Below are 60,948 nucleotides of genomic sequence, written 5' to 3' on the forward strand. Positions count from 1 at the left end.
ATTTATTTGTTTAATTTTGTTGAAATATAGTGGAATTAAAAAGTTGTGCTAATTTCTGCTATGTAACAAACTGATTCAGTTATACACACACACACACACACACACACATATATATATATATTCTTTTTCATATTCTTTGCCATTATGGTTTATCACAGGACATTGCATGTAGTTCCCTGGGCTATACATAGGACCTTGTCGTTTGTCCAGTCTCTATACAATAGTTTGCATCTGTTAATCCCAAACTTCCGCTTCATCCCTCCCGTACCTCCTTCTCCCTTAACAACCAACAGACTGTTCTCTGTGTCTGCGTTTCCATTTCATCCATAAATTCATTTATGTCATATTTTAGATTCCACATTTAAGTGAAATCATATGGGATTTGTCTTTATCTGACTTATTTGGCTTAGAATGATAATCTCTAGGTCCATTCATGTTGAGGCAAGTAGCATCATTTCACTCTTTTTTATGGCACAGTAGTATTCCGTTGTATATATGGACCACATCTTCTTTACCTGTTCATCTGTCAATGGATATTTAGGTTGCTTCCATGTCCTGGTTACTGTAAATAGTGCTGCAATGAACATAGGGGTACACGTATCTTTTTGAATTATGGTTTTCTCCTGATAGATTCCCAGGAGTAGGATTGCAGGATCATATGGTAACTCTATTTTTAGTTTTTTGAAAGATCTCCATAGCTGTTGCATTAATTTACATTTCCACCAAGTCTGTAAGAAGGTTCCCTTTTTTCCACAGCCTTTCCAGCATTTGTTATTTGTAGACTTTTAAACGATTACTAGCCCCCACTTTAGAGATCATGGTTTTCATTCTGTCTGCCCTCTGATGGATGAGGATAAGAGGCTTGTGCAAGCTTCCTGATGCGGGGACTGGCTATGGGGGAAACTGGGTCTTGCTCTGGTGGGCAGGGCCATGCTGGGTAAATCTTTAATCCAATTTTCTGCTGATGGGTTAGGCTGTGCTCCCTCCCTGTATTTTGGCCTGAGGGGCCCAGTCCTAGGAGCTCCAGTCTCTATAGTAGGCTATAGGTTCTATAGGATGACTTCTTGGTGGCTCAGATGGAAAAGTGTTTGCCTACAATGCCGGAAACCGGGTTGGATCCCTAGGTTGGGAAGATCCCCTGGAGAAGGAAATGGCAACCCACTCCAGTACTCTTGCCTGGAAAATTCCATGGACGGAGGATCCTGGTAGGCTAGGTTGGCTACAGTCCATGGGGTCACAAAGAGTTGGACATGACTGAAAGACTTCACTGTCACTTTCTATGGGATAATGGCAATGTCCTCTAAAAGGACTTATGCCAGCATGCTGCACCTCCCCAGACTGCTGCTGCTTGTGACCCTGACCCCATGGCAGGCCACTGTTGACCCAGGCTTCTGCCGGAGACTCCCAAACACTCACAGGAGAGTCAGGCTCAGTCTACTGGGGGGTCAGTGCTCCTTGCTCCTGGGTGCTGGCGCACACAAGGTTTTGTTTGTGCCCTCCAGGAGTCTGTGTTTTCCCAGTCTTAGGGAAGTTCTGTAATAAAATCCTGCTGACCTTCAAAGTCAGATTCCCTGGGGATTCCCAGTCCCTTTACCAGATCGTCAGGTTAGGACGTCTGTTGTGGGGCCTCAAACTTTCGCAACAGCTCAAGAACTTCTTTGATATAATTTGTGGATTGCTCACCCGGCAGCTCTGTAGTGGGGCTAATGTCAACCTAGAGGACTTAAGCCACATGCCACGCCTTCCAGGTCTGCTGCAGCCAGAGGCCCTGTCCCCAGGGGGGGCCGCTGCTGACCCGTGCCTCCGTAGAAGACCCTCCAACGCGTGAGTTTGAGCAAACTCTGAGAGATAGTGAAGGACAGGGAAGCCTGGCCTGCTGCAGTCCAAGGGGTTGCAAAGAGTAGGACATGACTGGACAATTTAGCAGCAACAACAATTTAGAGATAAGAAAAGTAAAGCTCAGTGAGGTCCAGTGAACTGCCTCTTCACAAAACCAAAAAAATACAGAGACAGGGTTATAATCACATCTGCGACTCCAGAGACCACTTCTAATCAAATGTTGAAGGTTACAGTATGGTTTCACCAGACTGCCTTGGCCAATTCCCCATTCATTCAGCACATTTTTTATTGAGCGCCTATAATGTTCCAGACACGGAATGCAGCAGTGAACCACATCTCTGCCCCCATGGAGTACAGGTTAAGACCTCAGAACCAAGGTGTACTAAGAAACATCCTACCAGGAAGAACACACACACCCACACACATGGTTTCCCCGCCACTGCGGCCAAGGGACGGGCCACTTCTTCCTCTTTCATTTTAATTTACTGGAATAAAAACCTATGCATGTAAAAATGAAGGGAGCTTACAAACTGATTTCCTCCCGCAGTATCATCCCTCCAAGAAGGGTGACTCAGGGCCCCTAATCCCAGCTCTGTTTCACCCAAGCTTTGAGGCATGATGGCCAGCTGGCCCGGGTCTCATTCACAGAGGGCGAAGACTGCACGTTCTTCCCTTCCTCACCGCAGCCAGCTCTGCGCTAAGGATGAACCCAAGTTCATTCTCACCGTCAGTCTCTGTCAGCCCACCCTCGCCTCTCACCGTCTTCCCTAGAAGAAAAGCAGATGTCTTCACGCCCTCCAACTAAACACGTTTTCCAACCTTTGTGACAAGAGAATTTTTGTTTGTTGCAGGAACGGGTCCTGACTTGCAGACTCTTCTCCCTGCTGGGCTGGGATAAAACAAACTTGGAACGATAATGAAAGAATTGCTGAAGTCACTGAACCAGAGCTGACTCCGAGGCTGGGGGCCTGGGGAATTCCTCCATCTGCCCAGGGGTCTGTTTTATCGCCTTCCTGTCTTTCAATCTGACTTTTCTTACTATGTATGAGTCAGCTTCCAGATTGCTCAGAAAATAGTCCTTTCCTTACTCAAAGGAGCTCAGTTCTGCTTGGTTCTCAAAGATGGAACAAGAGGATAGTTCTCTTTGACTTACCCTCTGAAGAAGATTTTTATTTTAAAATAACCCCCTCGGAAATGGTATCCTTATCAGCAGTGCCGTACGGCCTCTACAGCAGAACAAATTAGCACTGGACTCTGTATGGCTTGGTCCCCATCTCTCATCATGGTAACTCTCAGGGAGTTGCATGCCTCCAATAAGATTCTAGATACCTCTGATGGGAGCTGGAGCCCCTGGTACAGTGGTACCCAGAGTTGTGCCAGGCACTCAGGCTGCTTAGTGCTTCTGGATTATCCAAAATAGCATATTCAGACTCAAAACAGGAAGAAAAAGAAAGATTTTTCCTCTGCATCTGAACATAATTTTGTGTAAACAATCAGCTCACACATCTCTGCTGCTGCTGCTAAGTCGCTTCAGTTATGTCTGACTCTGTGCGACCCCAGAGACAGCGGCCCACCAGGCTTTCCCATCCCTGGGATTCTCCAGGCAAGGACACTGGAGTGGGTTGCCATTTCCTTCTCCAATGCAGGAAAGTGAAAAGTGAAAGGGAAGTCGCTCAGTCGTGTCCGACTCCTAGCAACCTCATGGACTGCAGCCTACCAGGCTCCTCCGTCCATAGGATTTTCCAGGCAAGAGTACTGGAGTGGGTTGCCATTGCCTTCTCTGCACTCATCTCTACAACAGGATAAAGACCAGATGTAGGCAGTGAGTACATCTTATCTGGAAGGAATAAGGAGTTTAACAAGATAAACATCTTGGGATGTGATAAAACCCAGAGACTCCTTCCTGGGCTGTCATTATTTTTTTTTTTAAATCCAGCAATATGTGACTTATCAGAGAGATTTATATTCAGCTGAAAACAAAGTTATTTTGAGCTGAGCAAATGAAAATGCTTAAATTACAGTGGCACAGAATGAACTTTTAGCATATCAATGGATGTCTCGTTAAATTTCTCAAGGACAGTGATTTTCTGAGGACAGGATTAAAAGGAAATCTTCTGTGATGTCAGACTCTACCTAGGGCCCAGCACCCATAGGAGTTCAAATTTTATTTATAAAAACAAACTTATTTTAAAAATTGATTTATTAAAGAAACAAATTGCACTGAAAACATGTCAGGCACTATTCTAAATGTTTTACAACTATTTACTCACGTTCCTTTCTCTTTCTGCTTTGACGTCAAGTGTGTTGTTTAGCAGAAGCAATAGCATAAATGAAGAAACTCTGAGCATCCTGGCACGTCTGCGTCAACCCTGGCCGCACTGACCCCTCTGCTCGTGTTGATGTCTGTTCCTAAGCGTTAACTCCAGACTCAGGCTGTGTCCAGGTCAGAGTTCCTGTCAGGCACGGCTTTTACCATCTCATCATCTGTCTTCATAACAAGCTCCCCAGCCCCTCCCATCTCTGACTTGTGCCCTCTGTTGTTTTCAGGCTGAACCACATAAAACTGCTAATCTTTGTTGCTGATGTTTCAGCTGGTTTCGTTTTATTTTTAAAAAATGATAATTTCATGCAATTCAACCTTATGCTGTCTACATTTTTAAAAATCGAGGTATAGTTGATCTGGGGGCTTCCCAGTGGCTCAGCAGTAAAGAATCTGCCTGCGATTCAGGAGCCACCGGAAATGTAGGTTCAATCCCTGGCTCTGAATTATCCCCTGGAGGAGGGCGTAGCAATCCACTCCAGTATTCTTGCCTGGAGAATCCCACAGACAGAGGAGCCTGGCGGGCTACAGTTCATGGGGGCACAAAGAGTCGGACATGACTGAAGCAACTTAGCACCAAGCACCACAGTTGATTTACAATATTAGTTTCAGGTACACAACATAGTGATTCATAATTTTTACAGATTATACTCTAGCTCAGTTGGTAAAGAAACAGCCTGTACTGCAGGAGACCCTAGTTTGATTCCTGGGTCAGGAAGATCCACTGGAGAAGGGATAGGCTACCCACTCCAGTATTCTTGGGCTTCCCTTGTGGCTCAGCTGGTAAAGAATCTGCCTGCAAATCTAGATCGAGACCTAGATTTGATCCCCGGGTTGGGAAGGCCCCCTGGAGAAGGGAAAGGCTCTCCACTCCAGTATTCTGGCCTGGAGAATTCCATGGATTGTATGGTTCAAGGGGTCACTAAGAGTCGGACATGACTGCGTGACTTTCACTTTTTTCATCAGTTTAGTTCAGTCGCTCAGTTTAGTTCAGTCGCTCAGTCGTGTCGAACTCTTTGCGACCCCATGAATCGCAGCATGCCAGGCCTCCCTGTCCATCACCATCTCCTGGAGTTCACTCAGACTCCTGTCCATCGAGTCCATGATGCCATCCAGCCACCTCATCCTGGGTTGTCCCCTTCTCCTCCTGCCCCTAGTCTCTCCCAGCATCTTAGTTATTACAAAATATTAGATATATTCCCCATGCTATACAATGTATCCTCATAACTTATTTACCCTCTACATAGTAGTTTGTTAATTCTACCCCTATCATGTCCCTCTCGTCTTCCTTCTTCCTAGTGCTAACCACAAGTTTGTTCTCTGTGTCTGTGATTCTGCTGCTTTTTTGTTATATTCACTAGTTTGTTGTATTTTTTTAGATTCCTCATAAAAGTGATAGCATACTCTATTTGCCTTTCTCTGTCTGATGTATTTCACTAAGCATAATGCCTTCCAAGTCCACCCATCAATGTTGCCTGCATTTTAAAGAGCAACGGGCTGCTTGGAGTGGTCTGAGTAACTTGAAGTGCCTAAACTCTTTAGGTACCTGAATACCTAAAGTCCCAGAGGTAGTCAACAGCAGTCCCTGGATTTAAAATCCTTCTGAACTTACTAGTATGCTACTTTTAGCTACATATTAAAACCTTGCACTCAAAAACAGCTGCTGGAGTTTGAACATCAGATAATTATCCACTTAAAGGCCTGTGACTTTGGGATGAAGACTTTCTCTCTGTGCTTCAGTCTTATCATCTGTAAAATGGAGATAATAATAACGCAGTACTGTCCAATTTGTAGGCTGGCCTTGAGGACTGGATGAGGAAACCGAAGTACAGATTTAGTATCAGCCACTTACAAAGGTCTGTCTAGTCAAGACTTCTGGAGAAGGCAATGGCACCCCACTCCAGTACTCTTGCCTGGAAAATCCCATGGACGGAGGAGCCTGGTAGGCTGCAGTCCATGGGGTCACTAGGAGTTGGACACGACTGAGCGACTTCACTTTCACTCTTCACTTTCATGCACTGGAGAAGGAAATGGCAACCCACTCCAGTGTTCTTGCCTGGACAATCCCAGGGACGGGGAAGCCTGGTCGGCTGCCGTCTCTGGGTCGCACAGAGTCAGACACGACTGAAGTGACGCAGCAGCAGCAGCAGCAGCAGTCAAGACTATGGTTTTTCCAGTAGTCATGTATGGATGTGAGAATTGGACCGTAAAGGAAGCTGAGGGCCGAAGAATTGATGCTTTTGAACCGTGGTGTTGGAGAAGACTCTTGAGAGTCCCTTGGACTGCAAAGAGATCCAACAAGTCCATCCTAAAGGAGATCAGTCCTGAATATTCATTGGAAGGACTGATGGCTGAAGCTGAAGGTCCAATACTTTGGCCACCTGATGTGAAGAACTGACTCACTGGATAAGACCCAGATGCTGGGAAAGATTGAAGGCAGGAGGAGGAGGGGATGACAGAGGATGAGATGGGTGGATGGCATCACTGATTCGATGGAAGTGAGTTTGAGCAAGCTCCGGGAATTGGTGACGAACAGCTAAGTCTAGCATCCTGCAGTCCAAGGGGCCACAGAGTTGGACCCGACTGAACTGAACTGACCGACTTATTAAGCACTCTATCACTCTGTAAAGTGAGCTATTATCTTCATATTGCCTTTGATACTTTACCCTTGCTTGAGTAATAATACACACACACACACACACACACAATCTTTGTCTGCTAATATGTTGCCCTCGAACTGAGAAACTCAATAATAAACTCAAATCATGATGCCAAGGAGGTCGGAGATGAAGGATTAACAGGCCGAGAGGTAGTCTCACAATTTCCGCCCGTTACTGGGGCTGAACCTCCAGTTTTGCGTTACAGTATTAGATTTTCTCCCCCTCTTCTTAATTTTTTTTAAGAGGGAAGAGGAGGTTGTCACACCTAGGGACTACAGGTGTGATTTATCATTCTCGATCTGAGCCCAGGAGTCTCCAGACCAGGTGAGGGATTACAGCCGTAAAAGCTAGAGCCCCAGGGTAATTCTGGTAAACCGTCCCTAAATCCATCCTGGGGGGGCGGGGAGGGGGGAGCGGGAGTGGGGGAGGAGCGGGAAATTCCCCTACTTTAAAGTCTAGGAAGCCTGGTCAGGCTGACCCCGGGGCGGGGCTGCGGGGCAGGTGAGGAAATCCCCATCTTCCCCGTCCCAGAAAGCGCTCAGGTAGAAGTCGCACGTCTAAAGCGCACGGGGGTGTTTTCCCCAGGGTCGGTCACCGGGCAGGGGCGGGGACGTCTGGGCCGGCGGCCCCTTTAAGGCCGCGACCCACGTGCCCCGTGACGTCAGAGCAGGAAGTGTTTGAGGAAGTGGCGCCTGTCTCGCGGCTCTGAGGGCCCCGCGCGTTCATGTCTTCGGGGCGGCGCCCGCGCCCCGCCGCCAGGTGAGTGCCTCGGGCGGGCGCCCCCGCTGTCACCCGCACCCCCGTCTCCGAGGCTCCCAGAGACGCGCGTGACCGGCCCCGAATCCGGGCCTTCCCGGACGGGGAGGGCTGGGAGGCCCCGGCGGGGTGGTGCCGGGCGGGGGCCCGGAACGCGGCGGTGATTAGTCGGGGCCAGCGGGGAGGCGCCGGAGTGGGGGGCGCAGCCCGGGGATCCCCTGGCAGGTCCTGGGTGCGGGAGCGTCCTGTCCTGGGCGGGACCCCCACCCACCCCTTGCTGCTTCGGGGTGAGGTGGATGGGGGGCTGCGAAAGACAGGACTTTGCTGCCCAAACGAAAACCAGACCCAGCCACCTGCTTTTATGTACGGAGATGAAAAATCAGTTCCGATTTTTCTTTCCCATCGAAGCGCTGTGGCATCTCTTAACCTTGTCCATCTTCCCACTTTTCCTTAATCATCACCTTTTGTTCCCCCCCTTGCCCCCCACATTGCTTGCAGCGTTAGCAGGACTTCAGTATGAGCTGGTCACCTTCCCTGCCAACCCAGACATGTGGGGCCTGGGAAATGAAAGAGCGGCTTGGGACAGGGGGATTTGGGAACGTCATCCGATGGCACAATCAGGTAGGCTCTGTGCTGCTGGGAGGAGCTGGGGGGCGGCAGGGTTAGTGGGTGCAGACTAAGTCTCACCCCCTACCCACCCTGTGAATGGGGCTCACCTTGGCCCTGGCCTTCTTGGGAGAGAAAGGGCCTGGGAAGACAGCCTCAGGTCCCCTAAGCTGACTAGGTTAGTGGTCTCCAAGCTTTACTGACTATGTCACCTAAATAAATAGTAAAAAAAACAAAAAAAAAGTTAAGTTTTCAGCTTCAAATATATATATTTTAAAATTACATATCTTTGCTAACCTAATATTATCACCTACTAATATATTGTGTAGTTGACTCATTGGAAAAGACTCTGATGCTGGGAGGGATTGGGGGCAGGAGGAGAAGGGGATGACAGAGGATGAGATGGCTGGATGGCATCACCGACTCGATGGACATGAGTTTGGGTGAACTCCGGGAGCTGGTAATGGACCGGGAGGCCTGGCGTGCTGCATTTCATGGGGTTGCGAAGAGTCGGACACAACTGAGCAACTGAACTGAACTGAATATATTGTGACCTAATGTATTAAATGTTATGAAACATGCAAACATGTTTTCACACTTTAGAAAAATCTTAAGTGTAAAAATAATAAACCATTTTTAAATGTTTTAAAAGTTAATTTAAAAACCATTTTAAATACTTAGCAGTTATGGTGTCTTCCCAGTGTTGTTTGCAATACCTCACAGTGAGAGTTATACAGAGGCACGTGAAAATGAGAATTATCGTTGAGGATGGTGGGTGAACATGCACGTTTCAAGTAATCTTTATAATTTGAATTCTTTGGGCTGATTTTACATCTCATAGATCCTCATCGTTTTCTTAATGTCTTTGACATGTGAATTTTTCACCCCACAAGCATTAGGGCTTCCATATTCCTGTCTGTCCTGGTGATACATGCACTGAAATTCTTCACAAGAATCTCTTTAAGCCACTCATCCATTTTATGAGAGTCCTTTTATTAAAATCCTGGAATGCAAAGTCAAGTGGGCCTTAGGAAGCATCAGTATGAACAAAGCTAGTGGAGGTAATGGAATTCCAGTTGAGCTGTTTCAGATCCTAAAAGAAGATGCTGTTAAATTACTGTACTCAATATGCCAGCGAATTTGGAAAACTCAGCAGTGGCCATAGGACTGGAAAAGGTCACTTTTCATTCCAATCTCAAAGAAAGGCAATGCCAAAGAATGTTCAAACTGCTGCACAACTACACTCATCTCACACGCTAGCACAATAATGCTCCAAATCCTCCAAGTCAGGCTTCAGTAGTACATGAACCATGAACTTGCAGATGTTCAAGCTGGATTTAGAAAAGGCAGAGGAACCTGAGATCAAGTTGCCAACATTCACTGGATCATCAAAAAAGCAAGAGAGTTCCAGAAAAACATCTACTTCTGCTTTATTGACTATGCCAAAGCCTTTGACTATGTGGATCACCAAAAAAGCAAGAGAGTTCCAGAAAAACATCTACTGCTTTATTGACTATGCCAAAGCCTTTGACTATGTGGATCACCAAAAAAGCAAGAGAGTTCCAGAAAAACATCTACTGCTTTATTGACTATGCCAAAGCCTTTGACTATGTGGATCACAAGAAACTGGAAGATTCTGAAAGAGATGGGAATACCAGACCACCTAACCTGCTACCTGAGAAATCTGTATGCAGGTCAGGAAGCAACAGTTAGAACTGGACATGGAACAACAGACTGTTTCCAAATTGGGAAGGGAGTATGTCAAGGCTGTATATTGTCACCATGCCTATTTAACTTATATGCAGAGTACATCATGAGAAATGCTGGGCTAGATGAATCACAAGCTGGAATCAAGATTGCCGGGAGAAATAATCAATAACCTCAGATATGCAGATGACACTACCCTTACGGCAGAGAGCGAAGAAGAACTAAAGAGCCTCTTGATGAAAGTGAAAGAGGAGAGTGAAAAAGTTGGCTTAAAGCTCAGCATTCAGAAAACTAAGATCATGGCATCTGGTCCCATCACTTCATGGCAAATAGATGGGGAAACAGCGGAAACAATGTCAGACTTTATTTTTTTGGGCTCCAAAATCACTGCAGATGGTAATTGCAGCCATGATATTAAAAGATGCTTGCTCCTTGGAAGAAAAGTTATGACCAACCTAGACAACATATTCAAAAGCAGAGACATTACTTTGCCAACAAAGGTCCGTCTAGTCAAAGCTGTGGTTTTTCCAGTAACCATGTGTGGATGTGAAAGTTGGACCATAAAGAAAGCTGAGCGCCGAAGAACTGATGTTTTTGGACTGGGTATTGGAGAAGACTCTTGAGAGAAGATCCAATCGGTCCATCCTAAAGGAGATCAGTCCTGAATATTCATTGGAAGGACGGATCCTGAAGCTGAAATTCCAATACTTTGGCCACCTGATGCGAAGAACTGACTCACTGGAAAAGACCCTTATTCTGGGTAAGATTGAAGGCAGGAGGAGAAGGGGACGCCAGAGGATGAGATGGTTGGATGGCATCACTGACTCGATGGACATGACTTTGAGTAAACTCTGGGAATTGGTAAAGGACAGGGAACCCTGGCGTGCTGCAGTCCATGGGGTTGCAAAGAGTCGGGCATGACTGAGTGGCTGAACTGAACATATTAAAATCGGATGATACTGTCTGTAATTCTACATAAGTGGGGCGCTCGGAGCCTCCGGCCTGTCCCCACCGGCCCCTGTCCGCCCCTGCTGTTGGAAAGCCCGTTTTCCTCGGGATCCCCCGAGTGTCAGAAGTGGCGCGCAACCTGACAGACACTCTGAGTGTGGTGCTGCTCAGTTAATAGCAGGAGAGCTTCATTTCCTGTGTGTTTTTTTTTTTGGATTCCTGTTTTGAGTAACCCCTGCCTATACCCAGTTTGGAGACCTCTGCTCGGGGGAACCCTCACTTACCCTATAGCTAATACTAGCTTTTTAACCCAAAATTCAGACACACTGAAGCCCTTGAGGGAAGGTACCCACTTTTTAATGAAGGGCCTCCAGCATCTTTCTGGACTTGAAGAGATGGTGGATTATTCCCAGGAGCCTGGCTGCAGCCAGCAGGGAGAGTCATGCTGGCCTCCGGCCAGTCACAACAGAGGTCATCTCAGACCCCCAGCCTCCACTATCAGCTGGAAGACATGGAGCTCTGAATGGGTGGAGCAGCTCCCAGTGGGTGGAGCAACCCCTAGAGGAACGTGGGGGCCAGAGGACAATCCTGCAGGTGGTAGTTACTCAAAGTCACCAGGGAAACTCCCGATGCCAGCAAACCCCGTGGCTGCGGGGGAAGGGGGATACAGCAGAGCCCTGGCATCAGGACGGAAGAGCTAGCTCCTTCCCCAGTTCAGTTCAGTTGCTTAGCCGTGTCTGACTCTTTGTGACCCCATGGACTGCAGCACGCCGGGCCTCCCTGTCCCTCCCCAACTCCCGGAGCTCAGCTCCTTGCTCAGCCCCACACAGACCTGGGCGGGGGCCTTCAGAGTCTCGGCTCCAGCCCGCGTCCCACTACAGCCTCATCTCAGCTTCCTGGAGAGAGAGTTCTGTCAGGATGGGCCACTGTCTGCTCTCTCCACCCCCGGGGGCCCCCGTGTGCTCTCTCAGCTTGGGGTACGGAGAGAGAGAGAGAGTGTGTGTCTTCTATTTCAAATTCCTTCTCCTGTTCAAAAACCTTATTTAACAAAACAAACCAAAAGCCCAGCTCTCCTGCCGTCTGGGGCCCCTGCCCTCCCTGCCTCTGCCCTTTGGGTTCCAGCAGGTCAGTCAGCGAGGCCCACCGGTGGAGTCAGGGGTCGGTTCTCCCTGAGCTCCTCAGCTTTCCGCGCAGCCCATGTGTCTGTGGAGGAGGACTCCCATCAGCCCGGACCCTGTCTGCCTTTGGGCCTCTTCCAGTTCCCTCACAGAAACTCTATGTTGTACATAGAGTTTGTTGTACTCTTGGGTGCCCTGTTTGATGAAGGCCTTTTTGGAAAAAGGAAAGCACCACTAATGAAGTATTATAAATGTAAGCTCCCAACTATGGTCATCACAGCCTGGGAGAGGGACCCCAGGGCTCTGAGACCTTATACTGGGGGTCGGGAAGGCTGCCCTGGGGGGCATCGCCAGGCGGGAGGAACAAGCAACCTGAGGGTTGGTGGGCGCTGGCCAGGTGTGGAGGGTGAGAAGAGGGTCCAGGCTGGGGGGGCAGCCTGTTCAGAGCCCCAGCTAAGGGTGGGCCCTGGCCATTGGGTGTGAGTGGGTGGGCTGACGGGGGAGCTGGGTGCAAGGGAGGCTGATGTGCAGAAGGTGGGTGCTGCTGCAGGGAGCCCTGCTTTTGGTTGGGGGGACACATGGGAAGGGGCCCAGGCAGTGCTGGGCGGGGCAGTCAGCTCTCCCCAAAGACATCCTGATTTCTACCGGGTAACAACTCCCACCTGGCTTATTTCAAACCACTGGCAGCTTGACCACCTTTCTCGCCAAATTCCTGGATATTAGCCGTCAGCTCTTGGGGTGTGGTACTGGGACCCCACTCACCCTGCCTCGTCCACTGGGGAGACCAGTTATGAGGTTTCTGGAGTACTCCAGGCGTGAGATTGGATGGGGCTGATGGCTGTGGAGGTGGGCAGATTTAAGAGCTGTTTTCAGGGTAACAAGCGGCAGGAGGTAGGGGTGGGGTGGACGTGAAGGGCTGGGGGGAGGCGTCCAGTGTTCGCAGGTGTGTGGTGAGCACTTGGCCGTGACCTGACTCAGTCCAGGAAGCGCTCCAGGTCCTCCTGGGCTTTTCCCCCATTGGGGAAATCCCTGGGCTGATCTGGGTACTCAGGGGAGGGTTTTTCATCAGTGTCTACAATCAGAACATGAGCGTCGGGTTCTCTGGGAGACCCCCTTGCCTACCAAGCCTCTGGAAGAAGGCACCCAGGAGAGAGGGGCAGATATGTAACTCCAGTCGGGCAGAGTCACGGATTCTACTGGACGTGACAGCCACACATGTTTTCCTAACACTCCATGTGCCTTGTCCATAAGAGAATATTTCTGCTTCCTAAGAGGAGGAGTCACATGAGAGAGCCCAAGCATTGGCACCCTCATTTGGAAGAGAGACACCTAATGATCAGACCCACGTTTGTGGAGAGCACACCTCGTGGGTGAGACGTTTCGCCTACTTTGTCTCCAGTCGGCACAGCAGCCCCCAGCAGGAGTACTGTTGTTCTTACTTGCATTTCGTATCCGAGGAAACTGAAGTGTAGAGAGGTTAACCCCTTCCCAGAGAGGCTGAACCCTCCTAGTAGGTAAAGGAGCCAGAATCGTCTGAACCTGTTCCTCTTTGAATTCCAGCCTCGTGCCTCGTCCACTGGCTTGTGGCTTCTCCAAGGGGGAGATCCAAGGTCAAGGACACCCCCGGGAAGGCTGAGTTTTGTCCACCGTCAGTCTAAACTGTTTGGAAGCACTATAGTGAGAACCCCTGCTTTGGATGACTGAATATGTAGGTCTTCCTTGCTAAGCAGAGACCCTGAGAATGAGTTTCGGAGGGAGGAAGGGCAGTGGAACAAATGACCCCACCCGCCTCCCTGAGTGTTTTGTCGAAGTGTGGGCTTCGACAGTCCCTGCTGTGTGGGTACTCTCTTAAATCTTCAGCCCAAGTACTGTCTAGAAGGGCTGGCATTTTCAATAGGATGTTTTGTTAGACACAAAGGGAGAAGGAGAAGACGAGGTGACCTCAGTGACCTCAGCTGCAACCTCTTCCAGGACTGAGAGCTTGCATCACACAGACCCGGGCTTGGGTCCCGGCTCTGGTGTGGGCAGCTTTGGGGCTTTGCGCCACAGCCTCCCACGTAGATTTGGAAGAAGCTAAGATACTGATCCCTTCTGCTGTCAGCCTGTCTGGGCCAAAAGCCTCCAGAGCACCTTGCGGACATAAGCACTGGCATCCTGGGTCTTAGATGAGTGAGACGCCCCAGGGCGCCTTGCTACTGTCACATCCTCCACGCGCTGGAAAGTGCTGCCTGATCCCTGTGGACACACTGGTCACCGCTCGAGAAGTAGGGCCAGCTCTCCCTGTCCCCTCACTGGACGATACTACGCTCGCTGCAGCCTGTCTGTGTCTTCAAATCTTACAGGCTTTGAGCGCTGGCCTGAGCCATCAGAGGTCCATCTTTTTGACGATCCTGACTTACTCTGCTCACGCTCTAGTCGAGGGAGTGAAATGGCTACTCAGGAACATATCAAACAGGTGTAAATACGAGCACCAGATTGTGCAGAAATCGTCACAGCTCTTGTTTAGCGAGGGTGTCATCACCAGGAGTGATGGGTGCCTTATCCACACCGCCTCCTGCGTGCTTGGGTGTGATAGGAGGATCCTCAGGCAGGATTTGATGGGAGGTGGGATATCCCTGCCTGGAGAATCCCGTGGGCAGAGGAGCCTGGCAGGCTGTAGTCCATGGGGTCGTGCAGAGCTGGATGTGCCTGAAGGGCCTTGGCACGGAGCGTGGGCTGCGTGCAGTGCGGAGGGGCAGAGGCGGCAGGTGGCGTGGGGAGAGGAAGGAGGAACGCGCTCCAAGCCCCCGAGAGCCCCATGCTCTGTCTCATTTAACCAATAGCGCCAGAAGGGGTATGGTCACCCCCACCTTGTGGATAAAGACCTAGAGGCTTAGGTGATGAGGTTGAGGTCACACATTAACCAGGTGAGGCGTGAGGGATCATCGGTGATCTGACCTGCTTCCTCCCGAGCTCCTGTGGCTGGGTCTGGAAACGAAGGGAGTGGGCAGAGTCAGCCGGCTGACCTCAGCCTTCTGACTCTGGGCCCTCCTTTCCGAAACACTCATCTGGGAGGGAGGATCCGAGAAGGAACACGGAAGGTGTTTCCAGCCCCCCTCTTAGACCACAGAGGCCTGTTGAGTGGTTGCCTTGGTAATAGGAGGTGGCTTCGTGACCCAAGGGTGTGGACAGACCTCTTGGCTCCCTGTTCATGGCCCCCCAGCCATTAGAAAAAGGCCGCCAGGGAGGCCAGCGGCTCCTTCAGAGGCTGGCCTTCAGCTCGCTTCTCCTGTAGTGCCGTCCAGGGGTCCAAGGAGTCTGGGGGAGCCTGTCCCCCCAAGCTGCCCCCACTTCAGAGTACACTCATGTGTGTACATAAAAGGCAAAAAGGTCGCAGAGACTTGAAGGACCTTCGCAATCAGCTGCCTTCGATGGAGATACCATCCTTGGCCCCTTTCTCTATTTTCTGCAGATACACCACTTTTAAATTTTGTCCCAACTTCCTAGGAGTTGGGTACTGAGATGGTTCGGGCCAAGTCTGGGATTCCAGAGAACTGAGCCAAGACTGGGAGATTCCAGGCCAAATAGAGTTAGTCATCCATACCCTGCGTGTCATTGCCGCCTGGGGACAGACACCCCCAGAGTTTCAAAATCATCTTCACAGTCTGTTCATGATTAATTGAATTTTGTTTTCCAGAGAACGTATGTGTTTAGCCACAGAAGGTCCTTCTACCTGGGTTTCTGTTTCAAGTGAAAGATTAATCATGGAAAGATGGGAATGTTTTAGAGTACTTCCTAGAGGGTCGCAGGGTAAGAGGTGACTGTCTGTGTGGGACCCTCAGGCCTGGGAAGGCAGGGTTTTTCCTGGCACCGCAGGACCATGCTGAGCTGCCCACTCAGTGTTGGGGCCTGTGCCCACTTAACCCCATGGTGTGTTCCGTGTTCGCGTCACGAAATTCACTCTCTAGGTTGAGTTTGACTGTTCTTTAGTCTTTAATATCAATCTCCAGTATCAGGGTCGATTAGTGGATTCTGGGATGGGCCAGGTGACGGCTGTGTGTGAGCTCCGGTGTTTGTATTGGGCAGGAAATCACAGCTATCTGCAGTCACCCAGTGTATATGCAGGCGGATTCTATAAAGTATTTCCTAAGGCACTTAATGTCTACCCTTTGGGTTTGACTTATCTCATGTTTTTAAGATTCATATATTTTCTTACTTATTTTGGCTGTGCAGTGTCTTCGCTGCTGCTCGGCCTTTTCTCTCGTTGCAGGAAGTGCGGGCTGCCCTTCATTGCGGTGCCTGGGCTCCTCGCGGGCTGCCCTTCCTCGCGGTGCCTGGGCTTCTCGCGGGCTGCCCTTCCTCGCGGTGCCTGGGCTCGTCGCTGGCTGCCCTTCCTCACGGTGCCTGGGTTTCTCGAGGGCTGCCCTTCATTGCGGTGCCTGGGCTTCTCGCGGGCTGCCCTTCGTCGCGGTGCCTGGGCTTCTCACGGGCTGCCCTTCATTGTGGTGCCTGGGCTTCTCGCCGCGGCAGCGTCTCTTGTTGCGGGGCGCAGGCTCTGGGCACATGGGCTTCAGTAATGGCGCCTCGTGGGCTCTAGAGCACAGGCCCAGTAGTTGCGTTGCACGGGCTTAGTTGCTCCACAGCATGTGGGATCTTCCAGGACCAGGGATCGAGCCTGGTGTCCCCTACATTGCAAGGCAGCTCCTTAACCGCTGGTCCACCAGAGAAGCCCTGTCCGTCATCTTCATGAAGGAAGCGTACTGTTGGTGCACAGGAGAATAGTGACCCCTCCCAAGATGTCTGCGTCCTAACCCTCTGAGCCTGTGAAGGTGTTAGGTTGAGCTGCAGAGGGAATCAGCATTGCTAATCAGCTGACCTTAGTTGGGAAGCTCATCCTGGACGATCTGGGTGGACTCTGTGTAACCACAGGGGTCACTGAAAGTGACGAGGGAGACTGGAGAGTCGGTGTCAGCAGTGCACCAGCGAAGGCTGGGCTGGTCACTGCTGGCTTGGAGCTGGAGGAAGGGGCTGTGGGCCACAGGTTATAGGCAGACCCTAGGTTCTAGGGCAGACATGAAGGGCATTCTTCCCTAGGGCCTCTGAAGAGGACATGGCCCGCCAACAGCTTGATTTCAGTCCCATGAGACCCTCGCCAGACTTCTGAACCTCCAGAACCATCGGGAAGTAAATTGGTGGTATTTAAAGCCAGCGAGCTAGTGGCAGTTTCTTGTAGCAGTGATAGAAAACGAATGCACTGTCGTGTATATTAAACTAGGTGCAGATTTTTAAACTCGAGGAGACTTCCTGCAGTAACAAACCACGAGTTGCAGTACAGTTGCTTAAAACAACCATCCATCTCAACATCACGTGCTCAGCGGACACTCCCGGCGGCCTGACCTCCCTCTGCAGCATGGCCGTCTGTCTCCTCTCATTGCTGGAGCTCGGGTTTCTGTGCGATCCTGCCCACCTGCAAACAAGCTTCTAGACACATATCGGAATGGCTGTTGGTGGAATTACCAGAGAATTGGGCAAAAAAATGAGTCTGAACCCTAACGGGAAGTGAAACTTGAAAGCAGGTTCGAATCACTTTGAGTGCAGGGGATTCGGGAAGTTCACGATGCAGAGGGTGGAAAGTCTCGTGTAACGAACGCAGTCTGGTTGTTTGTCAATGAAACAAATCGTGGCCTCTTGACACACACCCTAACTCTTGAGCAGTGCTAGCTGGACGCCCATCCAAGGTCACTCATCCAGCTGTCCTCGTGGGTTCAAGAGCAGCAGGACTGCCGGTTTTTCAAAGAGGTCAGCTCTTCTTCAAGGGCACCTCCGAATCCTGGCCAGAGATCGGGGTTCTAATGGCACAGTAGGTGGATGAAGTGGCAGAGCCCAGCTGTCAGCACCTGCCGTGGGCGATGCTGGGGAGCGTGGCTCAGAGCAGGCATGGGCCGCCAGAGGGTGAGCCTTCGAAATACTGCCGGGTGGGGGGCCATCACGAAAAGGCACGTCTTGTACGATCCTCTTTAGGTGAAGTATCCAGATGGCTAAATCTGTAGAGGCAGCATGTAGACGTGTGCTCGTCTAGGCCTGGGGGTGGGGGTTTCTTTGGGAGATGATGAGTATGTTCTCTTTTAAAATAATTAATTAGTCCCTTGGACTTCGAGGAGATCCAACCAGTCCGTCCTAAAGGAAATCAGTCCTGAATATTCATTGGAAGGACTGATGCTGAAGCTGAAGCTCCAATACTTTCGCCACCTCATGCAAAGAACTGACTCCTTGGAAAAGACCCTGATATGGGAAAGATTGAAGGCGGGAGGAGAAGGGGACAACAGAGGATGAGATGGTTGGATGGCATCACCAACTCAATGGACATGCTGCTGCTGCTAAGTCATTTCAGTCGTGTCTGACTCTGTGTGACCCCATAGACGGCAGCCCACCAGGCTCCCCTGTCCCTGGGATTCTCCAGGCAAGAACACTGGAGTGGGTTGCCATTTCCTTCTCCGGTGCATGAAAGTGAAAAGTGAAAGGGAAGTCGCTTGAGTAAACTCGGGGAGTTGGTAATGGACAGGGAGGCCTGGCGTCCTGCAGTCCTTGGGGTCGCGAAGTCAGACGCGACTGACCTGACCTGAACTGAGTGAAGCTGCTGGGTCTTAGTTGCGGCGCTGAGATCTTCGGTCTTGGTGTGGCACACGGGACCTTTAGTTGCAGCACGTAAAGCTGTTAGTTGTGGCATGTGGGGTCTAGACCCTCGACCGGGGGCCGAACCCTGGCCCCCCGCACGACGAGCACCGAGTCCCAGCCACTGGACCACCAGGGAGGCCCTGGTGAGCGCGCTCTGAAACCGACTGTGACTTTGGCCATGTTACTCTGAATGTGCCCCAGACCATCAGCGTGTGTGGTTTCCATGGATGAGTTGAATGGTGTGTGAATGATATCTCAGAGCTGTTGGAAAAAAAAAAAACTAAGCATATAAGGTGACTCTGTGACTGAGGCTTAACCACAGCCCTGTGGGGACTTGATAGAAGCCACTTGGGAGAGTGCCCTGGGTGGGGGTGCTGGAAGTATCTGCTTCTGGCCTTGGAGCCGTCACAGTCAAAAGATGCCTCCACCTCACTCCTGAAGCTTTCATTTGTGAATGTCGGCTTTAGGGACGGGTCTGCTGACCAGTGAGTAAGGCGTCCCAGGGGAAACTGTCTGTTTCTTGTCTGCGTGTGCGTGTGCTGAGTCGCTTCAGTCGTGTTCAACTCTCAGAGACGCTGTGGGCAGCAGCCCGCCAGGCTCCTCTGTCCGAGGGATTTCCCAGGCAAGAATGCCGGAGTGGGTTGCCATCTCCTTCTCCAGGGGATCTTCCTCACCCAGGGATCGAACCCAGGTCTCTTCCATCTCCTGCACTGGCAGGTGGGTTCCTTACCACTAGCGCTACCTGGGGAGCCCTGACTCCCACTGTCCTTTTGCTCCTGGGCGGGCCCTTGGTCTGCAGGGATCGTGGCTGGGTCGGTGGGCCTGTGACCTCGGCATCTGCCGCCCTGAGGAAGCATGTGTCCCTGAGGGCCTTGCCACGACCTCAACGTGTATCCGTTGAGTCTCAGTCTGGACCGAATGAATTCCTGCACTTACAAGACTTAAGATTCCTCGTAATGCACGTTTTCATAAACAGACAAAATGGTCCAGTGGGGCCTCTAGGACACCCAGTGGAATTTTGGTACCATTCTGAAGGCTTTTCTTGCTGGATTTCTCCTCTGCCTGCCCTGCACGTCAGGGCTGGTCCCAGGGCATGTGGGCTCTTAGGGGGCTCTCAATGCAGGGGCCCGGGGGCCCGGGAGGGGGCAGCCAAGTGCTGACTTGGGTGCTGCCTGGACACCTGGGGGAAGGGAAGAGTTAATCCTCAGACCCAGGCCGTCTGTAGTTCACAAGAATTGTAGTAATTCCCTCATTCCCGTTCATGAAGCTTCCATGGAGGGCACTATGTCAGTTATTGCATTAAAGGTTAAACTCCTGAGGATGGACAAGCCTATAGTGTAACAGAGGAAAGAGAAAGTAACCCTGTGACCCTGCAGAAAATAAGTCTTTGGTGGGTAAGTGCCGTGAAGGAGTGCCCTGTTGAGACAGGAGGGCAGGAACCCCTGCCATGGGGGGCACCTGGGCCTTGCCTCGGAGCAGAGACCAGAGGGCACGGGCCAGGCCAGCAGTCTGAGCCTGACTGGGCATCGGAGGCCCGAGGCGGAGTCACAGGAGGAGGATGGAAAGGTGGGTTAGAACCCAGCTTCAGGGAGTTTTAAATGCCAGCGGTGCCTGTGTGGGGCTGCCACCAGGAGTGTTGCCCAATGCCTGCTAAGGGCTGGACGCTGCTAGGGGCTCAGCCCTGAGGCACCCCTGAAAGGTGGATGTCAGAGATGCCACTTTACAGATGGAGAAACCAAGCCAGAGCCCGTGGTCTGCCCAGCATCACAGAGCTGGTAAATGGCTGTGCTGGGATTTGAATCAGCCTGTGTTCCATCTCCTATACCGCTCTTGCCTTCTCTCTGGAGAGAGAGACCCCCCCCCCCCCGCCCCCCGCGAGAGAAACATAAAACCTGGAGCCAGGGCATTAACTGTTAGGCTGAAGCAACAGGGAAGTGCCTTTTGCTTGGGTCCAAGGTCAAGTCCAGTAGTGCCAGGGGTCAAGGAATGAGGATTCTCTTGGGCAGAAGTGTTCCAAAGAGGTCTCGAGGGGGAGGTGGGGACGGGGCAAGGCCTGGGTGCAGATGTGGGGTGGATAGAGATGAGCAGGGGCCAGGCCTGGAGGCGGGCTGGCTGAGACTTGGGGCCATCCGTTAAGCAGGCACGCTGCCGGCCTTGGGGGCCTGGAGCTGAGTTATGGGCTGTGTTATGGGCCCAGAGGCGACAGCTGTGGGTTTGACCCTTGGCTGTCTCTGATCATCCCGTGCGTCCTCTGCAGGAGACGGGCGAGCAGATCGCCATCAAGCAGTGCCGGCAGGAGCTCAGTCCCCGGAACCGCGAGCGCTGGTGCCTGGAGATCCAGATCATGAGGAGGTGAGGGCCTGGGCGCCAGCAACCCTGGGCAGGACCGTGGGGGCAGGGGAACGCGGGGGCGGGGGACCACAGGGCCCAGGGGACGCTGCAGTGACTCTGGAGAAGGGCCTCAGGATCTGGAGCCGCAGCCCCAGCTCTCTAGAAAGAGGTGTGAGACCCAGCGCTGATACCGTGATAGAGGTGTCAGGGTCCCAGCCAGACTGTCCAGGCAGATGGCTGCCGGGGCAGCGGCAGTGACAGCCCACCACCTGGCCCCCCGAGGGTTCTGGGTGGGCTTCCTTTGTTATATGATATAAAGAAGCCATTATGCTAAGTTTTCTCTGTCAGCAAAGATCATTTTTCCCCAGTGTTTCCAGTTCTGAGCTGGTAGGTGAGTGTCCCTGCTGTGAGCCTTTTGCCGGAGTCTGTTCCTCCGGGGGGCTGGGGTGGGGGCTGGGGGGCTGCCCTCCCAGCTGGGAAGGCGTGGGGGCGTCGCAGCCCGCAGGGGCTCCCTCCCCACCCCGGGGAAGGGGGTGTTTCCTTGTTCGCAGGAGCACGTGTGCACACACACTGCACACTCTACAAGCAGACACACCCTCACACACAACACACACACATGCCTCATGCACAGACACGCCACAAACACACCACGCACACTCCACAGACACAAACCACACACACCCCACACGCATACACCCCCCCACACACACCCCACACGCACACACACACACCACCATCACACACCACACGAGCAGACACAGACACACACAACACACGCACATGCCATACAGACACACACACACGCCACAGACACCCCCCACACACACACCACAAACACACCACACACACATGCCATACAGACACACGCCGCAAACACACCACCCACACTCCACATACAGACACACCCCCACACACACCACATACACGCACCACACACACATGCCATACACACCACGAACACACCAACACTCCACATAAAGACACACAGACGCACACCACACATATGACACACACCATATATACTGCACACATACACTACACACATAAACACACCGCCCACACTCCACACACAGACACGCACCCCACACACCACATACATACTCCACACACATAACATACACACATGCCACATGCACAGAGACACCACCCACACTCCACAGACACACAAACCACACACATACACCCCCCACACACACACAGACCATAGACACACACACCACACACACATACCATACAGACACACATGCTACAAACACACCACCCACACTCCACATACATACACACCCCCACACACAGCACATACACACATCACACACACACCACGAACACACCCACACTCCACACACAGACACACACCCCGCACATACCCCCTGTCCCCACCCAGCGGCATGATGTCGGCAGTCCCTCCACTTTCTCTGCTTTAGAGCAGTTGGGAAGCCCGGGGGGCCTGCCGTGGGGCCTCTGAGGAGAACCAAGCCCCCCGGGGCCCTATGCACGACCAGGGCTCATGGCGCGGACCGAGTGCTGCCAGGCCCTGGGTGAGGGGCCAGCTGTGCCCTTACCCCTCCACTCTCCAGGCCCTGGCACCTCAAGGCCCTGGGGGGCAGGGGTGAGCCCAGTGTCTGCCCCCCTCACCTGTTCCGCTTCCCCCCTAGGCTGAACCATCCCAACGTGGTGGCTGCCCGGGACGTCCCTGAAGGCATGCAGAGCCTGGCTCCCAATGACCTGCCCCTGCTGGCGATGGAGTACTGTCAGGGCGGGGACCTGCGCAAGGTGAGGCTGCGGGGCCGGGGGCGGGGGGCAGGGGGGCACCCTGGGGCGGGGCCTGGGGGGGACCCTGTGGGGGCAGGGTGAGGCTGCGGGGCCGGGGGTTCCCTGAGTGGGGGCACCCTGGAAAGGCAAGGTGAGGCTGCGGGGCCTGGGCGGGGGCCCTGAGCGGGGGTACCCTGGAGGGGCAAGGTGAGGCTGCGGGGCCTGGGCGGGGACCCTGAGTGGGGGCACCCTGGGGCGGGGCCTGGGGGGGCAAGGTGAGGCTGTGGGGCCTGGGGGCGGGTGGGCACCCTGGAGCGGGGCGTGGCGGTCAGGGCGGGGCTTGCTGTGCACCCTGCGGCTGTCCCTCGAGTGACAAGGAAACGCCACCTGGTAGAGTCCAGGGCAGGGCCGGACCAGCCCCAGACAGACCTTCCTCAAACCCGCACACGGCCGTGTCAGCCCTTTGGTGCCCCTTGGCCACCGTCCCCATGAGCACAGCTTCTCCCAGCCACGGCTGCCTGGGGTCACAGAGCGGGGCAGGAAGGGACTGACTTGGCCCCGGCAGGGCCAGGGACCCAGAGCTGCCGCTGACGCAGCTTCTGGGCTCTGCTCCCCGCCTGCCTTCCCGCCACGTCTGCACGCCTCTGTATGAGAACATGCGCCACGGGGTGGGTCCCAGGGGGCCGTGTGTCCCATCTCTGAAACGGTACCACGACCTGCTCTTACTCATGGCCTCGTGAGCAGCCCCGTGATGCAGGGGAAACAGATGGGACCCCGAGTGGAGGGGGCCGCCTCATGGCCCAGAGGGGCAGGGTTGGGGGCTGGGCCACCACAGCCGCAGCGGCAGAGCCTGGGTCTCACCTGCGGGTCCCAGCCGCGGGCCCCGCCCCGTCTGTGAGGACAGAGCAGGAGGACTGTGCAGGCTCTGGGCAGAAGGCGGCTTTGTATTGCAGAGGTTGCCTGTCTGTCCACATTCCTCCACTCCTCGCCCTGGAAGAGGTGCATGGTGGCGGGCAGGGATGGGGGTGGGTGGGCAGGGCAGCCATCAGGTGCCTCGTGCCCCCTCGGCCGTTCCCAGAGCCAGCGCCGCCTGCTTTCCCGCTGCTCTCCTGGCTCCTGCTGCTGTCCCTCTCTAGAGGGACTTTCCATGAGGCCCATGTGCCCAAGTGGCCATCTCCCGCCCGGGGGGTGGCCTGTCCGGGGGTGTCAGGGCAGGATGTGAGCACAGTCGCTGGCACGGCCCACAGGCAGGGACTGATAACAGAGGCTAAACAGGGACTCGACAGAACTTCCATTTTCCTCTTTTATTTTCCTAACCTTTGACAGCCACTGGATTACTAACTGCAGCTATTTAGGGAGATAAAGCCATGTCCCTGTAGCTGAGTGGACACTCCTTAGCGGGCAGCGTAGCCAGTAGGTGGGAGGTGACCAGCTTATGGCAGTGGAGGACCTCCAACGTCATCTCGTGGGCAGTGGGGAGCTGGCCTGCCCGGGAAGAGAGTGATACAGACTGGGGGCGTGATTGACCCGGCCCGGGGCGCAGGGTGGTGCGGCGGAGGTGGGGTGGTGCCCCACAGGGCCTGCGTCCACGTGGTCACCAGGGGAGATCGGGAAGGGGGGGCACTGCTGCCCTGGTGCCCGGGGTCTGTCCTCTCGGTTCCAAGTGGAGTGGCCCATCTTTCCCCGCTCCTGAACGTTCAAAATCCGCACTCCTGGGCGGGGAGACATGCTTGGCCAATGCGTGAGTGATCCGAGGAGTGAGGCGTGTGTGCCTGACATGGGAACAGCTCATGGACACATGTTGGGGTGGGGGTTCCTTCGCATTGGTGCCCCCCTTGTCGGGAAATTTCTTTCTGAAGTCGAGGCTGGCTTCTCACAGCAGACTGAGACCCTCGATAGGCCACCAGGGCCAGGAGGGCCCGAGCCTCAGGTGGACTTGTGTCCTGGGGCAGCTCCGTCCTGCGGCAGCTGTAGGGGCGGACAGACGCCTGGACCCCTTCGGTCTGGCATCTTCACCCGTGAGCCGGGAAGGCCACCGATGCTGGCCTCAGAGTAGGGTAGGGCAGTATGCAGTGAGATGGGGCAGGAAGGCTCCACAGAGTGCATCCACGCGGCTCTCCATCTGCGAAGAGCTCGAGGGCCGTGCGGGCTCTGGGTGCAAGCTAGCTTTGTACCGAAACAAGGCTGCCTCCATCCACACCCCTCACTCCTCCCTAGGGAAGAAGGTGGGCAGGTTGGGGGCAGGGATGGGGCTTGGGGGCAGGACAGCCAGGTGACACTGTATCCACGCTCGGCCGTTCTGGACCCAGTATCGTGTGCTTCCCACTGCTCTTCCAGCTCCATCCTGGTGCCGGCCTGTGGTGAGTGCTTGCCACGTGGTCCCTGCTGTCATCCCCACCGAGGGCAAGGGGAAAGGGTCGGAAGGAGGGCTTCAGTGGGTCCTCAGGGCTCTTGGGAGCAGTGGATCAGCAGTGGCTGAGCTCCGGCTGCGCCCACTCCCCCGCGACCGTGGCTCAGGTGAGGCTCCGAGAATGGCTCAGGGTCAGGGTCGCACACATGAGCACCTCCAGGAGCTCGCAGGCCTCCTTCTTCCATCCCCGCCCGGGCCCCGCCCCGGCCAGTCCTGCTGCCTGGCTGCCTGCCCGCCTAGGACCCAGGGAGTGCTCAGACGGCCTTGGCTGGCGGGGGACCCCGGTGGACAGCGCGTTGGTGACTGGTGACCGCTCCCCCTGACGCCTCTCCCCCCACCCTTCTCAACAGTACCTGAACCAGTTTGAGAACTGCTGTGGCCTGCGGGAAGGAGCCATCCTCACCTTGCTGAGCGACATTGGTAAACCCCAGCCCCGGACGTCCGGCCGTGCCCGCCAGGGAGGGGCCTTGCGGGGGTGGAGGGGCGGTGACGGGTCTGCCGGTCTCTGCGGAGGTGGGGTTGGTGGGGACAGACAGTGGCGGGGGACTGGTGAGGGGGCGGTCAACAGGGCCTAGTCAGGCGGGCGCTGAACTCAGATTTCCCTTCCTTCCGGACTAAGTCATGTGCACAGGAGAGCGAGTTTCCTTTCCCATTAAAGAGCTCCACTCCCAGCTTTCCCAGAACGGCCAGTGATGGAGTTGGTTGTCCTTTGAATGCATCTCATCCTCTGGCAGTGAATTTTTCCACTTCCTTGTTGGTAGTTCTCTTGCTGGCCGAAGCCATAGGAAAAAACGGTCCTCCTTTAAACCCCGTTTAACCCTTGGCATTCTCCGAGGAGGGTGTTGACGGCCCTCTGAGAAGGCCTGGCTGGCCTGGGCAGCAGGAGCCCGACCTCGGCGTGCAGGGGTCAGATACCACCTCTCCAGCCCAGGCGCCTGCTCTTTGGGGGGTAAATCTGCAGTGTAAGGTGACAGTCCGAGATCAGGATTGAGAGGTACCCAGGGTTCGTCACTCAGCGTTTGCCCCCAGTTTGGGGAATGACACTGTTTTCACCCCTCGCCCACCGCACCCTCTCGGAAGCTGTGAGTTTTTTCTTTTGGTTTGTTCAGACTTTCTGTTTAGGAAAATACCAAGCATATAGGAAAGCTGGAAGAGCAGTACAGTGAAACCCACAGGCCCATCGCCCAGGTTCACCAGTTATTGCCACCTTGCCCTGTCTGAAAAGCTGCGTTGCTGGTGCTTGGCCTGGGAGGGTGAGGGGCTTGCAGTGCCCAGCGCTTTGGCCTTGCCCCTGCCACCTCTTCACTCTGGGCGAGAAGGAAGGGGGAATGGAGTGATGCCGTGCTTACGGTTAGGATCTGAGCAGTGGGACATGGAAAATTCCCTCTTGCTCTCTAGCCTGTGTCTGTCCTGCAGATGGGGTTCACAGTGAGGACAAGATGACGTGGCACCAGTCGGGGGTTTCTTTTCCAGCTCTGTTGAAGTGTAATTGACGTTTGACACATGTGAGTTTCAGATGTGCAGCGTCAAGACATTGCAGCAGTTTTATGTGATCTGAGTGTGAGTCCATCATCAGCCAGACAGCTTCAGAGAGGGAGGTGCCCTGCTGATTCCCTAGAGAGTCCAGTCCTTCGGCCAAGATCCTACTTGCTCCCTGGACCCCTGCCCCACGGTGGCCCGTCCCTGCTGTGCATGGACGTTTACCTGTCTTCTGCGCCAGTGGCCACATCACAGTTTATTCTCTTGAGTCGAAGGCAGGTAGAAGGTCGGAGCATGTTCTTTTGCTCTTTGTGGCCAGCTTTTGTTTCTGGTTAGAGCTTCAGGTCTTTTCTGTATGTTATTTCTTCAAATGTGCTTTCACTTAGTAGATTATCTGTGCATTCAGGAAATTGTTGAGATAGTCTCTGAATGATTGTCTCAGGCACACAAAGCTGTCTGCTCCCTCGTGTACCATTAGCGTCCTCCAGTGGCCCTTGTGATATTTACGGAGCCTCTGTGGGCCTCATGTTCTTGGTGTGGCCACGTGTCGTGTCCAGGTACCACCACCTCCTGTGGTAGCTTTCTGTTATGTATTCAAGGTGTGTGTGTGTGTGTGTGTAAGTTACACCTAAGTCAGAATAGTGAGGACAGGTAAGCCCCAGGGAAGCTTAAGTGGTTCCACTCTCCGGTCAGTGGATGAGTATCAAAGGTCATTAGGTCGCTGGTTCCCTGTCTTCCTCTCTGTGGCCCCGAGTTGGAAATAATGAGGCTTTCTTTGAAGTGCTGGTCTGCTAGAATTAAACTCGTGAAGGCCAAGACTTTGTCAACGCTGTGTCTCCCACATCTGGAATAGTAGTACCTCACGTAGCAGCTGCTTTATACATACTTGTCAGTGAATGAAATAAATCCCAAAGGAAATTAGAAGAAGGACCTACTTTTTATTTAAAAGAACAGCTGTTCACATAAGATTAAATGAGCCGTCGGGGGTCAGATAGCAGCTCTTGCCGCCTGTTGGCAGCGTGGCCTTCGGCACATGGCTTATTTCCTTTAATGGATCTGTGTTGAGCTGTGCTGGGTCTCCATTGCCACATTCGGGCTTCCTCTAGCTGCAGCAAGTCAGGACTATTCCCCGTTGTGGTCCTTGGGCTTCTCACTGCAGCGTCTTCACTTGTTGCGGAGCACAGGCTCTCGTGTGGACAGGCTTCAGCGGCTGTGGCACTCGAGCTCAGTAACTGCGGCTCGCAGGCTTTGTTGCCCTAAGGCTCCTGGGATCAAACCCGGGTCCCCTGGATTGGCCGGCAGACTCTTAAGCACTAGGCCATCAGGGAAGTCCCCTGTTACTTCTTAAGGGCAGCAGCTTTATTTGCTGAGAGACGGGCACATAGATCGCCTTGTGAGGACCGTCAGGAGGTAGGGCAGTTGCCATGTGCTGTCCTTCCCCTGGCCCCCCAGGCTACCCTTTTGGAAAACGTCCGCTGTCCTCAGTTGGGCTGTGACCCAGGGCTGAGGTCCGGTGAGCTGGGCAGGTGGCCGTCTTCCAGGATGTCCCTCCCTGGAAGTGGCCGACGTTGCTCAGACCACTGCCCTTGTCGCCTCCTGGATGCCATCCGGCTGCCTGACTGGGGGGTTGCTGATAAGCTCAGATTGTCCTTTCAGTCCCTTTTCTGATTTGTGTACGAAATTCATGAAGTTTATTTCTCTTGCACAATGTCGTCACAAAGCCCAAGTTCAAAAGGGTTTTTGGGAGCTCCTCTCACGTAACTGTTTTGTATTCTGGAACGTTTCCTGAGCCTGTTTTGTTCCAGTTAGTCCCAAGGGCCTACCCACCTCCCTCTGTGGAGCTGCCCTGCTGGTCCCTGCCAGGCTGACTGCAAATATGGCCAGAGCCCACCCCTGCCCGCGGGGGGGGTACGTGGCCCTCTCTGGGTGACTCCTTGTTCAGTCACTCAGTCGTGTTCAACTCTTTGTGACCCCATGGACTGCAGTACGACAGGCTCTTCTGTCCTCAGTATCTCCCAGATTTGGCTCAGACTCATGTCCATTGAGTTGGTAAAATTATCTAACCATCTCATCCTCTGCCATTTGACCTTCAGTCTTTCCCAGCATCAGGGTCTTTTCAAATGAGTCAGTTCTCATCAGGTGACCAAAGTATTGGAGTTTCAGCTTCAACATCAGTCCTTCCAGTGAACACTCAGGATTGATCTCCTTTAGGATGGACTGGTTGGATCTCCTTGCAGTCCAAGGGACTCTCAAGAGTCTTCTCCAGCATCTCAGTTCAAAAGCATCAATTCTTTGGTGCTCAGCCTCCGCTGTGGTCCAGCTCTCACATCTGTACATGACTACTGGAAGCACCATAGCTCTGACTGGCTGGTGACCCCTACTTACCTTTAATCTCTCCGGTGCCACTTGTCTCCCAGAGATGCCCGTGCAGAGCAGCATCAGGATGATAGACACAGGCATTTCCCAGGGGGCGTCATGTTGCCCGAGAAGATCTCGCAGAGTGCACGTGAGCGGGCGAGCAGACGCCCGGGAAGCCTGTGGGTGAGCCCATTTCCTGCGCTGGGATAGACGGGCCTGTTAGAACGTTGCCCTTACGCTGCTGAGAGGTCTGGAGACAGGTGCTGAGGCAGCTGGAAGTGATCTGTCTTCCACATAAAGCGACCTTAAAATAGCTCAAGGAAGTTGTAACTCAGTGGACTCATTATTCTCTGGAAAACGTTGCCATATGTTTCCTTCTGCCCTCTCTGGAGGCCCGGGTCTCTGCTGCCTGAGGGGTGGGGACTGCCCACGCCCAGGCCAGCCGGATGGGACAGTAAGCGATCCCTGGGGCCTTCCTGGACCTTGGCTCTGCACTGATCTTGGTTCTCCAGGTGGTCGGGGAGTTGTGGTGACCCACCGCCCTGTCCTCGAGCCTCCAGGGCCCCCGCTCGCTGTCCTGTCGGTGCTTTGGTCTCTGAGTCACTGTCTCAGTCCCCGTCGGAGCATCTCCTAGCAGGTGTCTAGCCTGTCCACCTCACAGGACAGGGAGGGTTCCAGAGGGAGCGAAGGGCTTTCGGTAATCAGAGCCCTGGCTCTCTGCTCTGTTTTCTTTCATTGTGGCTTTCCTTGCTTGTTCTGTTGAATACCTACATTCTGACTGCACTGCTGATTGTCATGAAAGGTGACTATAGGATCTCAGAAATTCAGATTATTTGTATGTAGAGTACGTGGAAAATCGTAAGTAACCAGGTTTACCGAACATAATTGTAAGAAACGCCGCGGGAAGAGGGAACCACCCCTATGGACCGTTGTTCAGGGCCTTTTATTGGGCGGTCGCTCTCGGGCAGAACTCCCGGGGGCGGGTAAGCAGGGAAGTGAGGGGGGGGTCTGCGAAGCAAAGGGAGTCAGCGGGGTAAAGGGAGTCTGCGGGGGAAAAGGAGTCTGCGGGGGGAAAAGGAGTCTGCGGGGGGAAAAGGAGTCTGCGGGGGAAAAGGAGTCTGCGGAGTCTGCGAGGTGTAAGGGGTGGGGAAGGGGTTTTATAGCCCGGGCCGGGGCTCCCATATAAGGAAGAAAACGCGGGCTCAGCGGTGATTGGTGTCCAAGGGCTCCGTGTCAGCTCCTGATTGGACGGCGCGGGCTTCGTGTTGGCTCCTGATTGGTCGGCTTGGTTGCCGGCCCGTCTCCGGGGTGTGTCTGCAGCGCCCTCTGCCGGGGCATGTCCCGACATGCCCAGGCATGCCTCAACACGCCTGACCTTTCCCTGACCTTTCATCCTGACCTCGCCCTGACCTTTCAATAATCAGAATAAAAGCGCTGCTCTCAGACCTGGCCTTCCCCACTCCCCGGCTCTGCTTCCTCGTTCAGGGGCCTTTCCTCTCTAGAAAACCAAGGTGACTTTCTGGGCCTGCGTGTCCTCAGCATGAAATGAGCATGTGGACTGGGTGAGCCCCAGGGTCCCTTCTAACTCTGAGTATTGCATCTTCACTGTTTGGGTTCTGGTTTTCAGAAAGGCCACCTATAACGTCTCTGACGTTCGCTGTGCCGCCCCAGCCTGACGGCTCCCCGGGGTCCCCTGGCCTCTCCCTTCCTGCATCCTCTTCTTGGAGCTTCGTCTTGGTGATATCTGTCTGTCTGTTCTTGCCCCCGCCTGTGTGTCCCTCTCTGTGCCTGGTGACTGCCCACTGCTTCCAGTATTCCGTGTGCCGGGTCTTTCTCACGACATCTCGATCTGCAATCTCCTCCCAAGTCTGTGTGTTCAACCCTGACCTCCATCCTCAGCTCTGTATCCACGTCTCCATGGTGCTTCTCCCCAGGTCACTTCCAAAGTGAAGTCCTCGACGTCTTCCTTAAACCCGATCCCTCCCTGACATCCTCTGACTTGTCCCTGGCCCTGTCTTCCTGCCAGTCACCCGAACGTGGGTGCCGACTTTGAATCTCGTCTCTTCTCGGAATCTGCCCCTCTTCCCGCCCCGCGCCGCCCTCCCCGCCGCCCCGTCTGAAGTCTCCAGTCTTCTCCTTCGTGTGTACACCCTGCTTTCCCTTCCTGTGCCCACTGCCTCCACTCATTCAGAGTCGTCCTAGCGCCTCACTCTCCTGGGCGCCTGTTCCTACTGACTGATCCCTCTCTTGTGCTTCTGAGAGGACATGTCTGTCCCCGTCCCCTGCTAGGTCGAGGCCAAAGCTTGTAGCGTCCCGTCTCTCCTGATTGACTGCAGCCCACTTTAAAACCCGCCCTTCGATCCTCTTGGGAGCCTCTGCCCATGCGCGCCTTTCAGAATGCTGCTCCGGCCCCTCCCCCTGGCCTGCCCCTCCGTGGGGACCACCCTGGCCCAGCGAGCACAGCAGGGCTCCCTCTCAGATTCTGTGCCCTCGTGGCCTCCTCCACCCAGTACTGTTGTTGCAGGCCTCTGCCTGTCCTCGACAGGAAGGACTGACCCTGGGTTTGAGGTCCGTAGACCAGATTCAGTTCAGTTCAGTTCCATTCAGTTGCTTAGTCATGTCTGACCCTTTGTGACCCCACGGGCTGCAGCACGCCAGGCCTCCCTGTCCATCACCAACTCCTGGAGCTTACTTAAACTCATGTCGATTGAGTCGGTGATGCTGTCCGACCATCTCATCCTCTGTCATCCCCTTCTCCTCCCGCCTCCAATGTTTCCCAGCATCAGGGTCTTTTCCAAGGAGTCAGTTCTTCACGTCAGGTGGCCAGAGTATTGGAGTTTCAGCTTCAGCATCAGTCCTTCCAATGAGTATTCAGGATTTCCTTAGGATTCCTTTAGGATATGAGCCATGCCGTGTAGACCAGATTATTTGCGCAGTAAGTGAAGGAAGTGGTTCGATCCAGCAGCACATTTTCGACAGCTCCAGCCGCACAGAAGACACTTGTTCAGGATGGCAGGATGAAGAGAGGGTGACTCTGCACTTGCCTCTCAGCACTGGCAACACCGCCCTGCCACCTCGCTCGTGAGTCACAGGCTCTCCTTTAGCCAAGAACCCATTAGAGGGACTGGACCTTCCTCCACACCTCCGCACTTGGCCTTCCAGCCCGTCTTGCTTGGAAAGCCCAGTGACATCAGAGCGACTGGCACTTAGTATGCTCACAGCCAGCTTTTACTGAGTGAACAGATGTCCCCTTGCCCTTCTCCGTCGTGGTGACTTAAGCCACCGACTGGTGACTGCCTCTTCTGTCTCTTCTAATCTGTGTGTCAGCTTGCTGGTCTGTGATCTTTTATTTTTTAAGTCTTAAGAACTTTTTAATTTATTTGTTTGTGTTTGGCTGCGCAGGGTCTGCGTTGCTGTGTGCCGGCGCTTCTCCAGTTGCAGCGAGTTGGGGCTCCTCTGCATTGGGGTGTGTGGGCTGGTCACTGCGGGGGAGGGGGGCCTCTCTTGTTGCAGAGTGTGGATGCTAGTAGCTGTGGCTCACAGGCTCGGTTCCTCCACAGCACGTGGAATCTTCCTGGACCAGGGATCAACCCTGTGTCCCCTGCACTGGCAGGCGAATTCTTTAACCGCTGGACCACCCGGGGCATCCCTGGTCCATCGATCTTTGCATTTCTTCCCCGTGGCATGCGTCCTGAGCAAGCGTACCCTCAGGAGAGCTCAGTGGTCCCTTTCAGCTCAGAGTGTGGTCAGTAGGCTCCATGGACACAGTCCTCACACAGCCGCTTCTCTGCATGGGAGTCTAGCTGGCCCTGTCTGTTCCCTCATCTCTGGAGCGTGGTTTGGGATTCTGGCTCATCAGTGAGCACTCCGGAGCATCATCATCTGCAGTTATATGTCCCTGTCTCCCTCACGAGCCGGCGGGAAGCTGGAGTCCAAGACCTGGGTGCTGTTCCTGCCAAGGACCCAGGAGGGCGCGGTGCTTGACACAGACCCCCCGGAGCAGCGTCTGTCTGAGGAAATGCCGCTACATGGGATAAAGTTCACACAGAGTGCCACTTGGCACCTCTTCCCTGTCACTGGAACGTGAGAACGTGGAACCTGCGGGCCCTGATGCTTCGTGGTCCACTTTTCCAGTTCTGTGCGCTTGCAGTAATCTCTGTTGTTAGGGGCTTTGATTTTTAAGAAAGTTTCAGACACGCAGGTATTTCTGTTTTCCATCTCAAATTCTCATGTTCCATCTAATTTAAGTCAAATTAAGTTCTCTCACCTTGAGAAAATTCTGATTCATGACACTGTCACCCCATGGTCCTATTCCGTTAAATAAGGCATAGTCAGACTGACCGAGCCTCTCAGGGACTGATCCTAGAAGGGGCGCTGCCACCGAGCCCTTGCCCGTCAGCGTTTTGACCATTTCACTCAGTGTAAGACACCATGCGTAACAACATACGTGGGATTCTCAATATATACAGTCGATATATGTATATAGTGTGCACATGTGTGTAGTACGTAGTGTATATACATATGTAGTGTGTGTATAACACACACACACTATATATATGTATATGTATAGGATTGTCTAATTCCAGGTTTGATTAGGTTGACAAAAAGTATTTGAGAATGAGTGACTTCCTGAAGTGAGAGCTCAGGTGTGTTACGTGCAGTGGCTTTAGCATAAAGAGAGCCCGCTGTTCACAGGGTCACTGGCTGGGTCACTGGCTTGCCCTCCATCCTCCCTTAAGCCCCGGCACGGCTCTTGAGCATCGTGGCACCAAGCTGTACCCGCCGTCTGATGTGAGTGCTCTGCCTTCCCAGGGGCTTCTCAGGGCACCTCCCCGCTCGTCCTTCCCCGCGTCACTCAGTGGGACGTTCACGTCTAGTGTCACAGGCCTTGCCTTAGTCCGGGTATTCCCACTTGTTCAAACTACAGTGAGTCCCAACGTTCACATATCCTGGCCTTGGACAAACGGACCCCCGCCTTTCTGTTAGAACCCCTGATGCTCATGTCACACAGCTGCACGGGCCTTGGGGACTCGGTGGCTGAGTAGACACACCCCGTCTTCCCCTATGGGCGCTCCCCGCCAGCCATGAGTTCCCGTGAGGGGAGGCGGGGTCCCCATGTGCAGGGTCGTGCCCAGGCGGCTATCACACTGCGCTTTTACCCTAGTAAAAGTCAGTAAAACAAAAATGAAAGTGCTGGTGAGAAGCACCAGTCTTTTTTTTTTTTTGCCACACCCCATGGTATGTGCGATCTCAGTTTCCCAACCAGGGACGGAACCCATGCCCCCTGCAGTGGACGGGCATCTGAACCATGGCCATGATGGCCAGGGAGGTCCCCCAGCAGAACAAGGTGGGTGGCATATGGGCTGTACCCTCTGAGAGCAGTGGGCCTGTTGCTCCATCTGGATGCTCGCTGGGCCTAAGCCAACCTGCTGTGCCCAGTTGTGAAAGCGAAGAAGAAGAAGAGGGAACAAGTGTGAGATGTTGAAACTCTACGGTCAAAGGCTGGATTTAAGGGCAGATGCAGTGAGAGGTTTTGCCATTTCACTTAATGTGCGGCTGGAACGCCCCTGAGAAGGTGGAAGTTGGGTGTTCAACTCTCAGGGGTTTCCCTGTGTTTTCAGAAAACACTCAGCACGAAGTCTTCACACAGCATATCTGGCCCCTTGGGCTCTGTGAAGGGTGTCTTCTCCCCCTGAGGGTGCATCCCTTCTCTGCTATGCCCTGGCCCAGCACCCTTTTTCTTAGTGTGGTTATCACTTTTGCTTTTGACCTTCTTTTGCCTCTAATTAAAAAAAAAAGAGGTTCATGCCATTACAACATTGACATCCCTCTGAGTCAGGTAATATAAGCGTAAATGATTTTTAACAATTGGCAGTTATACTGTGGATTTCCCGTGATTCCGTCAGCCCTCCCCTGATGGGTGACTTTTCACTAGTCTCTGATGATCTCACTTGACACTGTGCAGTCCGCACCCATATTTGTACGTGATGGTGCTGTTGGCTTTGTACGCTGGATTGCCAGAGGCAGAAACGAAAGGTCAAACGATATGTACGTCTTAAAATGGAATAGCTTTTGCCGTGTTTCTTTCCCCCAATTGCACAGCAGTTATTACTCCTTCCAGCGATATAGGGAGTGCCTTTTCCATCTCATCTGAAATTCCTTCTGGTTGAAGAAGTGAAAAGGCATGCTGTTGTTCCTTTCATGTGTACTTTGTGGACGGCCAGTGAGCTGGAGCGGCGTCTTACGTGATTGCATAACTGTTTGCGGTCTGTGTTTCATTTCTACTCCTGTAAGTTACCTCTTCATGCGTTCTCTGCCAGTGTTCTGCTGGTTTGCTTTCTTTGCTTGTGTATTAGAATGGTCTCTTCTTTATTAAATCAGTAATTACTCAGTTCTGTTGATACTAGATAGTATTTTTAAATGTACCTCAGTTCAGTTTAGTTGCTTCAGTTCAGTTCAGTCGCGTCCGACTCTTTGCGACCCCATGAATCGCGGCACGCCAGGCCTCCCTGTCCATCACCAACTCCTGGAGTTCACTCAGACTCACATCCATCGAGTCTGTGATGTCATCCAGCCATCTCATCCTCTGTCGTCCCCTTCCCCTCCTGCCCCCAGTCCCTCCCAGCATCAGAGTCTTTTCCAATGAGTCAGCTCTTCGCATGAGATGGCCAAAGTATTGGAGTTTCAGCTTTAGCATCATTTCTTCCAAAGAAATCCCAGGGCTGATCTCCTTCAGAATGGACTGATTGGATCTCCTTGCAGTCCAGGGGACTCTCAAGAGTCTTCTCCAACACCACAGTTCAAAAGCATCAATTCTTCGGCGCTCAGCCTTCTTCACAGTCTAACTCTCACATCCACACATGACCACAGGAAAAACCATAGCCTTGACTAGGCAGACCTTTGTTGGCAAAGTAATGTCTCTGCTTTTGAATATGCTGTCTAGGTTGATCATAACTTTTCTTCCAAGGAGTAAGCGTCTTTTAATTTCATGGCTGCAGTCACCATCTGCAGTGATTTTGGAGCCCCCCAAAATAAAGTCTGACACTGTTTCCAGTGTTTCCCCATCTATTTGCCATGACGTGATGGGACCAGATGCCATGATCTTCGTTTTCTGAATGTTGAGCTTTAAGCCAACTTTTTCACTCTCCACTTTCACTTTCATCACGAGGCTTTTTAGCTCCTCTTCACTTTCTGCCCTAAGGGTGGTGTCATTTGCATATCTGAGGTTATTGATGTTTCTCCCGACAATCTTGATTCCAGCTTGTGCTTCTTCCAGGCCAGCGTTTCTCATGATGTATTTATTGTGCATAGAAGTTAAATAAACAGGGTGACAATATACAGCCTTGACATACTCCCTTTCCTATTTGGAACCAGTCTGTTGTTCCATGTCCAGTTCTAACTGTTGCTTCCTGACCTGAATACAGGTTTCTCAAGAGGCACATCAGGTGGTCTCGTATTCCCCTCTCTTTCAGAATTTTCCACAGTTTATTGTGATCCACACAGTCAAAGGCTTTGGCATAGTCAATAAAGCAGAAATAGATGTTTTTCTGGAACTCTCTTGCTTTTTCCATGATCCAGCGGATGTTGGCAATTTGATCTCAGGTTCCTCTGCCTTTTCTAAAATCCAGCTTGAACATCTGGAAGTTTATGGTTCACGTATTGCTGAAGCCTGGCTTGGAGAATTTTGAGCGTTACTTTACTAGCGTGTGAGATGAGTGCAATTGTGTGGTAGTTTGAGCATTCTTTGGCATTGCCTTTCTTTGGGATTGGAATGAAAGTGGACCTTTTCCAGTCTTATGGCCACTGCTGAGTTTTCCAAATTTGCTGGCATATTGAGTGCAGCACTTTCACAGCATCATCTTTCAGGATTTGAGATAGCTCAACTGGAATCTAACCTCGGAAAATAAAAACATGGTCATCTTGTCTTGAATGCCATCCTCAGTCTTTATCCTTAATCCTACTGTCCTGAATCTAAAACCCTGGGAAGCGCCTATCTAACCCACTTCTTTGTTTTCTTTTATGTTCCCTTAAAGTAAAAAAAATGCATTTTTTTTTCTTTAGAAAAGTAACATAGCATTATGATTTCAAAAAATAGTAGTGTTGCTTCCCTAATACCTGGGTTGCTTTCTTATTGGTTCGTAGGAGTTTTTGTCTATTGATACATGCTTTTTGGCATATGTATTACAGATTTTTTTTTTCCCCCTTTTTTTGGTCTTTGGTTCTTTGTATACTATCTTTTGCCATAAATTTTTCTTTCTTTCTTTTTAATTGAAGTATAGTGGATTTACGATATTTGAAGTGTACAGCAAAGTGATTCGGTTATAGATACGTGTATGTATATATATTTTTCATTCTCTTCTGTTGTAGTTTATTATAAGATACTGAATATTGTTCTGTGTGCTGTACAATAGGTCCTTGTTGATTATTTTCTATACTGTAGTGTGTGTCCATTAATCTCAGACTCCTAATTTATCCCTCCCCCTTCTTCCCCTTTGGTAAGTTTGTTTTCCGCCTCTGTGAGTCTGTTTCTGTTTGTAAGTTCATTTGTATCATTTTCTTTTATACTCCACCAGTAAGTGATACCATGTGATGTTTACCTTTGTCTGTCTGGTTTCACTTGCTGTGATAATCTCAGGGTCCATGTGTGGCTGCGAGGCATTATCCCCTTTTTTTCACGGCTGAGTGGTATTCCATCGTTCGTTCGTGTACCACATCCTCATTGTTCATCTGTTGATGGACGCTTAGGTCGCTTCCGTGTTTGGCTGTTGTAAATAGCACTTCAGTGATCGCAGTGGTGCATGTATCTTTTTGAATTAGAGTTTTATTAGAGATAGTAATATACGATTCATCTGGTAACCTTATTTTTAGCTGTTTAAAGACCCTCAGTACTCTTTTCTCTAGTTGCCATCAACTTTTAAAGCCTCTTTGTGTTATTTGTTTTGCTTTTTTTTAAAATGCCATATAGTTTTTCTCTCATGATGCTTTTTTTTTTTTCAGCTAAATTTATCCTGTGGTATTTTAGAATTTTTGCTGTTAGTGTGAATGGGATTTTTTTTTTTTTTTCCTTTCAACTGGATCTATGACAGGGAGAAAACTGCTGATTTGTATCTGCTTGTTTTGCTTCCAGACGACTTACTACATTTTCCCCAGTTTTTCATCTGTTGAGTCTTCTAGGCTTAGAGTCAGATCATTTCCAGATAAAGATCATTTTATCTCTTTCCAATACTTCCTTGTTTCTTTCATCTGTGGTACATACAGGTTGTTGGGACTTCTGTTAAAACCTCTCTTAGGGGTAAAAACCACATCCTGATGGGCGTCTGAGCCTTGGCTGTCCTGGGTCACGTGGTCACGTTTGCTCTTCATAGCAGAGGCTTCGGTAGCGAGTGAGCCGGGTGGTGCGGGCTGCTTCCTTGTCAGCTAGAGTCTGAGCGCTTTAAAGTTGGGAACCATGTCCTCCCGTATTTCACGGCCCTCAGAGCCCAGCAGAGGACGGGGCACACAGCAGACGCACGCTGGACCAGCAGATGTATTGAAGGCGCCCCCCAACTCTCCCCTTCTAGGCCCCCAGCCCGCTTCCTCCCTCGAGGGAGCTCTGCCCTGCGTTCTGTGCATCCGAGGGCCAAGTGCTGTCTGCCCAGAGGGCCCGTCTCCCTTACCACCCTGCAGAATTTACTTTTTGAGCCTCTAGACCAGAGAAGGTCCCCGTCTCAAAGTTAATCAGCACCTCCTGGAGGGCTTGGTAGAGAGCAGACCGCAGGGTCACCCCCAGGTTTCTGATTCACTCCACCTGGGGCGGGACCTGAAGATTTGGCGTTTCTGTGTACCAAGTCTGATGCTGCTGGACCGGGCAGTGCCGTTTGAGAACCGCTGCTCGAGAGGGGAGGTGGTGAACTCATGAATGGAAGGCTTAGAGTCCTTTGCGTGAACCAGGCAGATTCTGGTGCAGGCCCAAGTTCTGCTCACATAGCCAGGTCCCCCTACCTTCACCAACGGGGCATCTGTGGGCCTGTCCCCCACCGCCCCCCACTGCGAGCCCCTGCACGGAGTCGGGGTGTGTATCCAGGACACGAGATAACCATTTTTCACTGGGGAGGCAATGCCGAGTGAGAGGCATTGTCCAGGCTTAAGGGGAACTCACTCCCCTTTCCGCCCTCTCAGCCTCTGCACTTCGGTACCTTCATGAGAACAGAATCATCCATCGGGATCTGAAGCCAGAAAACATTGTCCTGCAGCAAGGGGAGCAGAGAGTGAGTGACCCCGTGGGCCAGCCTTGGGGAGGGGCGGGGGGGTGGGCCAGGAGCAGAGAGTGAGTGACCCCGCGGGCCAGCCTTGGGGAGGGGCGGGGGGGTGGGCCAGGAGCAGAGAGTGAGTGACCCCGCGGGCCAGCCTCGGGGAGGGGCGGCGGGGGCGGGGGGGGGGAGAGCTTGGGCTGAGCAGCTGGGGGCAGGCAGTAGGGCGAGGAATGTGCTTTGCGTGCCTGCTTGTGTTTGGGTTTCCTTGCTCACGCATTTGCTTTTGATTCTCTGGGAGCGCTCTTTCAATCGAAACAAAATCCAGCACCAAGTTCTGGCTTGCAGGTTGAAGCCAGTTTGAACGGACCACGCTGTTAACTGTCCCAAGTTGCAGGAATCTGATAAGAAAAATAGTGTTTGTCTTCCAACTGCCACCCCCTCTGGCCTTGGGGCCTCGTACTTCTTGGAAACGGATGTTTTTTTGTTTTCCATTTGTTTGGGAGCCTCAGCTTTTGAAGCTCACAGGGAATCCAGCTGTAGGTGGGTTCTGGATATGGCCGAAAGGATGTATTTGGAGCTGGCCCGGTCCATCCTGCAGTTTGCCCAGAGCTCTCGAGGGGCCCCCGCCGCTCAGGTGTGGGGTCACCACCCCGCAGGACTGGGCCGTGTTTGTTCAGCTGGGTGGTGAGCAGGGCTCAGACAAGTGGAATGCAGTCGCTCAGCCGTGGGCTGTCTGATCTCTCCCCCGTGCCTTCCGTCAGCGTAACCCACGCCCGTCCTGGCCCTCACCTCTGTCCCTGTTCACACTCATTCCCGGCAGTCCATTGGAGGTTGGAGAATTTAAAGTGTTTACTGAGAAGGAACCGTGCCTGGTCCTCCACGTCACGGCAAGTCCAGGGTTCGCAGTCCCAATGGCCGGTGCGTGGTCTCCCAATTCTGACCTTCCTCCAGCAGGTGCTTGCCAGGCAAGGGAGGACACGCGCCTGGCGTTTTTACGTTGTTTCTTTTGCCTGAACCTACTGCATCTAAGGCGTTCTCCTGCCTATTCGGCAGTCCTTAGGAGCTTAGGGTCTTAGCACTGGGAATTCAGAAATACACCCTCTGCGCTAGCAGAGGTGCTCAGGACTCTTGAAGGGCAGCGGACTCGCATAGCCCTCAGATGTCTCTCCCTCCCTGCTTTTTCTTCCAGTTAATACACAAAATTATTGACCTGGGATATGCCAAGGAGCTGGACCAGGGCAGCCTCTGCACGTCCTTCGTGGGGACCCTGCAGTACCTGGTAAGAGGCGGGGTTCCCGGGTCTGCGCGTCAGCCTCTCTTGGGAGGCCATGGCCGCAGGGCTCTGCTTCTTTCCTCGCCTTCTGCTGGCTGAGCTTGCCGGCTCTCTGGATGATTCCTGGATGCACAGGAAACACACTGGTGTGTGAGGTCAGACTCCTCATCCTCCCAGAGGCCCTGTGGAGGGGCGCGGTCATCCTCTCGTGTCTAAAGGGCTCTGCTCCTGGGCCCGCGCATGTCCCGTGGCCCCCTGTGCTGCTGTGTTTCAGCCCAGAGAGTGTAAACCAGGTTGCTGCTGCTCCAAAGGGGCCTCCGTTCCCACACTGCATCTCAGGGGCCACGAGGAGAGGGCTGGCTTCCAGCTCCCACCCTTTCTTCTTCTTATTTGATCTAAATATTGTGGCTCTATTTGAGTCCCCCATTCATCCAAGAAATACTGATCACCTGTAGTTTTTCCTTTTTATGTTTTATTTTTTTTGAGGGGCGGGGGTGCCACATTGCACATGCATATATTTAAGGGTTTTTTAAAAATTATTTAAATTGGAGGATAATTGCTGTACAGTAGTGATGGTTTTTGCCGCACATCAGTATGAATCAGCCACAGGCATAGACGTGTCCCCCGCATCCTGAGTCCCCCGCCCACCTGCCTGCCTCCCCACCCCATCCTTTCAGGTTGTCCCAGGGCGCCGGCTCTGGGTGCCCTGCTTCATACATCAAACTCGCACTTAAATATATTTCTTTCTTATTCTAAGAAAGCCACTTCGCTTGGAACCCAGTGCTTCCCAAACCTATCTTTCCTGGAAGCTCTTCCTCACTTCCTGCAGACATGCTGCAAGTGTTGTTTTAGAGTTTAGGAGGAAGGCGGACATGCCCCTGATACACAGATAGTGAAGCGATTGGAGGGATGATAAGGACTGCTAAGAGAGAGAGAGCGTGGGGCGTTGTGACATGCTAGGAGGGCCTGGTGCTGCCTGCACGTCCAGGGACTTGGGGGCGAAGAGGGAGTTCCAGGCGGTGGGGCAGCAGGAGGCACCCGGGAGGCATGGCCGGAACCAGAGAAGGAGGAGGCCATCTCGGGTTGAGGCTGGAGAGGAAGGTGGGGGACAGGTCATTCAGAGCCTCGCTGGCTGTGTTAGAGACTCCAGACTTGATCCTGAAACCTCTGGAGGGACGGTGAAGGGTCTTAGGCGTGAGAGGAATCAGGTTTACCTTCGGAAGAGACCACACTTGGCACAATGTGGAGGGTGAGTTGCAGGCAGTGGGCGAGTGGTATAGCGGCCGTTGGGGTGGGCTAGTCTGAGCTGGTGGGCAGCCATCAGGATGTGGAGGACAGCTCAAGAAGTGCCTGAGAGAGGGGCCTCTGCAGGGAGCTTAGGACTCCACACTTTCACCACCAAGGGCCAGAGTTTGATCCCTGGTCAGGGAACTAAGATCCCACAAGCCACGCAGTGTGGCAAAAAAAACACAAGCAAACAAATAACAACAACAAAAAACACAAGGCCTGGAACAGGCTCAGCAGGACTTAGTGATAGATTGCATGCAAATGACGACCAGGAAATGTGGGCTGAATAACGGAGTCTGCAGTTCATAAAAGAAAAAGAAAGTTGAAAGCCACTGGGCTCCATGGGCTTAAACAGCCTACCTGGGTCTTACATAAAAAAGAGAAAAAACAGTCACTGAGGTCCTTGTGAGTGCGTCTGTACTTCCCATTAACCCCCGCTGGGCAGTGGACGCTGTCCTTTTATCCCCTGCTCTGGGGGGGTAGAGGTTTCAGGGTGAGGACCTGGGGCTGTGACTCAGCACCTGTGCCCACGGAGTAGGGTCCTGGGGGTCCTGCCCTGTGTCCTCTGGACCCCTTGTTGGCTCAGTGGCAATGAATGCAGGGCCCGAGCTCTGACGATTTCGCGGGGCCAGAACTTCTATCCAGCACCAGACACAGAGGCCGACCTGATCATCCCACACATTTCGTCTTGGCTTGTGGTCCTTCATGTCCTGCCTGCACGCCTCCGCTCCTCAGGGTCCTTTCTGGCACGTCTGCTCTCGGGCATCCCGAGCCGGCCACACCCTGCCTGTGCTGGGAAGCTTCCTGTCACCCCAGGCTGACTGCTTGGGGAGCTGGCCTTTCCTGCTCAACTGTGACATTCTGTCCCATCGGGGACTGTGGACCACGTTAGGGGGCTGGCCGGCATTCGTTGCATACACTGTGCCCGGGTGTGTGTGGCCTGGATCACTTCCCCTGTGGCCCTGCACGGTGCCCGGGAGAAGGGTGCACAGCACACCTCAACACCCCCTCGCCGCAGGCCCTTGTTTCAGCCCCGGGATGGGATGAGATCAGAGAGTCTAGGTTCCACTGCCCGATTCGTGGCCACCTTCTCCCTCAGCGTGGGGTCCGGGGAGCGTGTGCAGGCCCGGATGCTGGGCGCCCTCAACGTGGTGGCCCTCAGCGCAGGGTTCGGGGAGCGTGGGGCAGGCCTGGGCGCCCCCGCCGTGGTGGCCCCTCAGCGCGGGATCTGGGGAGCGTGGGGCAGGCCCGGGCACCCCCACCGTGGTGGCCTCTCAGCATGGGGTCCGGGGAGTGTGGGGCAGGCCTGGGCGCCCCTGCCGTGGTGGCCCCTCAGCACGGGATCCGGGGAGCGTGGGGCAGGCCTGGGCGCCCCCACCATGGTGGCCTCTCAGCGTGGGGTCCGGGGAGCGTGGGGCAGGCCGGGGCACCAGGCGCCCCCACCATGGTGGCCTCTCAGCACGGCGTCCGGGGAGCATGGGGCAGGCCCGGGCGCCCCCGCCGTGACAGCCCTTCCACGGCTCAGTTTGAGCGTGCCCCCCGCCCCGCAGGCCCCCGAGCTGCTGGAGCAGCAGAAGTACACGGTGACGGTGGACTACTGGAGCTTCGGCACCTTGGCCTTCGAGTGCATCACTGGCTTCCGGCCGTTCCTGCCCAACTGGCAGCCGGTGCAGTGGTGAGTGAGCCGTGGGCCCGCCCCCCGGGAGGGTGTCCCCCGCCTTTGCCAGACACCGCCTCACCTTCCCGGTCTCGTGGGGCACCCCAGGCCGGGCCTGAGACCCCTGTGACCTGTCACCCCGAGGAAGTCCTGTGGGGACCCGGCGTGAGCACAGCCTGAGCTCCAAGAGCCCTGGATTCTGAACCTTAACAGCCTTAAATCCAGTCCGTGTAAATGACTGCTCTGCGCAGGGCAGGAAGCCAGTGTGTTTACAGTGTGTGTGTGTGTGTGTGGTGGTAAACAAGCAAAAGGTATGTTCACATGACAAATAATGAGACGTATGTATGTGAAAGTTTATTGTTGACAAATTTTACTGCACCTCAGTACAATTTTTTTTTTTTTAACATATGGCAATTTTCTTTTTTTTTTTACATATGGCAGTATACATGTTTCAGGGCTGCTCTCTCATATCATCCCACCCTCGCCTTCTCCCACGTAGTCCGATGGTCTGTTCTTGATATCTGTGTTTCTTTCACTGCTTTGCATATAGAATCATTGTTACCGTAGTCGTAAATTCCATATATATGTGTTAATATACTGTATTGATAAAAGAATGAAACTAGAACACTTTCCAATACCATACACAAAAATAAACTCAAAGTGGATTAAAGATCTAAACATAAGACCAGAAACTATGAAATTTGGTTTTAAAAGCATCAGACAGTGAACCGAGTACACTGCCGAAAAGATACTTTCTAATAAGGAATATGATCAAGGTTTTAAAAACTACTCTGTATTTTTAAACTTTTCTTCTAATTGTAATACTAATATGTGGTTCATTATATACATAAAAGTTAATCATTACTGAAATGCATCATTTAAAAGTTAATGTTCCCTTGAACCAATTAGGGTTCATTCACAGTGATTCCTTGAGGGGCCACACGCTAACTGAAGCGATAGTGCCATTGTCCAGAATTCTTTACCTCCAGTCTTAGTGTTTGGAGCAGCTCTAAGTTCACGGGGTTCATCCTTCAGAAAGCAGAAGAGGGAAAGGTCATCCCTCGCCACCTGCTTGGTTCCCCCCGACGCACAGACGCCTGGCACTGTTGGCTTTGGGTCCACCTCAGGGATGTTTTGTACACCCACAAGTGAGCGGGCATGTATCTGCCCGCTGGCTCGTTGGTGGATTTCACCCCTTCTCACCTCGGTGATGACGTTGCAGGCACGCCGCCCTGTGAGTGCTCTTCCAGGGTTTTTACACTGAGAATCTCCTCCCGCTGCCACTAACATTCCTCCGTCTCCAGACTCTTCTTCTGTGTGCCTGTTTGTTCAAAAAACAAAGTAGGTTACCATATGTACTCTCACAGAATCTGCCTTTCACACTTAACTAAAACAGCTCCGGGAAATCCCGGTCCATCCACAGTTATTTCCCTGGGATAAGTTCCTAGAAATGGGATCAACATACCAGATCATGCACATGTTCAAGGTTTTTGGTTTGTACTAACAACGTGCTCCACAGAAAGGTTGTATAAATAGCATCTCCAGCAGGAACATGCAAAGGTCCTCTCCCCCTGCCCCCTTTGTGGGGCAGCTCTGGCTGATGTCATGTTTCTCAGTATCTTCCTGAAAGTACCAAAAACACAGGCTCTCTCAAAGGACACAGGTACTCACATCATGAGAATGTTTATTTGTGAGACCAAGACGTAGCCTTTGAAATCCGTTCAAGAAGAGTAGCTTTCTGTGACGCAGTCCAGTTCGGTCACTGTTTACACACCAGACACAGGAAAGGATGAACCAGGCTCGGTCTCCGTGCCCGAGGGGCCTGGTGACGTGGCGGAGGGCGCCCTCCCGTGGAGACTGACGGTAGCACAAGCAGCGCCCTGAGCTGGGCTCCGCCTCACTGACTTAGCTCCTTGCGTTAACAGTCACACCGCATCATGCGACCATCAAACTGTACACGCGTCGTGTTTTTAACTCACCGAGGGATGACTGCAGTTCTGTTCAGATGTTGAGCGTTTCCATTATTTATAGCAAGGTGAATCAGAATCCATCAGAACTAGAGGCAATGCCATTTGAAACCATCCCTGATGGCCCTGCTGTCTGCAGAGCCAGCCTCCCTCACGTTGCTGGGAGGCCAGGTGACCACTTCCAAGCACGCATCTCTGAAACCCGAGAGTCTGTGAGACGTGCCTGTCTGGTCTGCCTGTAATGCCTTAGGCAACTTTAACTCTCGTCTCAAACGGCAGATAGATAGTAATTTCAGAACAAATGCAATTTGAGCTTTATTATCCTATCATAAAGCTGCTTTGAAGGACCAGTCTTGAAAATACATTTTAGGACCAGCCTAAGCAGTAAGCGTTTCACTCACTGTGTCCTTTCATTTATCTGTGTAATTTCCCGTGGACAGACTTGAGTTTCTGTAGAGCACCGTCCCACCGTGTGTGATGACAGTCTGGCTTCCGGCGGGCAGGTTCGAGCCACACCCTGGCTCTTCCAGGCTCTGTGTGCTCCACATGGGTCAGTTTACCCCCCCTGCCAGTGAGGCTTCAGGCTAAAGCATCTTCCATCTGAATCTCTAACGTCTTTCTGGGAAGGAAGGACGCGGACATTCAGACAGAGTAGCGGGAGCAGCTGGGCCTGGCTCCGAGCCCCTGGCTCCGTCTTTCTCTAGTGGTGCGACTTCGGGCAGGCCATTTCCTCACCTGGTGAGGGTGGGGGATGGGGGGCTGAAGACTGCCTACCCCACAGAGGTGTCGGGTGGAGAAGGGTGCCTTCACTGTCAGCGCTTGATTCTCTGCGACGCGTTGTTCAGACTCCCGTCATCACCCTTGTCGCTGGGAATATGTGAGGCCAGTTTAAAATCTTTTTTCCTTAAACACTATTTCAGATACGTCTAAAGGGTCTCCTAGTTGGAAAACGTTAGCGCTTCACTTGCCTTCAGAAGTCAGGCATAGCCGTTGCATTTAGAGGGAAGTGCGTGGTGTGTGCAGGTGGCACTTGAAGGGACCGTGGTGCAGACGTCCTGTCTTCATTCTCTGTGTTAGATGGAAAGTGAAAGAACAAGCCGGATGGGCCGGGGTGAGGTCAGGAGACAGCGGTACAAGCCCACGGGTTCCTGACTCTCACCGGGCAGTACCGACGCCCTTAACCTCCCAGAGAAGCGTCCCAGCGGGTTGCTGGGCCTCACAAGTGGTTCAGTAGACCCCTGGGGGATCCTGTCTGGTTGTCAAGTGGAAGGTCACCCGTGTAAGGGGCTGTTGGGCGCCCACTGACATCAGGGTCACTACACGCAGTGCGACGGTCCCCCCACGTCCACAGGCACTCCAAAGTCCGGCAGAAGAGCGAGATGGACATCGTGGTGAGCGAGGACCTGAACGGGGCCGTGAAGTTCTCCAGCTCGCTGCCGCACCCCAACAACCTCAACAGGTATGTCCCCGGCCTCTCCTCCTCCACCTCTGCGGCCTGTCCTTCATTTCTAAAGATGGGGGTCGGGGCTGACGTCCCCGGCAGCTCTGACCCCCGGTCCTGCCATCGTCCATCTCGGTCTTAGCACACCGTCCCCACCCCACCCGTCTGGAGTCACCTCCTCGGTTCCCAGCACACTTGTCGCCCTCCTCACCCGTGGTGGCTCTGCCTTGCAGGCGTTTGATCCGACAGAGAGCTTAGCTCCTGGTCAGCCGTAAACCTCTGAAGGGTAGGGAATTGCCCCTTATGCTCTTTGCCTGTCCTTCTTCAGCCTGGCACTGTGTTTTTGCCAACATATAAACCTTTGCATTTTGAACAGCATAGCAGTCTGGTCTCAGAGCCAGAATATGAGCCATCAGGTCATCTTAACAGAACTGGGAGATGGTTCAGGAGACAGCAGCCTGCAGCCCAACGCCAAGGCGCACGGCTCAGTTTCCATGAGTCTTTGGAGGACGGGGAGGGGGTCCCCTGTGGAGGAGCTGAGCTGGAACTTCCTGGAAGGATCTGGACCGATAGGCAGGGCAGGTTGATGAAGAGGAAGGCTCTTTAAGGGGAAAAGACTTGGGGGCGGCCAGGGAGAGGCAGCGGGTAGCGATGTTGGCCTCTGGAGGGCTTCTGTTGGGGGGCAGGGATGGGTGCTGGGGGCGCCCGGCAGCGCGGTGTGGACCCCTCAGACGCTTTCCAGGAAGCGACTGACAACGTGGATCGAACCGGTGGTGTGGGGCCAGATCGTCAGGCAGTGCTCCTGCTGGGGGAGGGGGCTGCTCAGTGCCTGGAAAGCTGCCTGGAGGGTCTCTCATGGCCCTCTGCCCAGAGGCCCCCGCCGGGAGGGTGTTTGTGCAGATCTGGCGGGGGCAGGGGTCGAGCCCCAGAGCAATTCATCTTAAGGGAAGGCTCACCCTTCCTCAGGGTGGTTAAGCCTCAGGGATCACTTTGGCCCCAAACCACGATGGTCACGTGGGGCGGGAGAAGCATGTGTGTTTTTCAGTACCCACGTGCACCGGGAAGCTGGTGCTGGGCCTCACGCAAATGCACGCACACACGTGGGATGGGAAGCTGGTGCTGGGCCTTGCACGTACACACGTACACACACACGTCTGGCGGGAATCTGGTGCTGGGCCTCGTGCACGTGCGTGGGTGCGCACACACGTGGGATGGGAAGCTGGCGCTGGGCCTCGCACACGCACGTGCACGTATACACGTGGGACAAGAAGCTGGTGCTGAGCCTCGGGCACGTGCGTGAGTGCATGCACACATGTTGGGCGGGAAGCTGGCGCTGGGCCTCGCGCACGCACACACGTGGAATCGGAAGCTGGTGCTGGGCCTCGCGCACGCACACACGTGGGATGGGAAGCTGGCGCTGGGCCTCGCGCACGCACACACGTGGAATCGGAAGTTGGCGCTGGGCCTCGCGCACATGCGCGCACACATGCACATACTCTCCCCCGCCCCCTCAGCGTCCTGGCCCAGCGGCTGGAGAAGTGGCTGCAGCTAATGCTGATGTGGCACCCGCGCCAGAGGGGCACCGACCCCGTCTACGGGCCCAACGGCTGCTTCAAGGCCCTGGACGACATCTTGAACTTGAAGGTGAGCCTGCACCCAGTCCGCCCCAGGCTGTGGGCCCCCCTGACCCCTGTGAGGGTGTGATGGGACCCTTGCTAACTGATGGGTTGTGAGGCTGTCTCCAGGGACGCACAGGAGGGGAAAGACTCCGGGGGGCGGACCCCGGGCGGGGCCTCCGAGAAGCCGGGCCAGCAGGTAGGCGTCCCGTCGAGCCGTGCCTCCCGTGACCCCCCGGGTTTTGGCAGCTGCTTCATGTCCTGAACATGGTCACGGGCACCCTGCACACCTACCCCGTGACCGAGGACGAGAGCCTGCAGAGCCTGAAGACCCGCATCCGCCAGGACACAGGCATCCTCGAGGAGGACCAGGAGCTGCTGCAGGAGGCGGGGCTGGCCCTGATCCCCGACAAGCCCGCGGCCCAGTGCCTCTCAGATGGCAAGGTGAGCCTGGCCTCCTGCGGGCGCCAGGCGGCCGCCTATTCCAAGGTGGGAACGCAGGATCCCGCGGACTTGGTAGGGGACACGGATCGCCCCGCACTGTACCTTCCAGACCACTGGGAGTGCCTTTTGCTCTTGCTGCCAAAGCGATGCTTCATTCTTCCACGTCAACCGAAACTATTTTTGACCCCGTCATGTGCGGTACCGTGCTGACCACTGCACAAAATTAGCTGCAAATTTAACAGGGGAAGAGGCACTGGACAGTAAAGGAGATGGCAGGCATCTGAGTGACACGGTAAAGACAGGATAGAGCAGAACGCACTGCGCTGTAGACGAGGTGTGCGTCAGGTAATAAGTGTAAAGGCAACAGCCAAGGGCGGTAGAGGCCAGAGGCGCTGGGAGAGGCCTGGTGGGCGCCTGGCGCGTCCTGGCCGAGCATGCTCTGTAGTCTCCCGTTTCTTGGGGGACGGTGGGGTGGGGGCCACGAGACCTCATTTTGCCTCTGGTCCCTTTGCAGCTGAATGAGGGCCGCACGCTGGACATGGACCTCGTTTTCCTCTTTGACAACAGCAGGGTCACCTATGAAAGCCAGGTCTCCCCACAGCCCCAGCCTGAAAGCGTCAGCTGCATCTGTAAGCACGGCCTATTCTTTTTAAAAAATGATCCCTTATAGCTCTTGGGATAAAGCTAGGGGGGGAGCCCTGGCCCAAGAGAGGGGTCCCCCCAAGCAGGCGAGTCCACCCGGTCCTCAGAGAGCCGTCTTCAGTCGTACATGTGAGAAGCAGCCCCACTGGAGGCAGGACAGGGCATCTTCAGTTAATTTCAGCCTCATCTAAACGGGACAGAGAAGATGGCCCACAGGCTGCTGACCTTGAATCGCAAAACCATTTTATTTGTGAAATTGTCTTTGTACGTTAGTAATTGATATATGCACAAGATACCAAAAGGTGCAATGGAACAGTGCAGTGAAGAGTAAGCTCCTCCATGTCCCCAGTTTCCCAGGGAAAACTGCCACCAGACTCCTGAGTCTTCCTTCCAAGGTGTTCTGTGCATCTGTAAATTTGGACATGTGTGTACCCCGGGGCGCAAAAGTGAGCAACAGGAAGCAGGCTCAACACCCAAGGCGGTTGTATAATAGCCGAGCTGTTACATAACCGAGCAGTGTGGCTGAGCCAGCGGGCTCCAGGGGTGGGATGCTGTCGTCCACCGCAGCCACTGCGCCCTGACCGTCGCCTGTGTTTCCATTCAGTGCAAGAGCCCAAGAGGAACCTCCCGTTCTTCCAGCTGCGGAAGGTGTGGGGCCAAGTCTGGCACAGCATCCAGGCCCTGAAGGAAGACTGCAGCCGCCTGCAGCAGGGCCAGCGTGCGGCCATGTAGGTGCCCAGCTGCAGGGCACCACGTGCCCAGGGTGCCCTGTGGCTTGGCCGCGGGGTGGGGGCTGAGGCGGGGCCCCAGGGTCAGCCGCTATCGGGAGGGGCAGGAGGGAAGATGCTGCTCTGGAAGGGCGGGAAGCCATCGGTGGGCAGGATGGAGGGAGGGCCTGTTAGACCCAACAGGCACATGTGGTCAGCCCGCGGACCAGGCTTGTGGATGGGGTGGGGGGCAGCCGGCCGGAGGGCTGGCCCAGCTCCACTGTGAGTCGGCCACCCTGCTGGGCCAGCCTGACTCTTTCCCCAGGTTGTGGCTGGTCTGGGTTCCTTTGCGTGGCACTTCACCTAATTCTAGTTTCGGAGCAGAGCCTCACCCAGCGTTACGGGCCAGGAAATTGTCGTGATGGTTATAAGTGGCTGCACTTGTTGTGATTATACTAATTATAGCAGGGGCCTGCCAAGGTGTTGGAGGCCACTTTTATTATGGTCCAGAAAGTGGTACCTGGATCCCAAACACGCCCGTGGTGTGTCTCTTGGGGGCCCCTGCAGGATGAATCTTCTGCGGAACAATAGCTGTCTGTCCAAGATGAAGAACTCCATGGCCTCCATGTCTCAGCAGCTCAAGGCCAAGCTGGACTTCTTTAAAACCAGCATCCAGATTGACCTGGAGAAGTACAGGGAGCAGACAGAGTTTGGGATCAGTGAGTGTGTCCTTTGCAATCAATCTGGAGAAACCATTAAAATCCTTTCTCAAGTTTTTTTTTTTTTTTTTGTCTTATAATGGAGTGCCTTTTTACTTTCTTGGTTTTGGGGTGTTTTCATTTTTTTTTTTTAACTTTTGTCTTCCCCTCCGTGTTTTTCCTCCAGCGTCGGACAAGCTGCTGCTAGCCTGGAGGGAGATGGAGCAGGCCGTGGAGCTCTGCGGACGGGTAGGAGGCTCCCTGGGTTCCCAGCCCTGCTGAGGGCACCCTCTTCCCTGCCATCTTCCCCTTTCTCACTGAGCGCTTGGTCCAGCTTCTGTGTCAAAAATCACATTTTCTTTGCCAGGCTCTCTGCTCTCAGCTAGCACTTGCTGGAAGGAGGTAGGGGGTGCCAGGCAGAGGTCCCCAGTGTGGCCGCTCCAGGAGCCACACAGGTTTGAGTCAGGCTTACGACGTGACACGTCCTGGGGAGTACAGATGTCTTCCCGCGAGAAGGGCCCTTGGATAAAGGAGCAGCACTCAGTTGTGTCAGAAGTTGCCCTGACTTCCTCCTCGGGACACTGAGCCCATAGGAAGGAACGGGTCCGAAGGGGCAAGTCTGAGGGCTGTGAATCCGATGCCGCTGAACAGTGTTGATCGCGAGGCCAGGCAGGGAGGCGGGGTGCCCCTGTGGACCTCGCTCAGGGGGAAGCCTGGGCCCCAAGGCCTTTTCCTGGACTTTTCCACCATCTGCTCAGTGAACTCGGGCAGGGAGCCTCCCCTCCGTGTCGAAGCATCTGTTTCTGTAAATCGGTGCTGATGCCCCTTGTTCGAGGTGGGTGACCCCTTGTTCAGGCACAGGGACGTGAGCCACCACTCCACCCCTGCCCCCCGCTCCCCACGATCTCTGTCCTCGTGGGCGTAACCCCTGAGATCAAGGGCGAGTTAGAGGGGAGTGTGCCCCGGCTCGTCTCCACACCGGGGCCAGGCCAGGTCCCCTCAGGCCCCGTCGCATCTTGCCCTAGTTTCCGGTGGGGGAGACTGCAGCTTGGGGCCAGGTGACCTGCCCCAGGGCCACAGAGCTGGCGGGTGGCAGGCCCAGATCCTGGCCGCAGACTCCCAAGGCTGTGTCCCTTCTAGCCGGGCAGTTGAAGGTCCGTGGTGAGGCTCAGGAGTCCCTGGCCGAGTCTGTCGGGGCTCAGTCTCAGCGTGGCTCTGTCTCCAGGAGAACGAGGTAAAGCACTTGGTGGAGCGGATGATGGCTCTGCAGACGGACATCGTGGACCTGCAGCGCAGCCCCATGGGCCGGAAGCAGGGCGGGACGCTGGACGACCTGTGAGTGTGTGCGTGTGTCTGTGCGCGGGGGGGGCTGTTCAAGCACAGTTCCTCTGGAGCGCACCCTCCTGTGCAGCCCGGTCCTGGGGAGGTCCTCTCGGCACATCTGGAAGCTGGGCCCGGGCAGACCTCCGTCCCTCTGAGCCTCACCTGAGACAGAATAGCTGTCTGACCTCACAGTTGTGGGGACCAGTTCAGATAACGCCCTGAGCCATGGTTCATGAACTCCAAAGCATCAGGTCAGATGCCCCTCTCCCCAGCATAACCCAACCCGGGCGTGGCCTGAGAAGCAGGAAGTAGGAAGGGAGGGAGCCAGGTAAGTCTTAGAAGGTGGGACTTTGACTCTTCATTTGAGTTGTGATCAGGACTTTGGCCTCAGCTCCAGGGACCCTCCCTGGGCAGAGCAGCCCCTCCTGCATTCCGGGAGCAGACGAGGGCACCAGGAGAGGCTCCCTGGGGCTCAGCTAGGCCTCTGATGCTTCTGTCAGGATTCTTAGGACCGGAGGCTCCAGTCTTTGAAATCTGATTATCTGTAGCCTGTATTTTGTCAAGTTAGTCAGTGTTTTATCTTACTCTGGTTTTCAAACAAAAGTCAACCCCTGGAAACATCAGTCCATCTCACTGTGTTTGGGCCCTGGGGAGGGCATGTCTGCTCCTGGCTTGAGTTTCAGAGGCCACATTCTCTGAACTCAGGACCCACACCTCTGAATTGCGGGGGCCAGGCGGGTGGGGAACGCTGAGGGACAGAGGAGGCTTCTGTCCTGAGGACTCTCAGGAAGTCTTGACCGTGAGCTTTGAGTTGGCGTTTTGACAGTGAGCCAGGTCTTCCTCTGTCGTGGGTTTCGCCCGTGACATCCCCAGGGAGTGTGCTTGCTTCCGGCCGGGACGTGCTGCCCGCCCAGCTTCCAGAAGTTGCTGATGCTGCCGGCAGTAGCTCCGGCGCTGATGGAGCCGCTGCCTTGTGTGTTTCAGAGAAGAGCAGGCGCGGGAGCTTTACCGCAGGCTGAGGGAGAAACCGAGAGGTGAGTGGGCCGCCTCCCGGGTCCCCTACTGCCCGGGCACCAGACCGGCCCCTCACAGACCGTGCGGCTCCGTCCCGCTTTGCAGACCAGCGGACTGATGGTGACAGTCAGGAAATGGTGCGGCTGCTCCTCCAGGCAATCCAAGGCTTTGAGAAGAAAGTGCGAGTGATTTACACGCAGCTCAGGTATCAGGCCACTGTCCCCTCGGAGGGTGGAATGAGGAGAGGCCCCATCCCCTCCCCTGGGCCCTGGAGGAGCTGCCAGCCGCAGCGGCCGAGCAGAGTCATCCCCGCTGGGGCCCGCGTCCTGCTCCCTCTGACCCGGGCGCGCTGGAACTCATCGCACTTGGTCTTCACAGTAAGACCGTGGTCTGCAAGCAGAAGGCCCTGGAGCTGCTGCCCAAGGTGGAGGAGGTGGTCAGCCTGATGAGCGAGGACGAGAAGACGGTGGTGCGGCTGCAGGAGAAACGGCAGAAGGAGCTCTGGAACCTCCTGAAGATCGCGTGTGTGAGTGAGCCCGGGCGGGCCCGTCCTGGAGGCGGCAGGGTTGGTGTCCATGCATCAGCTGAGCCGGGCCCCTTTGGTAGGCTCAAGGGGAGAATCCCTCCTCGCCACTTCTCAGACGCCGCTGGCTCCAGCACTCCTTGGCTTGCGGCAGCATCACTTCAGTCTCTGCCTCTGACCCCGTGTGGCCCTCTTCTCTAGTCTCTCCTTCTCTTTAAAGTTTGTTTCTTTTTGGCGGCACCGGGTCTCTGTGGCTGCAGCCGCGCTCTCTCTAGTTTGCGGTGAGCAGGGGCTGCGCTCGAGTCAGCGGCGCGCAGGCTTCCCATCACGATGGCTTCTCTGGTTGCGGAGCACGGGCTCCAGGGTGCGCGGGCTTAGCCGCTCTACTGCACGTGGAATCCTCCTGGACCAGGGGCTGAACCCGTGTCCCCTGCACAGGCAGGCGGACTGTCATCTGCTGTACCACCAGGGAAGTCCTCTACTGTGTCTCTTGTAAAAACACTTGTCCCTGGGTTTAGGTCCCACCCAGATAATCCAGAGTGATCTCATCATAGGATCCTTAGCTACATCTGCAAAGGTGCTTTTTTGAAACGAGGTCACACCCCAGGTTCCTGGAGACCTGCGTGCAGCCCCTGAGTGGTGTGCCTGCTGGGCCCTGAGCCAGGCCTGTGCCGTGCAGCGCTGAGCCCGCTCTGCGAGTGCCCACCATCCCGATGTGGCTGTGATCCCACTGAGTGCTGCTCAGAGAGAAACCGCAGCACAGAAGAGACTGGAGAAGAGCCAAGAAAAGCTTGGAGTCGAGCTGGCAGGCAGCAGGGAGGCTGAGGAGGCTGATGGCAGAGCTGCTCGGCCACAGGCTAGGGAGGCCCGCTGCTCCAGGTGTGCCAGCTGCCGCAGCCCAGAAAACACCTCAGCCTCTTCTGCTCCCCAGGTGGCGCAAGTCACGGGAAGTCACCTAGGACCTTCTTGTGTTTCTCTTCTTGGGAAGATTAAACGCACCTTCCTTCTCGTTTCCTTGTAAGGGTTTGTTGAGCAATCCAGCTAATGAGATAGAAGCCTCAGTGTCTTCCCTGGTGGTCCAGTGGTAAAGAATCCACCTTCCAACACGGGACGAGGGTTCGTTCACTGGTCAGGAAACTAAGATCCCACATGCCACAGGGCAACTAAGCCCTCCTGCCACAACGAGAGAAGCCTGTAACTGCAATCAAGAGCCTGCAGAGCCAAAAAACACAAAATTAATGGCCAGTGGTTGATGAAAAAAAAAGAAATAGAACCCTCAAATCTCTCTGTATTTAGAATCCCCAAAATTTAAAATTAAATGGCCAATGGTTGATTAAAAAAAAAGAGAGAGAACCCTCAGATCTCTCTGTTTAGAACCCTCAATCAGAAAGTTACACCTGCAGATGAAGAAGTAGTTTCTAAGCCGAAACGCAAAGCATCAGACGGCGATGTTGCCTGATTTCTGCAGGAAGAGCATGTGTCTCGTGGCCAGGTGTCTTCATGAGAAAACACCCTGCCGTGGAAGCAGAGTCTCAGTCATCCCTCTGCCTCCAGACTGCTGACTCTCGTTCCGGTTTTGCCCTCTAGAGCAAGGTCCGGGGTCCCGTCAGCGGGAGCCCGGACAGCATGAACGCCTCCCGCCTGAGTCACCCCAGCCAGCTGATGTCGCAGCCCTGCGCGGCTCCTGACGGCTTGCCCGAGGCCGCCGAGAAGAGGTGAGTCCTCATCCGCGGCGTCCAGTGCCGAAGTCCGGGGCGCGTCAGGAGGTCGTGGGCGTGGAAGCGCGGGTCTCCCGGTGGCGGCGCCATGCACGCCCCTTGGCATCTGTCCCCCGTGCCAGGCACCGTGGGCGTGGATGTGGTGTGTTGCTCACAGCACTGCTTGTGGCCTGCCCAGCCAGGTGTCCTTCTCTGAGGCCGAGTTGCTCTTGCTGGATGGGAGCCTTCTGGCCAGTGCTGGCCAGCCCTGTGCTGTCCCCTCATCCATCCCCTGCTATCTGCTCATAGAAGCAGGTCCCCGAGGGTGTCCTCTGGCCACCGCGCCCCAGTCACGCATTGCCGGCCCCTCCTGTGGTCCCTCCTCCCTCCACCCCCCGCTCACCCCTCCCTGCCCTGCCTGCTGCGCACGCCCCTGCTGCAGAGCTGAGAGTACAGCCTCAGTGCCCTTCCCATGAGGTTTTCCCTCTCTGCTTCCAGCCTAGTGCTGCCCCCAGGTCCCCTCTGGTCAAATCTGTCTTCATGGGAGACTGTTTTGATCGAGTTATTCTTCTGGATATTCAGGGACCAGCCATGGCAGCCAGCTGCCTCGGGGCCAAGGCTGAGCCTTTTCTAGCCTCCAAGCGTCCTCTCCAGGCTCACCCCCGCTCCCAGGCAGCTCCTGGCTCTGCCTGGGGGTCTTGGAGCCTAGTCCAGACCAACAGCATCAGTAGGTTCTGGGCTCTCACTGGACATGCAGGTTCGGGATCGGCAACCCTGGGTAACCAGGCCGGGCCAACCCCCCTGCATCCTGGCGCCCCCGGTCCTTGGCTCTGCTGACGCCCTCCCCGGGGTGTCTTCCCTCCGCCCTGGCCCTGCCTCCCACCCCCTCCTCGGCCCAGACACACACGCACAGATCTCCGTTCCTAAGACACCTGTGCGGCTTTTTGTTTCTGGTTCAGCCTCCCACCCATTTCTTCAGGGCCTTCCCTTGCTGGGCCCCAGGCAGTGGAGGTGAAAACTGATTCCCAAGGGCAGATCTACAGACTAGAGAGGAGACTTGGTTGCTGAGGGAGAGCGGTGACTGACAGCGGGTACAGGGTTTCCCCTTGGGTGATGAAACGGTCGAGGACTAGACCTCTGCTATGGTTGCACGACGCTGTAAGTGCACCAGAAGCGTGTGGTCGTGCACCTTACACGGGTGAACTTTATGGTTTGTGAATATATCTCAGTAAAGCTGTTTTCAAGAAGTCCTGTTCCTGTACTTGGGGAGTTTGTATCCTCTACTGTTTTGGGTTTTTTTTTTTTTTTTTCTATTTCTCTTTTTGGCCTCTTGGCTTGCAGAATGTATTTCCCTGAGCAGGGACTGAACCTGGGCCCTCGGCAGTGAAAGTGCAGAGTCCTAACCACTGGACCACCAGAGAATTCCCCGTGTTGGATTCTTAATTCTCTCCCCAACTTCCAGTTAGCTCCTTGAGGGTGGTAACCAGGTCCGGGGCCTCTGGGGCCAGCCCAGAGCCTGGTGCCTGGGCAGTGGCCAGCCGGTGGATGAGTCTGGGCTCTGCTCCTCCCACTAGCGCCCCCTTTGCGGTGAGAGGAGGAACTGCGGGGCCCTTCCTGTTGGGTTTGTCCCAGTTCCTCCAGGAGATCCTCAAAGCTCTAGGAAAGGCATCCTGGGGGCTCAGGTTGCCGTCTGTCTGCCCACGTCCTGGAGCTGAGGTTAGAACAAGACAGATGGCTTGCTTTGCTCTCGCCTTTCTCAGCCATGGCCTGTTCTCGGGACGTGTGCATTTCTTATCGTAGAGAAGGTGGGACGTGTGCATTTCTCATAGGAAAGGCGAGAGTGCAGCAGATGAGTTAGTTCCTAGAACACGCTGCTCCCAGTCTCAGAGAGCTGAGGACACCTGGGGAATTCTCGCGGTCTGTATACCTTTATCAGTTTCAAGAACTGTGAAACAGGTGATCTGGGAGAGATTTTCAGATTGTGGCAGTTTAGAGAGAGCCTAAGAAATCCCTTTGGCTCTGAACTTTTTTATCAGGCCAGACCTCTGCTTTCTCATGTTGTGAATGGCGATGCTCACGGCTGGGTTTGAGCTTCCATAACAGTGCTCAAGAAGAACAGATGAAATTGCCGAGGCCGTGTCATATATTTTAAGACACTCAGTATCAGAATAATCGTTCAATTTTTAAAATCTTTCCAGAAGCCCTTTAGCATACTTGTACATAGTAATGTATTTCTTTTGAAAAGTTCACACTGACCATGTTCTAATAATCCAGTCGTTTTCTTTAGTGAAGACCTGGTGGCTGAAGCTCACACCCTGTGCACCCAGCTGGAGAACGCCCTGCAGGACACCATGAAGGAGCAGGACCAGAGTTTGAGGGTAATGGCCCACAGGGAGCCCCGCTGCTCCACACCTTTTCTTTTCTGCAGCAAACGAGAAGCTGAGAGAGAGGCGACGCCCTGCCGCCTTGATCTCAGTGGACACTTGGGATTTTCTGGTACAGCCTTCATGTTCATCATGGTAACAGGGCTGACGACTGTTGAACAAGCACAGGTACCTTACGTGCTCTGTCTCCTCTCATCCTCACTGCGCTTGGTCCTTATGAGGCCGGTAGCATCCCTGGGAGAAGGCCTCTCTCCCGCTCTTCCCTTCTGTGCAGTTGCTGGGCATGCATGTGAGAGGTGCGGTGCTGGGCTCCAGGGACAAAGCTGTCACCACCCTATCTCTCAGGGACTCGGAGCTTAGGGACTCAGCAAGCCCAGCTCTAGGGAAGCTGATCTAAAGAAAAATGAGTCCAGGTGCAGAGACATCGAGGCAAAGCTGAACTTTCTGAGAGGATGCTTAATCGTTCGCTTGGGTCTTTTAATGGCCATTTCCTCCAATACAGTCCCACACTAGCGTTGCCGAAACTTCTCGGTTTGGGGAAGGATCGGAGGGGTCACTACCAATGGTAATCACCTCTTATTTCTTCAAGTGCCATCCTGCTGTTTGGGGCTTTCCGTGTCTCCTCCTTGGTGCTCTTCCTCCTTTGGGCCCTGTATGTTTCGACCCTTGCACTGCCTATTTGCTTCTGCCAGAGGGAAAGGAAGTCTGGCCAGGTGGTTCCACCTGGTTAGCCTGGAGCTGGAGAGTTAAGACGAGCCCTGGGCACCTGGGCGTTCAGTGAGCATAGGTCAGTGCTGTGAGCTGCAGGAATCACACTTAAATCGCCTGGCCAGAGTCTCAGGGGCTCCACGCCCTTCTGAAGATAAGCTCCTACACGGTCTTGAAGACATAGCTCCAGCTCTGGGGTCCCTTGCAGAAACTCGACTGTCAATGAAAGGCTCTAGCCTTCCTTCTAAATCGTGCTGGTTGCCTCCCAAAGAAGAAAACCAGGTACCTGGGTGGCCGCAGGGTTGTTAATGAGCCCGTTGACTTTCAGTCTCTAGACTGGAGCTGGTTGCAGTCGGAGGAGGAGGAACAGCAGGGCCTGGAGCGGGCCTCGTGACGGTGGGCGGCCCTGGCCCCAGTGGGCCGCCTTGCCCAAGGCCCCAGCGTCATCGCGCCCGGCGTCCTTGGCACCCAGACAGAGATCGCGCTCCTCCAGCAGCCATGACGGTCGCTGTGGACCGAAGGCGTGGCCCTCCATGGGCACAGCCAGCAGCTCGTCCGCTCGCTGGATTTCCTCTGCTGCAGAGGCCCAGTGGACGTGGATGCCGGGGGGCGGCGTGTAGGAGATGTCTCCGGGGCTGCCACTGCCCCTGCGAGGGGAGAGGAGTGCTCCAGGCTCAGTGGCCACACCTGACTGACTCCCAGGACGAAGTCTGAGCGGCGCTCGGTGCCAGCTGTCTCCTCCTGACCCCTCCTGCTCTCCAGAGGAGATCTGTCTGCGTAGCTCAAGTTTCTGGATTCGGCTTCTCTTGAGCAGACCTCCAAACCCCGGATCCTGCCCTGTCCCATCCTCCTTTCTCCTCTGATCTCACTGCTGCTAACGTTTGTCCTTCCACCTGCGATCTGCAGCCAGGCTGTGGTCCTTCCAGCCAGCGTGACTGGAGCCAGGAGGGAAAAGCATCTCCCTTCCTGCGGGTCCCAAAGAGTCCCTGGGAGCGAGCTGCCTTGGAGAAGAAGGAAAGACGGAAAGGATGTCTGTCACCCACGAGCCTGCTGACCCCCTGTGCCCACAGCCCTGCCCCGTGTGCGGCCGTGGAGGGGGCGGGGGAGGTCCTGCCCCTCATATCCTCTTGCGGTATTATTTAGTGAATGTATTTAAAAAACAGATTCTCTATTTTGCAACATGACTCAGATCCCACTGTCTATTTTTATAATACCTCTGGTTAGGACTTAACAAACTCAAAAACCCAACTGCAATGGAACGTTTGATGAAATTGAACGGTGCCAGGGCCCGCGCTGCCTCTCTGCTGTCTCACAGAAGCTTCTCTGTGTAACAGAGGGACAGCACGGTGAGCTCGGATGATCCCAGGCAGGCAAGTTTGGTTGGAGAAGAAAGCCGGACGAGAAGAGTTTCACAGAGTGCCTTCCGTGGAGGCGGTTCTGTGGGTTCCATGTACAGGAAGTTTGGGCAACAACGGTTCATGCTTTAAGTGCCTCTTAGAAATTCACATTGTGCACTGGTGTACTGAAGGATGGAAAGTCCCGTGATAATGAAGTGAAGTGAAGTGAAGTCCCTCATTCGTGTCTTTGCGACCCCATGGACTAGTACGCTCCTCCGTCCATGGGATTTTCCAGGCAAGAGTACTGGAGTGGGTTGCCATTTCCTTCTCCCGTGATAATAAACTGGTTTAATTCTGCCTAAATCCGCTGTTTCCCCAACTTGCTTGACAATGATACCTTTTATTTTTCTCTCGTGTGCATGTAACATTGATGAACAGCCCAAAGAACTGGAGAGTGATAAAGCATGATATAGAAAACACTGGTGAGGAACACAGTGGGAATTTAGACCCGAATGGTAGGCTGAGGTGGGGTCAGATTAGGGAGGGAACGAATGTTGAGCCAAGAATCAGGGGCCGATTTTAATGGCAGTTGGAAGTCACTGAAGAATTTTGAGTAAAGAATCACCAAAGTTCATGCTTCAAAAGAGTAACATAGGGACCTCCCTGGTGGTGCAGTGGAATCCGCCTTCCCAATGCAGGAGACATGAGTTCGATCCCTGGTTGAGGAACTAAGATCCCACATGCCAGGGGGCAGCTAAACCCACACACCACAACTGGAGAGACTGCAGGGAAAGATTCAGCAACAGCAACTAAGAGCCAATGCAGCCAAATAAATAAATAGAACATTTTAAATTAAAAAATGATAAAAGAGTAATGTAACTAGAAAATGCTAATAGGTTGAAAAAATGAAAACCCTGGAGGTTGGAATTCCAGAAAATGGAGCAGACGCACCTCCCCACCTCCTAGTGCAGCTGAGACCCTTGGACATTATTTATAAATGAAGACGATTCTGAAAGGTAGTGAGAAGGATGCAGAGCAGCGGGGACCTTGGCCTTGAGTG

The 60,948-nt window shown here is 54.1% G+C and overlaps 1 protein-coding gene and 1 non-coding gene across 6 annotated transcripts; one reads left to right on the forward strand and one right to left on the reverse strand.

The window, feature by feature from the left end:
* Positions 1–7,490: 7,490 nt before the first annotated feature.
* Positions 7,491–60,242, forward strand: IKBKB (inhibitor of nuclear factor kappa B kinase subunit beta). 5 transcript variants are annotated; one of them, XM_052661357.1, is made up of 22 exons: positions 7,491–7,578; positions 8,074–8,196; positions 20,866–20,960; positions 22,595–22,712; positions 25,452–25,521; positions 39,097–39,185; positions 40,360–40,449; positions 43,281–43,405; positions 46,706–46,813; positions 48,310–48,439; positions 48,661–48,855; positions 49,370–49,484; positions 50,102–50,225; positions 50,772–50,923; positions 51,090–51,151; positions 52,128–52,237; positions 53,210–53,259; positions 53,345–53,444; positions 53,618–53,765; positions 55,350–55,477; positions 57,747–58,011; positions 58,880–60,242. In XM_052661357.1, exons 2-22 carry the CDS (start codon positions 8,092–8,094, stop codon positions 58,943–58,945), a joined length of 2,445 nt encoding a protein of 814 aa, XP_052517317.1. In that variant the 5' UTR covers positions 7,491–7,578; positions 8,074–8,091; the 3' UTR covers positions 58,946–60,242. The 5 variants fall into 5 exon arrangements, with proteins under 5 accessions (XP_052517317.1, XP_052517318.1, XP_052517319.1 ...); XM_052661358.1 differs by having other exon boundaries at positions 57,747–57,837; positions 58,433–60,242; XM_052661359.1 differs by having other exon boundaries at positions 57,747–57,837.
* Positions 56,808–56,880, reverse strand: TRNAE-UUC (transfer RNA glutamic acid (anticodon UUC)). The gene has a single exon. It is a non-coding gene; the product is annotated as a tRNA-Glu (tRNA).
* Positions 60,243–60,948: the final 706 nt, after the last annotated feature.

Source organism: Budorcas taxicolor, chromosome 24, assembly GCF_023091745.1.
Source record: "Budorcas taxicolor isolate Tak-1 chromosome 24, Takin1.1, whole genome shotgun sequence".
Taxonomy (NCBI): Eukaryota; Metazoa; Chordata; class Mammalia; order Artiodactyla; family Bovidae; genus Budorcas; species Budorcas taxicolor.

Bases quoted from the DNA above. Each gene is read 5' to 3' on its own strand.
- IKBKB (XM_052661356.1), top strand. From the start codon at position 8,092: ATGAGCTGGTCACCTTCCCTGCCAACCCAGACATGTGGGGCCTGGGAA. The intron at 50,226-50,771 runs GTAGGTGCCCAG...GGGCCCCTGCAG, and splicing joins CAGGGCCAGCGTGCGGCCAT to GATGAATCTTCTGCGGAACA. The intron at 55,478-57,746 runs GTGAGTCCTCAT...CGTTTTCTTTAG, and splicing joins CCCGAGGCCGCCGAGAAGAG to TGAAGACCTGGTGGCTGAAG.